General features: G+C 33.3%; 1 protein-coding gene and 1 pseudogene across 1 annotated transcript; both read right to left on the bottom strand.

Moving 5' to 3' along the window:
* Positions 1-23,055: 23,055 nt before the first annotated feature.
* LOC149572071 (putative poly(ADP-ribose) glycohydrolase 2) lies at positions 23,056-54,947 on the bottom strand (annotated as a pseudogene).
* An 8,676-nt stretch (positions 54,948-63,623) lies between these two features.
* LOC149572070 (large ribosomal subunit protein uL29z-like) lies at positions 63,624-65,147 on the bottom strand. The gene is made up of 4 exons (XM_089813388.1): positions 65,009-65,147; positions 64,724-64,859; positions 63,947-64,103; positions 63,624-63,850 (listed from the first exon to the last, which is right to left on the bottom strand). Exons 1-4 carry the CDS (start codon positions 65,010-65,012, stop codon positions 63,776-63,778), a joined length of 372 nt encoding a protein of 123 aa, XP_089669514.1. The 5' UTR covers positions 65,013-65,147; the 3' UTR covers positions 63,624-63,775.
* Positions 65,148-72,089: the final 6,942 nt, after the last annotated feature.

Raw genomic sequence — 72,089 nt, 5'->3', positions numbered from 1 at the left:
AAAAAAAAAATGAGTCCTACAACAAAAAAATCCAAAAATGAAACAAAATAGAGCTAGAAACTTGGTTCTAGCCCCACTATGAATGCCAAAAATGTATACCAAAATTAGGGTATATTTCTATAAATTTTTGTTCCCAAAGGATCTGATTGATTAGGAGGTTTGGGAGGGGGTTTATATCTCTTTATCTGTGATTTGCAAGAGATAAAAATGATGTGATAAGTAGCTCTCAAATGAAACTAATATTGGAAACCCTTTCAAGGTGCACTATAGAATGAGATATTGAAAGATAGCATAAAATGAGGATGCAAGTATCCAAGATCCCCATTGAAATGCAATGCAAAGCTACGCTAGAATGAAATGGAAGATTAAGCTACTATAATATGAAATAACAAGAAATAAAAAATTATCTAACAATATGCAACAACATTAATTTCCATCCTAGTTAAACTAGATTCGCTAAACTAAGACACAAGAAAAGGAAAAACTTTATACAATTAAAGTAGGCAAGAGTGCAAATTTCCCAAGTACTCAAGAATCAAATTGACAACATAAAAATATCTAAAGAAAGATGGATATGAGAGAGTGTGAAGATGTCCTCCTTTTAAAGACATTTCATAAGTTAAGGTTAAGAGGAAAAAGTAACATTGGAGATAAAGAGGTAAAAAACCTTTTGAAATGTCAAGATTTCACTCACCTTAGAAGTTGTGCTTTCAAGTTGTAGACAATTTATTTTTATTTTTTATTTTTAAATTCATTTTTCATGTTCACACCTAACAAATGGAATTTTTATTTAATTAAAAGGGCTCATGTTCTTTCAATTAAATAAATCTTAGGATAAGGTGGTCAAACTGTTGGAATTCTTTAGAATAACTAAGAGGTGGGGTGAATTAGTTATTCAAGGTCCAGATGTACAAAATAAAGCTTTTTCAATTTAGTGAACCCATATAAAATCCTTAACCATGCATGAATTTATTGTGTGTTAACCAAAAATAATATGTTACTGTAACATTAACATGCAAAAGTATAGAGCATAAAACACAACATATCCATCAGCACATTTGACACAATGATTTAACGTGGAAACCCAATTTGGGAAAAACTACTAGTAACATGCTACTCCTTTTTAACTATTCTAAAGTGATGCCCTATTAAAGGCCAACCCTGTTACAGGTTACAACACACACTGTTAAATGTGACCCAGTTAAGGGATTTCAATCACCCTATTAAAGTGAGCCTTGTTAGAGGACTTTGGGTTATTCACTTGGAATGCCACCCTATTAAAGGATTTTCCAATGACTGTTAATTCAACCTTTCTTCAAATGATTTACCCTAATCTAATACAATTTTTAGAAAGTAACAGTAGATTTTTGATCTGATACAACTTACAACCTTACATGTAGATTACAGATCACTATTTAGTCCTCAATTATACTTGGCTTCCTATCTTTGTAGTTCTAACATCTTGTTCACACTTCAAGCATTCATCCTCATTAAGCCTTCTTTCTTAGTTTTCCATTGTAGACTTCTCCTCTTGGGTCACTTGATGAAGCAAACCCTCTTCCTTCTTCTTGTTAGATTTTGCATTCAAAACTCTCTAACCTTCATCCAACCTTGCTTCATGACCAAACACCCCTACATATAGGAAATTAGAACTCTTTTTCCTACTCATTATCCATCTCAAAAATTAGGGTTTTCGATAAATTAGGTAAGATACAATGTATCTACCCCATGTCTTGTCTAGAAACTTCTCCTAGAATCCATTTGAATTTGCTTACAAAATATTTTACATTAGATTTTGTGCCTTCAGCTCATGAATCTTATCTTCCTCCTAATTTACAAGTTCCAAGAAAACAAACTTGTCAACCTTTAGTTGGCGAATCTTTGATCTTTATCATAATGTAGCAACTCAGCATTATCAATTTACTGATGCTGGGCACATACTGTGTTACTTAGCATCTATTATAAAATCACTTGGCATCAACTAGATTTTACTGGTGCTTGGCATCAACTAAAAATCACTCAGCTTCAACTATCTTGCTCGACACCTACTAACTTGCTCAGCATCCACTAGTTTACTTGGCATCCACTAGAAATTTCTTTCACTTGGCTCCAACTAACCTTTTTCTCAGCTTGCACTAACTTTTCTTGGCACCTTCTATCAACTTGGTCAAGCTTAGCAAATGAACTTTGTCCAACCTTATTCTTCTAAACTTTCTATGTGTTGCCAATCATTTTGTAACCTTAAGTAGATCATCAATACATTATGTTATCACTGTCTTAACTGATTCTTGCACTTCAATACATAATCATAACTTAACCTTTCCTCTAGGTCCTTTTGTTACATTTTGTTGATTAAATCCTCCTCATCAATCAACTAAGTGATATTGCTTAAAACATATAAGAAATTGTCTTACCAACATGTAGCAAGTTTGACATCAGTGACAAAACAATTATTGGAAACACACAGTCTTCTTTCAATATTTTCTTACTCAAGTGATCTTTTCAATCATATATCAACAATCTCCCTCTTTGGCATTGATGGCAAACTAAACTGATCAACCAATCAAACAAATGATGAACTAACTAGGTTAAAATAGTAAAGAAATACCAAAAAGAAGTCTTGTGTATAAAACTTCTCCCTCTATCAGCAACTCCTTCTTAGGTTACAAAATATCCTTCTTATCTAATTCTCTTCTATCATGGATCAGCAGAATATCTCCCTCTTTTTCTTTCTGCTTTCTCCCTTCTTATTGTTTTTAGTCTTCTAATCTTTTGAAGATTAATTCTTCTTTCTTCCTTAATTATTTGCTTCTGATCATCTCCCTCTTGATCAGTATGCACTTGATCAGTTTACCGTACATTCTCCCTCTTTGACAACAATTCCAAAGACATATACTCAACACTTGGCATCTTTTTTATATGCACATATAAGCTTTTTCAAGCTCTTCAATTTTACTCCCTCTATCACCTTGCTTGTGACTAATTGGAAATTTCAACTCTTGTCATTACTTTAGGAAACTTCCTAAAGTAAGGTCCACTACATCAATTTGTATGAAATGAATATTAGCTTGTTTGATGCAGGATACTCCCTCTATCTTTTACATAGCCTTTGATAGGGGCATCACCCCTAATTTACCTCTCAAATACTCATAAGCATCCTTAGGTAATGCTTTGGTGAAGTTATCAACAATTTTCTCCTTTGTGATGCAGGAGCATCCAGAGGTATAAGGGCAATCCTGTGTCACCCCAAAAAAATACTTAAGACTTAGTTTTTGTTTCATGTGTTTTCATTTTTGGATACACATTTGGGTCAAATAAAAGTTCCAACTCTCATAGTTCCACTATCAGTGTTCGTGTAAATCTTGAAAAAATAGGAGTATGTAATTGAGCCATCATTTTGGTGAACTAGGAGGTGTAAATTGGTTGGATGAATGTAATTTTAATTTAGAGCATTCCAAAAAAAGAATCAAGTCAAAAGGCCTCACGGTTTGAAAGTTATTACAATTTTTCGGGTTGTGGAGACCTCCTAAGAATGCTTCAAAGTCAGGTTAGGGGCATTAAAAGACCTTGAAAAGGGCCAAAAAATGGGGGACAAGTGGAGCTGGTCCATAGGTCTATAGAGCACTTCAAGAGCTTTCCAAAAATGTAAACGGTTTGTCAATCAGAGCTACGGTTCAAAAGTTATGCCTCCCGAAAGTTCGGTTACCATTTCTGGATTCTTCTAGATTTGTGTTGACTTCTAACGCAACTTTTGGAACCTTCTATTTTGTCGGTGGATGCCTACTAGCACTTTATAGAATGTACTCCTAGTCCTTAACCCTCTGGGGTCTATTTAAGGAGATTTTTGGCATTGTAAAAGGCAGTTCAGAGTGGAGTTTGAGAGGAGGTACTGAAAGGAGAAATTATCTCCACATTTATGCTATTGTAAGCCCTTAGGGCATGTTTTGAAGTTTATTTTCTCTGTACTGAATGTACTAGCTTATTTTTCAATTAATACAATTTTCCTTTTCTGTTGTGTCCATTCTGTTCTTGGGTTGTGTCCCCATCAAGTGGTATCAGAGCTAGTTTTCCAGAGTGTGTAGACAGAGCGCCGACTGTGAGGCAGTTTGCACCAGGACTATGTGGTTGTGGGTTTGAGTTAAGAAGAAGCCTCCATGAAGAGATCATGGCGGAAGGGCCAGAGCTATTAATCTTGAGGAGGTTAGAGCCCTCCAAAGGTAGGTACAAGCATTGCAGGAGGAGTTGTGTAGAGGAGCAACTGTGGCCACAGGTGATGAAAATGAAGATGACAACGAAGAAGATGAAATTGGACCAGAAGGGGAATTTTTCAGGGAAGTTCTAAATCATGTAGAGGAAAAGCTTTTTAGGGCCATTACTAAATTTGGGAAAAGACCTACAATTGAAGTGGGTGTATTTCCAGGAAATCTGAAACTAGATGAGTTGATCAATTGGATCAATGAACTGGAAGAATACTTTGAGTATGAGGATATCAGGGACCCAGATAGGGTTAAGTTTGCAAAAGCCAAACTGAAAGGCCATGCCAAAATCTGGTGGCAAGAGGTCCAATTAGAAAGAAATAGAAGAGGAAAGGAGAAGATCACAAGATGGGATCGCATGGTGGACAAATTGAAGAAGTAGTTCATTCCTACGAACTACGAGCTTGATTTGTTTAAGAAGATGCATGGGTTAAAGCAAGTAGGAAGATCAGTCCAAGAATATACAGAGGAATTTTACCGACTCTTGAATAGAGCAGGGCATGCAGAAGTAAATAAGGAGAAGGTTTCTCGTTATATCAGTGGGTTGCGACCTAGCATCCAGGAGGAATTAAGTTTGGTAAGAATGACCAACGTTGAAGAGGCATACCAATTTTCCCTACGAGTTGAAGAGAAGCTGAATAAAAGGTTTGAAGGAAGACAAAGAGAGCGTGGTCAAGGAGGAAGGGGAAGTGGTAGATCATCTGGAGGCCGCAATGAAACCCAAAAAAAAAATGAAGATGTGGGTACTAGAAGGAACCAGAGGAATGAGGGTTTCAACTGCTCCCATGATCAAGACTTTGGAAATCAGAGAGGAAGAGGTAGAGGATGTGGACAAGGAAAAGGAGGCTTCTGTGGTACCTATTTCCATTGCAATAAAGAAGGTCATCATGCCTTTGAATACCCTCAATGACAAGGAAGGATAGATAGGAGAGCTAAGGGCCAAGCTAGGGTTGCTCATGTGGATGAGGATGCACAATCATCACATTCAGAGGATGCAAAAAGAGGAGAGACCTTGGTAAATGAAAGAGTCCTACTAAGTGGTGAGATTGAACTAGGACAACGGAGGAGTTTGTTTCGTACCAGATGCAAGTGTGAGGATAAATGTTGTGACATGATCATTGATGGTGGTAGCATTGATAACTTGGTATTAGAAGAGATGGTCTCTAAGCTGAAGCTCAAGAGGGAGAAACATCCCCATCCCTATTGGATTGCTTGGGTAAAAGATGATCATAAGGTCCTGGTAAGTGAACAATTTTTAGTGAAATTCAAAATTGGGAGTTACCATTATGAAGTTCTCTGTGATGTTATTCTGATGGATGTTTGCCATCTATTGTTGGGTAGACCATGGAAGTTTGATAGACATGTAGTACATGATGGGCATGCAAACACATACTCTCTGACAAAGGATGGAGTTCGCCACAAATTGAAACCCATGAAAAAGAAAGGTGAAAAGGTATGTAGCAGTGCTATGATTTGTCTTTTTGATAGAAGGATGTTTTTAGATGGCATGAAACATCAGCATATGTGCTATGCTTTGATTCCTAGGAAAGATAAAGAAGGTAGTAGTGAAATACCACTTGAATTTTTAGATTTACTAGGGGAATTTGGAGATATTATCTCTGATAAGTTCCAGATGGATTGCAACCAGTAAGGCAAATCATTCATCAGATAGATCTGATTCCAGGAGCTAGTTTTCCTAACAAGGCTGCTCACAGGATGACTCCTACTGAAATAGAGGAGCTAAATAGACAGGTTTAGGAACTGTTGAGGAAGGGCTTGATTCGAGAGAGCCTGAGTCCATGTGTAGTACCTGCAGTACTCACACCAAAGAAGGATGGAGAGTGGAGGATGTGTACAGATTCTCAAGCTATAAATAGGATAGCCATCAAGTACCAATTTCCTTTGCCAAGGATGGATGATCTTATGGACTACTTGAGTGGAGCTCAGTACTTCACAAAGATAGATCTGAAGAGTGGTTATCAACAGATACAGATTCAAGAAGGAGATGAGTGGAAAATAGCCTTCAAGACCAAGGAGGGTCTTTATGAGTGGTTATTCATGCCCTTTGGATTTATGAACTCCCCAAGCACCTTCATGCAGCTCATGAATGAGGTACTTAAGAAGTTCTTGGGAAAATTTGTTATTGTTTATTTGGATGATATTTTAATTTTCAGCAAGACTTTGGAAGAACATTTTTTGCATATTCGTAGTGTCCTTGAAAGGCTAAGGGAAGAGAAACTATTAATTAATCTGAAGAAGTGTATCTTTGCAAAAAGGGAGTTAGTCTATTTGGGGTTTGTTATATCACCTGAAGGTCTCAAAATGGATCCAGAGAAGGTAAAAGCCATCTTGGAATGGCCTACTCCAAGGTTTGCTACTGAGGTAAGATCATTTCATGGTCTGGTTAGTTTTTACAGGAAGTTTATTAAGAATTTCAGTGGCATATGTGCACCCCTAACTGATACAATAAGAGGGGATAGAAAAGAGTTCAAATGGACTGCAGCAGCTGTGAGAAGTTTTGAATTGTTGAAGAAGAAGGTGACAGAATAGCCTGTGTTGGCACTTCCAGATTTTAGAAAGATTTTCCAGGTGGATTGTGATGCCAGTGGCAGTGCTATTGGGGCTGTATTAAGCCAAGAAGGTAAGCCTATTGCATATTTTTGTGAAAAATTGAATGATGCAAAGAAGTATTCTATTTATGATCAAGAGTTCTATGCAATAGTTCAGGCCTTAAAGAAATGGAGGCATTATTTATTGCTAAAGGAATTTGTTTTGTATACTAGTCATCAGGCATTACAGTACCTAAATAGCCAAGGTAAATTGAATCAGAGGCATATGAAGTGGGTAGAGTTCTTGCAGAGCTATACATTTGTGTTGAAGCATAGAAGTGAAAAATCTAACAAGGTTGCAGATGCACTAAGTAGGAGACAGTTGTTGCTTACAGTAATGCAGGTTGAAGTAGTTGGGTTTGATGAACTCAAAAAATTGTACCCCGAGGATCTTGATTTTGCTGAAGCATGGAAAGCTTGTAAATAACCTATTGTTGTAGATAGAACCAAGTGGTTAGACTATTTGATTCAGGATGGCGTGTTGTTCAAGGGTAGTCAATTGTGCATTCCAAGGAGTTCCATGAGGGAAAATCTAATTAAGGAGAAACGCAGTGGAGGGATGGTAGGACATTTTGGTCGAGATAAGACCATTTCCATTCTTAGAGAACATTATTTTTGGCCTCAAATTTCACAGGATGTGAAGAAGTTTGTACAAAGTTGCCAGGTTTGTCAAGTTGCCAAGGGGTTTAGTCACAATACTAGCCTATATCAGCCATTGCTTGTTCCATCAAGGCCATGGGAGGACATAAGTATGGATTTTGTTCTTGGATTGCCAAGGACACAAAGGGGTAATGACTCAGTATTCGTGGTGGTTGATAGGTTCTCCAAAATGGTACATTTCATTTCATGCCACAAAACTCATGATGCTATCCATATTGCAGACTTGTTTTTCAAAGAGGTGGTAAGACTACATGGTCTTCCAAGGAGTATAGTTTCTGACAGAGATACTAAATTTGTGGGGTATTTCTAGAGGACATTGTGGAAGAAGTTGAGAACAGAATTAAAATTCATTTCCACGCATCACCCGTGGACTGATGGCCAAACAAAAGTGGTAAATAGAAGTCTGGGCAATTTGTTGAGATGTTTAGTTGGGGATAAGCCCAAAGGATGGGATTTGATTCTACCACAAGCAGAGTTTTCTTACAATAACTCTATAAATAGGAGTACTGGAAAATCACCATTCCAAATTGTATATGGGAATAGCCCAAGGACTGCACCAGAATTGAGGAAGATAGAACAAGGGGAGAGGACAAGTGCTGAAGCTAAGGAATTTGCTGAACATATCAAGCGTCTACATGAGGAGGTTCAAGCACACATTACCAAGATGAATCAAGAGTATAAAGCTAGGGCTGATCAAAGGAGAAAACATAAGGAATTCCAAGTAGGGGATCTAGTCATGGTGCACTTACGAAAAGAAATATTTCCAGCTAGTACTTACAACAAGTTGAAAATGAAAAAATTTGGCCCCTGCAAAATTTTGAAGAAACATGACTCAGGAAATGCATATGAAGTGGAGTTGCCAGATGGTATTCACATTTCTCCCATTTTCAACATTGCAGATTTAACAGAGTATCATGATGATGGTGCAGATGAGGAGCTGGTGTTAGATCCATGTCCAATTCTTGCTTCTAAGAAGGAGGAGATAGAAGAAATTCTAGATCATCATGTGGGTAGGAGTACTAGAAACAGGCAGTATGAAGAGTATTTGGTCAAATGGAAAGGACGACCGATCGAGGACTCAACTTGGATTTCAGTAGTTGAGGTTTCCCATTTGGGATTTCCTCTACCATTCATAAAGTGATAGGGTCACTTTTCAATCTACCCTAGGTGTCTGATGCAGGAGCATCTAGAGGTATAAGGGCAATCCTGTGTCACCCAAAAAAATATACTTAGACTTAGTTTCTATTTCATGTGTTTTCATTTTTGGATACCCATTTGGGTCAAATAAAGGTTCCAACTCTCACAGTTCCACTATCAGCATTCGTGTAAATCTCAAAAAAATAGGAGTATGTAATTGAGCCATCATTTTGGTGAACTAGGAGGTGTAAATTGGCTAGATGAATGTAATTGTAATTGAGAGCATTCCAAAAAAAGAATCAAGTCAAAAGGCCCCACGGTTTGAAAGTTATTACAGTTTTTTGAGTTGTGGAGACCTCCTAAGAATGCTTCAAAGTCAGGTTAGGGGCATTAAATGACCTCAAAAAGGGCTAAAAAATGGGGGATGAGCAAAACTTGTCCATAGGGCTATAGAGCACTTTGAGAGCTTTCTGAAAATGTAAACGATTCGTCAATCGGAGCTACGGTTCAAAATTTATGCCTCCTGAAAGTTCGATTACCATTTTTGGATTCTTCTAGATTTGCGTCGACTTCTAATGCAGCTTTTGGAACCTTCTATTTGATCGGTGGATGCCTACTAGCACTTTCTAGAATGTACTCCTAGTCCTTAACCCTCCGGGGTCTATTTAAGGAGATTTCTGGCATTGTAAAAGGCAGTTCGGAGTGGTGTTTGAGAGGAGGTACTGAAAGGAGAAATTATCTCCACATTTATGCTATTGTAAGCCCTTAGGGAATGTTTTGAAGTTTATTTTCTCTATACTGAATGTACTAGCTTATTTTTCAGTTAATACAATTTTCCTTTTATGTTGTGTCCATTATGTTCTTGGGTTGTGTCCCCATCACTTTGTGTTGATATATTGCATCTTCACCTCTTTGTCTTAAACCAATTCCCTTACATAATGATACTTTATTGCAATGTGCTTTGTCTTTGTATGTATTACAGAATTCTTTGATATATTTATAGCACTTGTGCTATCATAATAAAGTGTCACTAGTTCAGTGATCTCTTCCTTCATTCCCTTTAGTAGTTGTTTGATCCATACAATGTTTGTGAAATTAATAGCAACAACAACATACTCTACTTCTTGCTTGTCCATGTAACAAGTCTTCTGCCTAAGAAGAATGCTCCTCCACTGACCCCCTATCATCAATATTTCCAGCTCAATTAGCATCAGTGTAGGCTTTTAGTTCAAACTTTTCGTTCTTCTTATAGTATAATCCATACTCTTCTATTCCTTTCAAGTATCTTATTATTCTTTTTACTGCCATCAAGTGATTCTCTCTAGGGTTAGCAAAAAATCTAGCAACTATCCCCACAACTAATGCAATATAAAGTCTATTTTGTACTATAATTGCAATTTTCCATTCATGGATCTATATAATGTTTGATTGACCTCAGCTAATTCATCATTCTTTGATAGCTTGAGTGTTGTTACCATAGGTGTACTTACTAGTTTTGAAGCCTCAAGTCCAAATGTCTTCAATATCTCCTTGACATATTTTGATTGAGTGATATATACACCATACTTCATTTGATAGACTTGTAATCCCACAAATAATTTGATCTCAACAAACATTGACATTTCAAACTCTTGCTTCATCTAATTTGCAAAATCTTTACACAAAGCATCTTGTCCTCCAAATATTATGTCATCAAAAAATATTTTAGATAACAATATACTTTTTTCTTTATCTGTCTTCACATACAAATTGTTGTTATCATCTATCCTTTGAAATCCAATCTTAACAAGATAAGTATGAAGTCTCTCATACAATGCTCTTGGTGCTTGTTTCAATCCATATAGGGCTTTGTGCAGCTTACATACCATGTTCTTATTGTTTTTATCCACAAATCCTTCTAGTTATTCTATGTAGACTTCTTCTTCTAATATTCCATTTAGAAATGTAGACTTAACTTCCATCTAATAAACTTTGAAACCTTTGTATGCAACATAAGCAAGCAAAATTCTTACTCCTTCCATTCTTGCAACAAGGGAAAATGTTTCAACATATTCAATTCCTTCTTCTTGTGCATACCCTTTGCAAACTAGTCTTGCTTTATTTCTTGTCACTTCACCATTTTCATCTAGCTTATTTTTGAATACCCATTTTGTGCCAATCACATTCTTGTCTTCTATTCTATGGACTAGCCTCCAAGTCTTGTTCTTTTTTATCTGTTGAATTTCCTCTTCCATAGCCTTGTACCAGTCATCATCTTCCAATGCATCTCTCACTGTCTTAGGTTTCTTCATGCTTAACAAACATGATTCACCTCTTAATCTATTTCTTTTCATTGGCCTTACATCTTTGTCTCCAATGATTTGATCTGCAAGATGGTGTCTTTTGACATATTTGGATAGTCTAGGCTTAGTTCTTGTGGTTGCATTTTGTCTCTCAACTTTAGTATCACTGTGTACATCTCTGTAATGCACTGCCCAGAGATCTTTGGAAACAAGGATTCAAATCAAGCCAAGATTTTTTTTTTTTTTTACAAGTATGAATGCACATGACAACATCATACAGGGATCACAAAGATCGCAATAGAAGACTTCAACACAATCCCAGTAACCAATGAATCTCTGAACGCCACTACCAAACTGACACACCCAAAGAAAAGCCAACAACCACCACAACAAGATGAGGGCACAAGAAATGACCACTCATAAACAAAACACCAAGCTGGGGTAAAATGCAAAATCCCAAAATCTGGCTAAGCCTGAAATCCTGAAGCCCTAAAAATTAGCTAAGTCTAGATTTCTGAAGCCCTGAAATTTCCTAGAATCCATAACTTATCTCTAAGAGGTTTGAAACCTATCTCAAAAGATTCGCCGCATATATTAAAATATATCTTAAGTATAAGATATGTCAACTTATACTTAAATGATATATTTTAAACCCCAAGAGACTAAAACAGAAACACAAAAATTGAATTTCAAGAGAAACCGACAGAATTCAAAATGCAACAACATAGGGTTGAAGAACGCCCAAAAGGGTATCCAAAACAACTCACAAAAAGATCAGATCATGAAAAAAATTGCCCGCTGATGGCACACGCAAGTTTTTCATAAAAAATCGTGCGACACTTTTTACTAAGTGAGGGCGACACTTCACCTTAAGGCGTGCGACACTCTTCTAGTGTCATATGACATTTCTCAAGAAGGCATGCAACACTTTTCAGCATCGTACGACATTTTTCAAGAAGGCGTGCGACACTCTTCCAGTGTCGTACGATATTTCTCAATAAGGCGTGTGATACTTTACAGTGTCGTACGACATAGTTTGCATGGGCATGCGATACTTTTAAAGTGTCGCACCATGTAGAACAAATATCGCCCATAGAAACACGAAAACACTCCCAGAAGCAAAAAAGACAAAAATTAGAGCAAAAAACCTCCACACCAGGGAGTACCGGATCCACAAAGGCTCGAGGAATGAACACTCGAGTGCAAGAACAACACAGAAAGGAGAACATCTATCCATCTAAACTACAGTAGCTGTGATGCAGGAGCATCTTGCATGGGAAAATTAAATTATTAGAAAAAAAAATTGTGGAGGAGAGAGAAAGTGACGAAAATAGAAGGAAAATTAATTTAAAAATAAAATAAGAGAAAAAGGAGAAAAGAGGAATTTCTATTTTCAAGGTGCATAGGTGGCATAAAAAGAAAAATAAGAAAAATAGTTGTCATTCCATTAATCGAGGTGTGTAGGTGGCATCTTAAAAGTTTGTGGAAAGTTCCTTAAATTATGCATTTAATATTTGTTGTGATCTACAAAAGAAATGTAATTTTCTAATTGGGCCACATAGTGGTGCTTAGTTGTATTTAGGTGAAAATTCTAGAAGGTTGTAGATATTGTAGAAGGTTGTGGAAATTCTAGAATGTTGCACAGATAAATCATGTCTTGGGTTAGAAGTGCCTATTTAAGCAAGGCTTATTATCATTTGTAATCAAGTTAAAAAATAGAAGCTCTTCAAGTAGAAGCTCTTCGGATGTAATTTCTTGTAGAAGCTCTTAGAGAGAAAATATCTCTTATATTGTAAGAATTTGGAGTTCTTCCATGTGGAGAATATTGTAATGAATTTCAAGTATTAATGGATGCTTTATGAAGCATTTTTTTCATCTCTCTATCTCCATATTTTTGTGATCTTGGTTGTGAATTGGTACGGGTGGTGTGGTCCGTCATCAGTGGTATCAGAGCGGGAGTTCCTGAGTGTGCGGACAGATCGTCGAATGTGAGGCAGTTTGCACCAGGACCTTGAATTGGGTGAAGTTTGTCAAGAAGTTTTTTATTGTGTAGACAGATCACCGACTGTGAGGTAGTTTGCACAAGGTTCTTGTGTTGCACGAGATTTATCTTCTAAAGACTCGATTATGGAGAAGGGAAAGAAGAAGATGACTTTTGTGATTGGATGGATTCTGAGGATTCCTCGACTTGAGAAAATTAGGGCAAGAAATCAAGAGGCATTGCTAGTTGATTTGTAGAAGCAAGTGAAAGGATTAGAAGCAGAGTTGCGAAAACGAAGAGCACATTACCAGAAAAGAGACATTGATAATTATTTGGATGTAGAAAAGGAAGATGATCTAGTGGAAGAGCAAGAGGATGAAGAGGAAATCATTTGTGAACCGAAAGTTGAAGAAGATGAACGAAAAGAGGAAGAGCATGAAGATGGCAAGATTTATGAACTTGAAATAGATCAAGATGATTTGAAGATTGCAGCAATGGAGGAGAAGTATAGTGCCTTCATTGGAGATCAAGAAAGTGGAGTAGTTACATGCATCGTTGAAGACATGAAAGAGGCAAGCAAAGATGACTATGTCAAAGAGGTAAATTTCTATGAATTATATGATGCTGAATTTGAGATGAGTTTGAAAGATATTAAAGATGGTTTGCATGAGAATCTTGTTAGTCATGTGTGGTATGCAAAGGAAGATTGGTATGGCGTTGCTGGGTTTATTACAGGTGTGATTAATTCAACAAGATTGGATGAGGATGAGAGTTATACTTGGATAGAGTTCATTGTAGAAGAGAGATTTCAGTAGCAAAAAACTTGTTCTAGCTAGGTGTTGGAAAAGAAGAAAGAAGGAAATATATCAGCACCGGATACTTGTTCCAGCAATGTGTTGGAGGAAGAGGAAAAAAAATTTTGTTAGCAATGGCTACTTCATTTTGTGAATCTATATTCACAAAAATTTTCCTACCATGGGAGTCAGATGCAGGAGCATCATGCATCAGCAAAAAAAAATGTGGAAGATTTGCATGTTGGTTTTCTTGTCCCTATTGAGGTGGAAGCTTGTGGTGAAGATGAAGATGGTTGTATATCTTTTTTTTGACGTCAAAGTGTGGGACACACTTTTCTATCTACCAAGGGAGTCTGATGCAGGAGCATCTTGCATGGGAAACTTAAATTATTAGAAAGAAAAAAAAATTGTGGAGGAGAGAGAAAGTGACGAAAATAGAAGGAAAATTAATTTAAAAATAAAATAAGAGAAAAAGGAGAAAAGAGGAATTTCTATTTTCAAGGTGCATAGGTGGCATAAAAAGAAAAATAAGAAAAATAGTTGTCATTCCATTAATCGAGGTGTGTAGGTGGCATCTTAGAAGTTTGTGGAAAGTTTCTTAAATTATGCATTTAATATTTGTTGTGATCTACAAAAGAAATGTAATTTTCTAATTGGGCCACATAGTGGTGCTTAGTTGTATTTAGGTGAAAATTCTAGAAGGTTGTAGATATTGTAGAAGGTTGTGGAAATTCTAGAATGTTGCACGGATAAATCATGTCTTGGGTTAGAAGTGCCTATTTAAGCAAGGCTTATTATCATTTGTAATCAAGTTCGAAAATAGAAGCTCTTCAAGTAGAAGCTCTTCGGATGTAATTTCTTGTAGAAGCTCTTAGAGAGAAAATATCTCTTATATTGTAAGAATTTGGAGTTCTTCCATGTGGAGAATATTGTAATGAATTTCAAGTATTAATGGATGCTTTATGAAGCATTTTTGTCATCTCTCTCTCTCCATATTTTTGTGATCTTGGTTGTGAATTGGTACGGGTGGTGTGGCCCGTCATCAGTAGCAAAGAACACACTGAAATAAACATCGCAGTGAACTGAACAACCAAACTAAGTGCGTGGTTCGTCCCAACCGTCAATAGCATCATAAGACCATCGTGGGTCCTAGCCATCCCCCGCGCGTAACATCCCAAGCCACTGACCAAATCGTCAGTACTATCATAATAGGGATGTCAGTACTAAAATCTACACAATAACAACATAAGAAAATATAACATGCTAGTGATAATCATAAGATAATCCTACAGTAGATCACATCACCTATCACATGCTAAACAGCAGTAAGCAACAGATATACTACTAAAGAAAATCACATAATCTAATAATATGCTAAATATCATAATAAGAGAATGCGCCAAATAAAATAACATCATCTAAACATGATATACAAGCATCCCAATGAAAGCATAAATCACAAGAAATCATACTTCAAAACTCGAAGTACCAAGTGAAGATATCTAGCAACGGTCGCACTAGGACAAAAGATCATCTCTGTACACTGATCCCTAGCAGTGGTGAAGGTAGCTACACCTCCCAACCACGTGGCACCCATAGGTCCACACCCGCCGTGCTAATGGAGATAATGATCCAACCACAAACACACAAAATAACATCCAAGGCTAACACTCACACCAGACAGTATGATGGCTGCAACCAAGAACCTAAGACAATGCAAGGAGTACAGGTCCTGGTTAGACACTCAAAAGGCTACTAAGTAGGTACTAACATCATGGAGAGTCGCTTGGCATCAAAAAGCCCAAGCTAGGACTTGTGCAAATTCAACATCCCTCAACGAAAAGGCTCTAGCACCTCAAACTTTTTTATTATCTTAAGTTTATTTATCATTCGCACATTTTATTTAATTATCACTTATATAAAGCTTCCTCTGCCAACCCATGATGCCATGATCATTGGGCTGTGAGATAGAAGCCCCATCCATATGCAACCCTACCCTACCCATGCTCATCCTACGACAAGTGCCCGTGGGCATGCATACTCCCATCCCAACCCCAATGATCATAACTTTCGGCAACTCCATGAAAGATTGGGCCTCGCAAGTCACCCAACAAATGTACGCGCACGTACTCGTGTGTGGTGCACCACCATCAAGAAGATCATAACACAAGGACATGAATGAGAACACAATGCAAAGAAAACACCCAATTGAAAGAAACACAAGAAGGACAGATTTTACATGAATCCCAAAGCCAATAAAATTATACATCATGAAATCACTCAATCAGCCTCAATCCGAGAGTATGGATTCTACACAAATCCCAATGATGTAACAAGACCAAACATCGTGAACTCACTCAATCGACCTCAATCCGAGAGTATGGATTCTACATGAATCCTAGCGTTCACGAAACAAAAGTAAAGGTCCAAAAGAAACCATAATAGGTAACAATTCACTCAACTGAACACAAAGTTGGGAGTACAGGTGTGACATGCATCCCAATGCAACAAAAGGTGCAATAGTGGTCTGACTGATATCCAAATGGATCATCCAGGTCCACGATCCACATTGAGCCAAGAAAACTCGAGAAAATAGGATGGCATGCAAAACGAGGTAAAAACCTCAAAAAAATTGGAAAAATTCAAAATTAAAACCCATTTGGCCTTTGGGTTCAAAAACCCCAAAAATCCAAAAATAAATGGAATCAAACATCGTATGCAAAAACGGCCAGCATAATGGTACAAAATTCCAAACCCTCATCTCGAAAAATAGGGAAATGTTCATACCCGCCCAACCAAGTAGAACTAACATACAGAAACGGAGGGGAACACTAGTTCTCAGCCTCCAAACAAACTGCTACCAAAAACAGAAGCAGAGACGAAGTAGAAACAATAAAACAGGAAAGCCCTACCTCACAGCCAAAAGGGCAAAAATGAAAAACTGAACCAGAAAATAAAAAGCTCACAGAAGTGGCTGAAAATTGCAGCAATCCAAGGTTTCCCCGAGCTGGATCCAACGAGCTCAACCTCGCGACGATTCCATGCCCGTAGCTCCCACAACGAACAAAACAGTAAATCCTCATGAAGAGGATTTTGGGTTTTACTCTCCAACTTTCCAATTTGAAAGTGAGAAGTGAGGAATTAAATTCCCCTTTGGATACTTATTCACTTTTTGGGTGAATAATCGATTAGGGCATTTAACCAGCCAATCTAGTTAAACCTCGAATTGACCCAAACAAAAATAGGCTATTCCTATAAATAGGAATTCATCTATGGCAAAACTGCCAGAAATTAAAATAAATCAATAAAAAGCCCGAAAACCCAAAAACACATAAATCTCCTAAACAACTTTCGCGACAATGCGAACCTCTAAATGCACAGACACGCTTACTAGTCTAATCACATAATGCAAATGAGTTCGGATTTAATAATCATCAAAAGGTTTAATTTAAACACTTTACTAAAAGATACATCGACCATATAAGGACGACATTGGTAAAGTATGAAAGGTTGAATCACTAACTCCATGTGCCACTGCCAGGGATATAAATCCTGCACACTAAACAACACAATCAAGTGCAATTGCATATAATAACATAGCCGAAGCAATAAATACATTAAATCACCTAATTCAACCATTTATTTAGTTATATTAAAATAATCTATTTACATCACTCACGTTCACATAAAGCATAACAACACAGGAATGAAGTAAATAACCATAGCATTAAATCCATCACATAAAATAATCAGAGGTATGTCCAAATACCAGATATCATCGTAAAACACACTGTCATCTCAAAATGGCATCATCATGCAATATGATTAACTGAACAGTAGTCTAATACCTATGATACTGAAATCAAAGAGTAACATCTAACCCTCAAGTCATCTCAAATGTAAACATAACATGAGTAACAAATATCTCTCAGATCAAAATAAAACAAGGTAAATGTCCGCAACACATAACCAAATAATCCAACAAGAACAATCCATTCTAATTACTTAAGCATTTAACAAGGCACTTAAAACACATAAGCGAACACGGTCATAAACATGACTAACCACTGCTACAGGAACCTAGTCTAGAGTAGCATGGTAATAGAACATAGTGCAATCTCTGTACGCATCTCAGGGTAATCACAGGAAAACCTCATGATACCACATCGATCTTAGTAACCACTGGCACAAACCTTAGTGAACCAAAAATCACATCATAATCTCAAAGATCAATCAGAAGCATAATCAAGGCAACTGATACAGAAACGTAAACCCAAACACCTCAACGGTGTAGACCACTCAGGGTCACAATCATGATCCCATCACAACAAAAGATCAGCAAGGTTGCATCTATCAGGTTGACTTACAGAAGTCAAACGAGAGAGGCACTATAATCTCTATTAGGTGTTTTAGCATCTCTTTCGTGTGTGCCAATCTCAGAGTCAGATTGTGCATTTTCTTCATTCTACAACTCGGCATCTAAATGCAACTCGAAATTCATAGGATGTGACTCGGTAGTTGTTGAAACTTGTTGTTGACTTGCTGCATGATTTGTAGCATCTTCTTCAGTAGGCATTCCTTCATAAAAGTATACAAATGTCTTGTAATCTTCTGGTTCTTTTGTAGGTTCAGCTTCATGTGCTTCTATAAACTCATCAAAATTCACATTTACACTTTCCACAATTTTGTTAGTGTTGGTAATTAAATGCTTATTCAAAAGGTGTTGAGTGAGTACCTTTCTTTACCATACCATAGTTCAAAAAGGTGTTGAGTGAGTACCTTTCATTACTTGCACATGGTTCAAAGTGTATACTGCAGTACTTACAACTTCTCTCTAGTATTTTAGAGAAACATTTTTCTCCACATAAGTGTTCTGGCACAGTCCATTATAGATCTATTTCTTCTTTTAGAAATTCTATTTTGTGGAGGGGTCCTTGGTGCTGATGTTTGTCTCTTGATTCCTCTATCATTGCAAAACGTCTCAAATTCATGTGAAGTGAATTCACCTACTCTATCTAATCTCAAACATTTCAAGCTCTTACCTATTTCTTTCTCAACTCTTGTCAAGTACCATTTAAATGTTTGAAAAGCATTTGATTTTTATTTTAGAAACATGATTGTCATCATTCTAGAGTAATCATCAACAAGAAGAATTATATACATGTATGCTTTGTAGCTTTGCACTTAACTAGGTCCACACAAGTCAATATGAACAATTTCAAGTATTTCCTTAGAGGTGTAAGCTTTACTTTTAAAGCTTGAATTTTTCATCTTGCCTAGCTAACATTGTTTGCACATTATATTTTTTGGTTTCTTCAACTTAGGAAAACCTCTAACTCTTTTCATGTTGCTGATATTAATCAGATTATCAAAGTTAACATGACATAATCTCTTGTGCCAAATCCATACATCATCAAATTTTGCAATAAGACAAGTAGTATCTTCTATATCCAAATAGAATAGATTACTCCTAGTTTGATCACCTTTTCCAATCAAGTTTCTAGTTGTATCATATATCTTGGCTGATTTATTTTTAAACTCAACTTTGCACCCCATGTTATTCAATTGTGACACACTTAACAAGTTATAATTCAATCCTTCAACATAATAAGCATTGTCACATGAAATTTGGTGTGTAAGCTTGATAGACCCTTTTCCTTTTATTAAACATGGTGCATCATCACCAAATCTTACACTATTTCCATCATAACAGGTTAAGGTAATGAACTTACTTTTGTCTCCAGTCATGTGATGTGAGAATCCACTGTCAATAATCCATTTGTCATTCTTGTTCACACAATTCATAAGTGTAGTAGCCTTATCCTCATCTGATTCATCCTCCATTGCAACATATACCACTTCATCATCATTTTCATCATAGTTATTTTTATTAGCAATGTAGCATGACTTCTTGCCTTTTTCTCTGTAGTTTCTTCCATCATCTTCTCTTCTATTTTTGTGCTTGTTCCCTTCTTTGATATTTTTCTTCTATGTACATCTTGTTGCAATAGGGCCAACTTCATTGCAATTGAAACAAATGATAGGTAGCTTACCTTTGAATTTACCTTTTTCTCTATGAAATCTCCTTGCTAGTAATGCTTCCAATTTTTCAATGTCTTCCTCATTTGTGTTTTTGTCACTGGATGCATACTTTATCATTCTTTTCTTGTTCTTTGGCTTTACCTCCTCAAATCCTTCAGTAACAATTTTTCTTTGAAAGTTGATTCAATACTTTCTGGTCTGTAATTGTCAAAATTAGATAACTCAAAAGCTGTGAGTCTTCCTACCAAACCTTCAAGGGTTAGATCATTTCCTAGCATACATCTTAACTCTTGAATTTCTGACACTCTAATGGCATACACAGGCAATAATGTTCTCAAGACTTTACTTAGCATAGTAACATCATCTATTTTACCAATTGCACCTTTTATTGCACTAACAACTTCTTTTATTCTAGCAATATATTGAGCAATGTTTTCACCTTCTTCCATCCTCATGTCATCAAACTTACCTTTGAGGCTATTTGACTTGGCTCTTTGAACATTTTATCTCCTCCATAGATGGTGTTTAGGGCATCCCACATCTGCTTTTCACTTTTAAGGTCTTTGATATCATCAAACTCAGCATAGCTTAGGGCAGAGGCAATTTCCAACATCGCCTGATTGTGCTCTTTCTTTTTCTTCAAATCTTCAACAGTTAGGGCTCCTATTGGATCAACATGTTCTGTTGTAATGCAAGTTTGTGCATAATCTCCAAGTCCTCCAAGGTGTAACTTCATCAAACTTTGCTATGCAGGAAAGTTATATCTATTCAGCTTGGGTACCTCTCTTTTTGACATCTTGATCTTTATGCTTTTAGTACCTTGAAACTAATCCTCTTAAGCAACTTGCTAGGATACCAATTGTTGGAATTATTTAGAATAACTGAGAGGGGGGGTAAATTAGTTATTCAAGGTCCAGATGTACAAAATAAAACTTTTTCAATTCAATGAACCCATATAACATCCTTAACCATGCATGCATTTATTATGTGTTAATCAAAACTAATATGTTACAATAACAGTAACATGCAAAAGTATAGAGCATAAAACACAACATATCCATCAGCACATTTGACACAATGATTTAACATGAAAACCCAATTTGAGAAAAACCACCATTAACATGCTACTCCTTTTTCACTCTTCCAAAATGATGCCCTATTAAAGGCCAACCCTATTAAAGGTTACAACACACACTATTAAATGTAACCTGGTTAAGGGATTTCAATCACCCTGTTAAAAATGAGCCTTGTTAGAGGAATTTAGGTCATTCACTTGGAATACCACCATGTTAAAGGATTTTCCAATGACTGCTAAGTCAACCTTTCTCCAAAGGATTTACCCTAATCTAATACAATTGTTAGAAAGTAATAGTAGAGTTTTGATCTGATACAACTTACAACCTTACTTGTAGATTAAAAATCACTATTTAGTCCTCAACTCTACTTGGCTTCCTATCTTTGTAGTTCTAACAGCTTGTTCACCCTTCAAGCATTCATCCTCATTAAGCCTTCTTGCTTAATTTTCCATTGTAGACTTCTCCTCTTAGATCACTTGATGAAGCAAACCCTCTTCCTTCTTCTTGTTAGATTTTCACATTCAAAACTCTGTAACCTTCATCCAACCTTGCTTCATGACTAGACATCCCTACATATAGGGAATTAGAACTCTTTTTCCTACTCATTATCCATCTCAAAAATTAGGGTTTTTGATGCAGGATTAGGTAAAATACAATGTATCTACCCCATATCTTGTCTTGTCTAGAAATTTCTCCTAGAATCCATTTGAATTCGCCTCCAAAATGGTTTACATAAGATTTTGTACCTCTAGCTCATCAACCTTATCTTCCTCCTAATTTACAAGTTCCAAGAAAATAAACTTGTCAACCTTTATTTGGAAAATCTTTGATCTTTATCATAATGTAGTAGCTCGACATTATCAATTTACTGATGGTTAGTACATATTTTGTTACTTGACATCTATTATAAAATCACTCGGCATCAACTAGATTTTACTAGTGCTTGGCATCAACTGAAAATCACTCAACTTCAACTATCTTGCTCAGCACCTACTAAATTTCTTAGCATCCACTAGTTTACTTGGCATCCACTAGAAATTTCTTTCACTCGGCTCCAACTGACTTTTTACTCAGCTTGCACTAACTTTGCTCGGCACCGTCTATCAACTTGGTCAAGCTTAGCAAATGAAATTTTTCCAACCTTATTCTTCTAAACTTTCTAAGTGTAGCCAATCATTTTGTAACCTTAAGTAGATCATCAATACATTATGTTATCATTGTCTTAACTAATTCTTGCACTTCAATGCATAATCATAACTCAACCTTTCCTCTAGGCCTTTTGTTACATCTTGTTGATCAAATCCTCCTCATCAATCAACTAAGTGATAGTGCTTTAAAAATATAAGTAATTGTCTTATGAACATGTAGCAGGTTTGATATCAATGACAAAACAATAATTGAAAACACACAGTCTTCTTTCAACATTTTCTTACTCAAGTGATCTTTTCAATCATATATCAACGCAAACCATAGGATAAAATTAAATAAATGGTTATGTAATGATTTGATCAAATATAAATGATTAATAAAATATGAAAAATTTATTAAGTTTGATCTACCATAGTAATTAAAATACTCAAAAGGGGGGCTTATAGTTTACTAGACCAAAATTAGGGGATCACAATTGAGAGATTCTAAATAAAACATCTATAAGGTTTCATAGAAATTCAAGAATTTTTTTACTCTTTAGTATTTTCATGATGCTTCCTAAATTACATACACAAGACCATTCATTTGTACTTTACATTTTTTTAAATAGAATTCTCCATTTATTTGTGGAAGAACCCAATTAAAGAAGCTATTGTATATTTTCCCCTATTGATCTTAGTATTGAGTATTCAATCAATCATATCCCAAAGCTCTCCAACACTCCAACAATGACATATAACATATTTTGTGAATATTTTAAGTCTTTTTATAATATTCCTCCCCAAATTTTAAATAAAAAGTAAAAGGTCTTGAAGTGTGAGATGTTGCAAGCCATTGGAGAACACTTTTGAGGTCAATGTCACCACCAAATTCTCCACATCCCTAGTTTCTATTTGTTGTAACAATTTTATCTTCACAAGGGAGTGAATATATATTTTGCATGCCAACTTTTTCTCTTCCTGGACTTTTTATTATTAATGCCATCTAAATCCTCACTATTAACTAGAGAAGGTCCTCCATTTTATAGTTATTGATTAACACTTGTAGATAAATCATTGACAGTGCCATTTCAAAAAATTTGGACATTTATTGATGCAATCACCAAAAAAGAAAATTGTAGAAGTGTATATATGTGATATTCTAAAAACCATTTTGCACCCACAATTTCAATACCTTACTATCCTACATAGCAAGAAAAAACAACATGCACACAATTGACTCAAGGTTGATAAAAAACTAATCTCTTTCTAAACATAGATCTATTACCAATTACACTAGTGCTAAGACAATTATTAACAAATTACACTTCCAAAGCCTCTTCCCATAATGCTCAATTTTACATGATTACATAACCTCAAGATTACAAAGAGGAACCTTGGATGCACTCTAACAGTTGACCTTAGGATACAAAATAGAGAATTTATCATCCTCAAAAAGAATTTCTTTTCTTTCAAAAGATATCACACCATATGGCATCTCAAATAAAGTATGTCAAAATAATGGATGACACACTTTATTTTGTGTTCTTGTTTCTCACCATATGCACAAAGACCTATAAATAAGCAATCAAAATTTATATCTGGTAGTTGGTTCTACCATCTTTTAACCTTTGGAAATAGACCTAAAAAATTATAAGCCAAGATAGTTGTTGTCAATTACCTATCCTTTGACGATTGGAATATAGATGAACTTATCCTTGCTAAAATATACATGCTCATAAGGATGTGTTGCATTCTCATTACTCTATTTCTATAACATTTTATTGTGTTGCAGTATCTCCACATTTACCTCTTGACAACTCTACAGTCTTACTATTAAGCTCAACATAGTTACTAGAGTTGAGGTTTCAAGTCACTATGATTGTGATACTTTTTTATGGCTTACTATCAAATAATTATCAAAATAATATCATACAGACCTTGTTAATCATTTTTCTTGAGAATTATCTTTTTGTTTGATTACCCCTAGCATACATTTTTTTGTGTTCATTTAGGACTATAGGACCTTTAAATTTCTTTTTATCCTTATGAATCTTCAACATTTTTTTTTTTTTTTAAACTATCATTTGCTCTTCCATTTTCATCACTAGTGACTATTCCCTATCTTCATGTTGAATTTGGAATTCATGACATAAATATGCATTTTGACACTTTGATTTTGTAACCTCTAGCTATGTGATCCGTTATGACCTTAAACTGAATAATATGTTTCATCTTTATATGAAAATTGCATAAGCCTGCTACTCACTTACATACATTGTAGTTATGGATTCTGAGAATTACTATTGCAACTTGAGTTTATGATTCTTCCCATAGTTCACGAGTGCTACTTGTTAATGTTGTAATGTTCCATGTACTATGTGATTCATTTGAAACCCCTATGTTTTGATGTTGCTTATTATTGTTGACAATAGACCGTTACCAAAATAGGATAAATGTTTATCTCATATTATATTAAAGCTAGATCTACATGAGCATCTAATGTGATTATTACATACATATCTACCCGTACTAAAATAAACATTACATATCTCCATTTCCATCTTTTTCTATCTCTTCTCCAACCCATTATTTCTTGTCCTAAAATTGCTACATGTAATATTTCAAGTATGAAATAATTTCCCTTTAATAACCAATTACTCTATTTCTTACAATTTGCATTTAAATACAATTAAAGTTTCATGCATTATGGTTGCATTTCCCTTGTTGGAAAATATAATTGAAATAATTGTTATGTTGTCATTGATGTCAAATCTACTTATGAGACATGTTGCTATCTGATCTAAATGTCATATCTATTTGATTGATGAAGAGGATTTGAGAAGTTGCTCATAAAAAAAGTACCTAGAGGAAAGGTTGAGTTATGAAAGGGAAGCTACAATGGACATTTCATTAGTTAGACTTTGACAAGATAATTTGATTGTTTACATTATGAAGACATGAGAAAAGACTAATAGATTGCATAAGCTTGACTGAGGAATACAATAGAAGATTAAGGAACTTGAAGTTTATACTAAGGGATGTTAGTGTCAACTGAGTGCCAAAACAAAGCAAGCCAAGAACTGGTACAAGCTAAGTGAGACTTAGTGTTGACTGAGCATTAGTATCGACCAAGTAAATAGTGTAAGTTCCAAGAAAGTGAACCTAGTGTTGACCGAGTGTCAAAACCTAGTGATGAGCGAGTGTTAGAACCTAGTAATGACCAAGTGACAATATTTTGAATGTGTATGAGAAAACATGTTTTCTAGCCAACTAAGTTGATTTCTTGGGATATGGAAAGCATGTTGAAGATATTGACGGGTTGGATCATTTAATTCAAGGAGAGGATTAGGTAAGATATCTAATGAAAATATTCCATGAGAAGTTTCTAGAAAAGAAGGAGATGAACATATTCAATGAATCTATTGGATCAAATTGTAAACCCTTAAGATCTATGCCGATTATGGAAAATGGAAAAGAACCATAATTACCTATTTAAGGAAACACAAAGGTGAACTTTATAAAATATGTAAAAGAGAAGAGAGCAGTAAGTTGTGTGTGTTTGAAATATTTCCAATAAGATGGAAAAAATCTACTAATGTTGATAAGAAAATCTAAGCAAAAGGCTTAAGTTTGTTGTGAAGAGAAGGGTGATTGCTTGAAGTGTTTTCGAGCAAATCAAGGACAAAGGTGACAAGGAAGTTTTATCAAGGAATCAGTACGTGAACTAAATAATGATATGAAACTGCAAAGTGAGTTGTAATCATATAGATCGAACTCTACTATTATCTTTCTAATCATTGGAAACATTTTGTATTGAAATCCTTTTAACCAAGGTTGACCTGACAGTCATTAAGGACTTAACAATTTGTGTAAATCCTTTAACTGGGGTGACATTCTAATGGAATGTTTTAAAGTCCTATGAGAAGGCCACTCCTAAAAGGGTGATTAAATCCTTTAACCAAGTCACATTTAATACTGTGTATTGTACCCTATAACAAGGTTGGATCCTAACATGACTCACTTTAGAAGAGTGAAAAAGTGGTGACATGTTGCTAGTGGTTTTTCCCAAATTGGGTTTCCACATTAAATCCTAATGTCAAACTTGTGTTGAATATTTTATGGTGTTTTACATTTCAAATATTTACATTCAACAAATCTATTATATTAGGATAGTGAACTACTAGTTAATATTGTTATTGAGATTACAATAGAGACAAAATAACATGATACATAAGACAGAGATGTGCTTAATTGTTTGATTGTTCAATTGGCACTGATGGACCTTGAGTAACTGACTCACCCCCCCGTGCCCCCCACCCAACCCCCCCCCCCCTCCTCATAGTTCCTTTAATATTGCTCTTAGTTATTCATAGCTAGATTTTTCTTATCACTGACATGTTAGGCTTGAGCCCTTGTGGGAGCCAAATTAATGTCAAGATATCAATGATAGACTAGGTTGTTGCACAAGAAACAAACTAGTTAGAAATAAGTATGGGTTTGTGATTTCTATCATGGATGCTTGTGCTAGGTATAATGGTGAGGTAGGATAGTCTTTGCTTAGATCTATTGGATCTAACCCCCTTTTATATTTTTACTTTTAAGAATTTGCAGTAGAAGGAAGGAAAGTGGGAGCAGTAAGATACTGGAAGCATGAGTAGCCAGGACAATAACAAAATCTCTCATCATTCAAGTAATGATTGGCTCTATCTTTCTCTTATACCTTTTTTTTTTTCATCCATCTATCTTTATTTCAAATTCAAAACTTTAATTGTCTTTATCTAATTTCATGACTTGTTTGAAGTAATAGAAATACTTTGATGAATAAAGATTTTACATTTTTTTTAAAGATTTTTTTGATGTATCAGCTAATTTTATGTTGCTTTCTTTTCTTCATAAACTGTAATACCTATATGCACGAATGGATAAAAGCAACTATTTTATTATAAGGCACATAATACATGACCACTTTCTTATGTTTTTCTTAGTAATAAATGGTTCTACCGAACTAAGCATGTAGATAAAAATATGTAATAGTACACTAAAGCTCGCATATGTAATAATATTCTTGTATAGATTCAAGTACAAGTAAACAAGGTGGATCTTAAGGTGACATGCCTCCAAGAGCTCTTACAACATTGGGGTAACACCCCTTGTACCATTTCCAAAGTGCCACTAGATATTGTTTATGTTGATTGCACTCTATCCTATGGACATCATTGTAGTTGCATCTCTTCTTCTTATTGCTCGTAGAATTTGAGATCCCAAGCCCCTCGTTGCTCTTATGTTGGAGGAAGGGATGGGTGGAAGCATCACATTGCCTCTCCATCATGACATGTCTCTGGTTGGTTCCATATTGCTCCTATAATTCCTACTACTTCTGCAACTAATGATAAGTAGTTTCCTAATTTAGCCTTTGGTTATCTCACCTCCCAAGAGAAAGGAGATAAAAGAATATAATGATGATTGGTCTATTCTCGACCCTCTACAAACCCTACTGATGTATGGGGTAGTGATGACCATCAGGATCCACCCCCCTTACCAAACACAACTTTGGCTACCTATAATCATTTATTTTATTATTTTTAATAAATAGTTGTTGCTTCTAACCCTAGGCCAAGTGGATATTTGTAAGGTGATATCATATCCCTTGATTTTTTTTAATATGTACTTTTATATTATACTTTAATAAAAAATTGTCTATTTATCAAAAAAAATTAAAAAAATCCAAACAACATAAGACAAAGTGCATGTGTTATTCAAAAGGGGAAGATTATTTTATCATGAGGTTTAAGGGCCTGTTCCCATCATGTAATGCCATTTTTATGGGAGAGAGTGATGAAGAGACAATTATGCTTAAATGTACATTTAAAAAAGAGAAATGGATCATTTTAGTTGCAAGTGCATATCAAGGAGTAGAAAGTTTTTTGTTTGAAAAGGACGATTAGTGTACATTAAAATTTTGGGAGGAAGACAAATGTCAGATTAAAGTTGACTTCAATATTCTTTTTCCTTTTATATAATCTCCTTTTCTTTCATTTAAAGTATTCCACAATTTCTAATTTCTATAGAAATAGATAGAAAACATGTGTATATTGTAAAGTGTCTTACGTTTGGGTGAAGTATGCTATTTTTAGTCATTAAATTTTTAATGGCTTTTGTGTTTTGAAATGTGTGGATTGTATATGTTTGATGATTGTCTCCAAATTGGAATTCAATAGATCTTGAATTGGAATAATCAATGATTATCTTAGTTCTTCATGCACATTTCTTGCATTTGAGTTATGTTGGTTATTGCCTTCTATTTGAAGAATAAAATAATTGCTTTAACAAATATAATGCCAGTATTTATTTTCAGATTTTTAACTATGGTTGTCTCGTAGTTTATGCTCACTTTTTTATTACATAGTAATAATAATTAGGAGGTTTGCAAAATATGTCAAGGTTTTTAAAATTTAAGACAATTTATGGTCATATGTCAATATCTTAGTAAGGAGTTTGGACAATATACCCGATAAACATTATAAAATCAATACATAAGAATGCACCCTCATCAAATTTTTTATTATAAAAATAATAATATATTATTTGTTGATTTTACATTGTCTTCTATATAGATTTGAGAAGTTTCTCAAATTTATATATGGTTACAAAATTAGTTAGCACAGTGGAAGATCTATATTAGATGTCAAAAAATATTCTATCATAAGTATTTTCAATTGAACTTAGGAATTCACAATAATCAGATAATATTCAAATATTATATCATAAGTATTTATTGAATACTGTATATATGATAGTTCTTTTATAGGTAATTATAAATTGCCTAAAATAAAGTTGTGATTATATATAGTATCTTTGAGATTACACTCATGAATTGTGTGTGTATGTATATATATTACTTGTGATATTTTTAATTTAAGTTAATTTCTAAAAATGTTATGTTGGTTATTGCCTTCTATTTCTAAAAGCTTATAAGTACCACAAAAAAGTGCCACTAAGATTGATCCAGTTTTCATATTAATATTAATAGATTAACATAATTATATATATGTTTTATAAAATGATATTTTTAATTTAAGTTAATTTCTAAAAATGTTATACTGGTTATTGCCTTCTATTTGTAAAAGCTTATAAGTACCACAAAAAAGTGCCACTAAGATTGATCCAGTTTTCATATTAATATTAATAGATTAACATAATTATATATATGTTTTATAAAATAATTAAAAAATCTTAAATTATCATATCTAATCAAATCTTTAAAATTAGTGATAAGAGTTGAAGGTATCATAAACATACATATTTATATTTTTTAGACGTAAAGTTATATAAAATGATAAATAAATTTGGCCAACAATATTACAAATGTTATTTCTATTTATTACTGGTGATATTTTTAATTTATTATTTTTATTGATATTTGTTTCATATTTATATATTGTATTCTTGATTTTTAAAATACTAAAATCTTTTTATACACTATTACAAATTAATAATCTCACTTGTGCCACCATAAGCCAATGATTAAACTTACTTTTTAACTTTACGAATGGACAAAAGATCTATTGACACTTTTAAAAAAAAAATTATTTAACTGTAGACTTATACTACAAATAATTGCAATAAAAATATTATAAAATTATTTAAAAATTACAAGAAAAAACAATCACATTCTATATACAAATATCAAGATTAGGTTCCCAATAATTAATTTTATATGTAAAGAACCCAAAAAATAAATAAAAGGAAGAAGCAAACCAATCGTTGTGGCCTTCTATTTCTCTCAATGACAAGCTATATAGCCAAGTGTAATGGTGCAAGATTACATGCACTAGAACATAGAAATTTATATAGCCAAGTGAAGAGATAGTGAGAGTAAGAAGTATATATAGCCAAAATTATAAAAGTGAAGGAATAGTTAGAGAAAGAAATATGGATATAAGTGGAATGTTGAAGATAGGGCTGACGCTATGCACTGGCTTGGCACTCTTGCAGATAGGCCTCATACTTTACATGCTTCTCTTCTTAGCACATGTTTGGCCATTGTCAATCACAGTCTTCTATGGAGGATTTCTCGCCCTTGTTTTCGTTATGCTTCTATCACTCAATGGATTATGGAGAAGGATTATAAATGTGCTAAGGCGAAGGAATCACCATTAAAGAACAACGCTATGCTGGTTTGCATCAGATATATATTTCTCGCTGTTGTACAAACTAGTTGAAACTTAGTATTGATTCTAATTATTTGGCCTTCAACTGGTTTTCAACCAGAAATTTATTCTAATTGCTCTCACATTCCTTTTGTTAAGGGACTCTAATAGTAATTGTTGTAATGTTCATTGCCTTCATTTCAAACCATTCACTTATTACATAGTCACATCCATATTATTTGGTTCTCCTCTGGAAAGAATGGCATGGGATAATAAATCAGCAAGGATAATGAACTTGATCAGATTTTTACATCTCTATGGTGAGGATTTTGAAAATGATCAACAAGAAACAATTGTTAGTTATTCAATGCTAAATGGTATAGAGTCACACCTCTTGTTCATGTACATAAATTGTTTATAGTGGGAAGAGCAGTTTGAGTGATTTTGTATCCAACAATAACAAAAAAAAATTTGAAGTCAGGGAATGGGTAATTACATTTGGGTGATTTTGCATCTAACAAATTATTTTTTGAAGTTATGGAATGGGTAATTTAGATTTGTGTAACTCTTTATGTTTAGAAATGGATGATTGCTTTCATGGGATATCAGTATGACACTCTGAATTTTGTTTCTGATTTTTGTGGGCTATTTTCATTATTTGTTTTTGTTTATGCTGGGATTCAATTTGTGTGCAATTTCTAAATGCTTATATAAAGTGGCTAAGCATGTGTCTTCGGGTTAATAATATAAAAGAAAAAAATAGCTTCTTTAACTAACAAAAGATTTAATTAATGATTGATAAAATAAAATAAATTAATTATATAATTTATCTATTTTAATATAGTTGGAGCAATAAAAATATGTTTTTGGGTTAAAAATATAATTTACACAATTTAATAATAAAAATAATCTTGTGAGCATCACCTACATGCAATGAGTGCTAAGTTTTCCATTTATTCTGATGAGAAATGGATTTGTGTGAATCATTTCTAAAATTAGTTTGACTAAAAAAACTACAATTAAATGCAATATCACAATAAAAATAATACATAAGATGAAAAAATAACTTTAAAAAATCTATCACATTTTTAAATTATACAAAATGACACAATGAAAAATAATACTTAGCCTACAAGCAAATACTAAAATAAAAAATACAAACCTTTAATAAAATTATATCCCAATTCTTATGATTTTCTTCAAATATTGCTAATTTCACATAATTTATATCTTCATATATTCAAATAAGAATGCAAATAAGAATGCAAATTAACACAGAGAACTTTTCAAGAATCCTTGTTTAAATATCTTGAAGGAAAAACTAGATAGCATGCATTTTCTCACACTTATTTTATACTTCAATTATTTTAGTACATAGTATTTGATGTATTTCTCTGAGATGTAGGCATATATTTAATTATCCTCATTTTGAAAAAAAAAAATTCAAAGAATGTCTCATATAGCCAATTTTTGAGAGTTATTTTATGATTTAAAATTTTATTAATTATTATGATATGTGACATTTTAGTAGATTTTGAATATAAAGTAATTTTCTTTATGAATGTATTGATGTGATGTGGAGTGTAGTCAGACTCAAGGTATGGGGATTGGGTGAACATCCTTATATTGATTTATTATATTTTAGGAAAATACAATCAAAATATATTTTATTTTATTTACTAATATAGAGTGTGATTTTACTAAATGAGACTATATCCAAAATTGTGGATGTTTGTGCCTACTTCATTAGAATCTTATAAAAAGTAGTGGTCAATAATGTATATATAAATGATCAAATGTATACCAAACAAAAAAAGTTATGTATATTTTTGAAGAGGACAGTTTTTTTTTTTTTTATTGGATACAATTTACTATTTTTTTAATTTTTTAATCTACATCTTCCAAAAACTTAATATACTTACTTTTATTGTTTAATAAATTAAAATTATTTTTTTAATCCAAATTCTATTAAAATTATATGCTCAGATTTTTCATTTGAGATTTACAAAAGGTTTTTTTTTTTTTTTTTTTGATAGAAAAATTAGGGCTCAAAGTGGAAAATTCTATTAAAATGCATAGTTTGTTGATGTGGGTACCACATGACCTATTACATTAGACTCAATCGAGTGGGATTTGGTCGAGTGGCACTCGGTTGAGCCTATGTACGGGTCAGCCCTTTGTGGCGAATCACGTGGGTGTTAGCACCTCATATAAAGGAGGCATCAAATTCTTCATTTTACAATCAAATTAATCAAGTAATTTTCTCCTGGCGATTATCTTACTTCTAAATTGGCATTTTGGAATGGAGTAGTAGAAAAGAAAACCTCAATCATAATGGGAAATCAAAGGCTTAGAGGAATAAAATATGTTCAAAAGAGGGATGACAAAATGGAAGGGAATAAAAAGTGTAATTGACAAGTTGTTTATGATGAAGAGATACCTATTAATGTTGAAGAATATGCAACTCAAGTTCAAGAAGATGTTGGTACTAGTAATTAGAATATATTATTTTCGCATGTAAGATTGGATATAATTGAATTAGGATTCTTTTTTTAATCAAGTTTCATCCTAAAAACATGGTACCTAACAGCACAATCAAATTGCATATTAAAAAATGTGGGAGGAATATTTTGAGAATAAATATTTGATAGAAAAATTATAATTATTTCTAAGATTATTTAGAAAAAGATAAATGACACTAGTTTGGGGTTGTTAGATGTCAACAATAAGAAAGTCTTAAGAGGTCAAGTAAAAGCAATGGTACTTGAAAATTTGTTTTATTTTTTTTAATATTGATAAGAGTAAACATCATGTAGAGCATTAATGTCTATGATTTCTACCAAGAGATTCACATGTAAAAGATAAGTTCAAGCAATTTCTAGTTTATTAAATATTTCAAGAAGAATCATTCAAAGATATATTTGGATGAGAAATATGTTAAATGGAAATATTAAAAATAACTGGGTAAATATTTGTAGACTTCCTCGAAAAGAAAGGATTTATGAAGATGTAAGAAGACATGTTGAATATTGGACCAATCACTCTTGTGTTTCATCCAATAGAAGGGACCAAAAAAAAGCAAAAAGTTGAGGTTTTGAAAAAAAATTGAGATTGGGAAAACCATTGTGAAAAGTAAGAGATTGGGAAAATATTTTTGCAAAAACTTAGAGTTTGGGAAAAGTTTTTGCAAAAAGTTAAAAGAGTTTGGGAAAAGTTTTTGCGAAAAGTTATAGTTTGAAAAAATGTTTTGCAAAAAGTTAAAGAGTTAGGGAAAAGATTTTGTGAAAAGTTGGAGTCTGTGAAAAATTTACGAAAAGTTATAGTTTGGGGGAAAATTTGCAAAAAGTTATTGTTTGGGAAAACTTTTTGAGAAAAGTTAAGAGTTTGGGTTTTTTTCATGCAAAAAGTTAATAGATCCAATATTTTCGCATACAAGAGGGAAATGCCTTCAAACATAAACTTTTAAATGTTATCCATATTATTATTTTTGTTAAATAAAACCATCAATATGTGGAGCACTCTATTTTTAAGAAAAAGTTTAATTTGTTTCACCATTTTTCTATAATTTTGGAATTCATGTTTTGAAGGGGCCTTGAAACCTTAATACAATTAGGTGTAAAACTAAACACTAGGGGGCCTAAAGTGAAGCATAAGCATTATGCACTACAAAATGATATTGGACAAAGACACAAAAAAACTTAGATAGAAAGGAAGGTGAAAACAAATCACAAGCCCCACAAAACAACCTAGTGGTCTAAGAAATGATAAGCATGTACTAATTAGACCATCCATCAGGACAATAGAATTTAATATTTCCCCTTTACCCCTAACTTGTGGAGATTATTTAAGAAGAATGGGAGAGGAATTTTTTTAATTTTTTCCTTTAACCATGATCCATCTCTCCTTGATCTTAGCTACCACAAAGTGTCATGCCAATGACTCAATAGAACAATTAGTACAAGCAACAAATTTGATAGGATTAGTAGAAGCAACTCCAGCAACACAAGACCCACCAATCACATAACTACTACTAACAGGGTTAGTAGCCACCACGACAACTTGTTGGGATCATCCAATGGAATTAGCCATAATATAATAATCATAAGTAGAAATATTAGAGTTGCAGTAATAGAAGCATCCATAATATTATCTATATGGCCGACCTCAGCAACTTGCATAGTGGAAGGGACAACATCAGCTTCTTGAAGTTGAAGAACAACAACATCTTGGGGATTATCCACATTAGAAACATGCACTTTGACTGTTATATAATATTTTTGCAAAGCCCCTTGCCACCAAGTGGGTTGCTGGCACTATTTGTGGCAACATGCCCAATATTGAAACATTTCCTACATCTAAATGGGAGACCCTCATAATCTAACAATTGAATCCAAGAACCAATAGGGCTATAGAGTTTAACCTTCAATAGAATGCATTTAGAAGCATCTATATCAACAAGTATCTTTGCATAGGTAGAGTGCAATAGATCAAAGGATTTTAAATCCAACGTTAAGAAATCATGAAAATCCTCTCCAGTTTCCTCAAGCACTCAATCAGGCTAGAGATAAAAAGGGAGGTTAGGAAGACGGAGCTAGATGGGCATTTTCCAAAAATGTTGAATTATAAGATTAAAATCCTTGTGCCAAGGTTTAACCATCAAAGTGAAGTGATTATCCCAAGTGAAAAAATTATCACATAAAATCTCTCTCCTATCATTCGCATTATCAAATCTAGCAATAAAGAAACCCATTACCAGAGGAAATATCTAGATAGAGTAAGGTATCGATCCCAATGCTTTGAGATCCAAGTATGGAGCTCCTTGAGAAAAGTTGAAACTCCCCTAAATTGATGAATTAGTACATCCACCTCAAGAGCCTCAGTGTGTTCCTCAATCTATGAAATTGTATCTTTATTTAGATTGACATAAATAGGGTTGCATGTAGGGAAAGGTTTAGAGACCTTTGACTTAATGATGGCCCCAAACCCACTACCATTACATAGAGACTAGGTATAAGAGAGCCCAAGTGGAGCTCCCAAAACTACCTTCCAAGCCCTAGCCTTCTTTAAGATAGTCACATCTATAGCAGAGTGAGCTCCCAAAAAAATACTCTCATGAGAAGAGGGCTTCCTAGACACATGTCGAGAAAAATTATCAATGTTCCATGCAAAAAGACTAAGCCAAAATGGATATTGTAGACCCTATGAACACCACACCTTGACCCACTATGGGAGAAAGGTCATCCCCATGAACGCTGTCAAAAATGGGAATGAGATCCTTCTCAAATGAATCCCTAGTGTGTGTAGAAAAGGCCATTGAGTGGGGGACGTAGACCCTACAACAACCGCACAATTATTACCCATGGGACACAACCACAGAATCACCCACGCTAGTCTACACATCCTCGCCAATAGAAACCCTAGAGTACATGATAACAGGAGCCGCTGACATCCTCCATCCCTTAACAAAATAATATATCATTGAATTAATTTTTTTAATATTAGAATTTTAAAAAATTGCTTGAAGAGTTATAATTATGAAAATGACCTCATTATGATTGTTTTATTTGTTGGCTCGACCAAAGATTAGAAATAAAAGTTTCAAAATATTACAAAGGAACCAAGGGAGGATGGTATACATGTACATGGTCTTTGAATCAGAGGTGCTTTTAAATGAATATACCAAAAGGCACACAAACAAAGATACCTTTGATTGAAATACCTTTAACGTCGAACCAAAAAATATTAAAATATTTCATATTTTACCACCCTCCATTTGAAGGTGCTAATGCTTACATTAAGAATTGAAAAGGTTGTATAAATAAAACATAATTTACAATAAAATGTGAGTAAAGAAATTATGTTTTCATTTATGAAATATGTCCTTGAGATACTTTACAAAAATGTGTCAAAAATATTAGATTTAGTATTGAAGAAATAGATTTTTGTTTGAATCCTCCATTTTATAAAAGAAAGTATTCATGAATCATAGATGAAGTAATTAGTAGGTAGGCTCTTCTCCTTGAGAAACTTCAGTCAGATTGTTCAGACAATCCAACAGTCTTATGCCGAAAAAAGAAAGCTAACAATGTCGATAAATGGCTTAAAAAAAAAATTGAACACATATTTACACTGGTATTTTTTTTAAGTGGGTGTTTGCATGGTGAATGGTCTAACAATGTCCTTGTCAATGGTTAAAAGAAAGTTGATACGCCATTTCCTATAATTAAACATTGTTGCTACCCAGAGTGCACATATGACAATGTGGAATGTTGGAAATGCAAACCCGGTAAAGAATAAAATAATAGTGTATTCAAAGAAAAAGGCTAAGTCACAATATAGAGCATGGATGTCATAACATTGTGTATTTTCCATCAATATTATGCTATTCTCAGTAGTTACAAACCTTGCAATCTCCCTTATTGTCTCCATTATATCTTGTGCTATTAAAATTCTCTATTTCCTATCCCAATCCATGGTATTTTTCTTGTTGTTGTATCACCACCATTTGTACTAATGCATATGAAAGAGATGTTTATTTGTGTCTAAGAGTGAATATCACTCTCTGAGTGAATTACTAATTCATTTTTGTTATTTATTGGTATTTGATTTCAACTTTATAAAAGCATATTAAAATAGACGCAGAAAATACAAGCTAAGGGATAACATTATGTCAATCTCATAGATCTTATTATGTATATCATCTTTGTATGCTCATTTGTTTAGTAAAATTTGACCACCTTCATTATGTTGACTTGCAACGTTCTACATTGAGAACCTATTTATTTGTTTGAGACAATTACAGAATTTCATTGGGTTGTAAAATGGAAGAAAAAAAATGATAACAAAGAGAATGGCCTTCTTCCAAGCAACTATGACATGTACATGGGGCACATAGGCATTCAAGGCCTTGAATGAAGATGATTAGAAAGAAAATGGTTATGTGTGTTCTTAAGAGCACTCTTTACTCTCTCTTTATAGTGCATTTTTTAATGTTAGGCATTTATTCTTGTAGCTTCATGAATCTATGTTTTTTTTCCCACACAAACCCTATACATTCATTTTTCAAAATTTCAAGGGATTCTAAATCTTGCTAAGATCAAAGATAAAACCACTAGCTCGGAAAATAGATTTTTAACAATAGTCATTCTTTACTATATTAAATGTCATATATTTTTTCCTTGTGAGAATTATTTATATTTCTTATAATTTATTCTGTAAATTAATTTTAGCAATGTATTTAAGGTTTTTTTTGAAGTAGATTCTATCATTTTGAAAGAAACCTACCGACCAAGTTACTCTCCTCACTGTAAATCAATACATTTTTTTTTATTAGAATGGATTCAAAGAATTTTCTATCAAGAGAATAAACATGCAAATTTAATAATGGAGACGATCTTAGAAGCTTTTATCCATTGTAATAAGTGTATCTATAGAAGCGGCTTCTTCTTGTGACTCTAGGACTTATAAAGATAATATTTCAACCTTGTTACTAACGTTTGCCCTATTTATTCCCATAAAATGAAGATGATCAAAATTAGAATAAATCCATAATTGTAGATACTTATATATATTCAATATGTTTAACTTCAAATATTTTATGTTTTATAAGAATCTTATGTTTAGTCTTGTAGTTCTTTCTCATTGCAATTAATAGATTTTATGAAAAGTGGATTAATTTGATTGAAGAAGTTCACTTAATTTTAAAAAGTTAACTATTCGATAAAAGTGGACAAAGAAAAATAAATAATATAACTTAAGGAAAGAATTAGGGCACATCCAAAATTAATAATTCACTAAATACTAGTAATAAGGATCCACCATTCAATACTAAGAAAAGAAGTAGCTAAGTTGACATTTGAGAGATATCCAATTGTATTGAGATCCAAAGATACAAAATTTTAGTTTTTTACTTGAAAAATGAAAAAAAGAAAGTATTTTTAATTTATTTTCTTTATTGATATCTTCATTTTCACACAAATTAGGTGCATATTGTCTCTTCAATTTGCATTCAAATTAATTTTCCTTCTTTAAATTTGTATTCACACAAATGTGATTTTTATTCTTTAGAATTTAAGCTCATCTATAATTAACATTTAATTTTTTTTAATATCTTTGTAGTGCCTGCCCCTAAGTCGCATTTCAGTCATCCTTGCTAAACTCTTTTAGGCCAATTTTATGTTTGATGATTAGTATTATTATTTTAGAGATTATCAGATGTTGTTTTACACTCAGTTTATTATATGATGAGATTACTTGGTACTCTATATTTCATGCATGTATGATGATTATTCAATGTTTTCAATTATCGATGATGATTAGTTAGATGGTTTATTATCACATGTGCTTTCTTATGGATACTTACCCCATACTGCATGTGTATGGTGCGCGTGTTTGTTTTCTTTATGAATGGTGTTTCTGATGTGGTTAAGGAAGGGAGTCGTAGTCACCTGCTAGTCGGGATCTACACGATGCACCACTTTCTGCCATTGTCTGTATAGCTTAGAATATTGTGTTTGTACATGTGTGGATTTTATGCAGGTTGCAGGTACCGGGTATCGACTTCCCTGAATTGCCAGGATGAGCGTACCCTATCGCATTATCTCAATGGTAAGAGAGGGGAGATAAACTCTTAAGTCCAAATCCTAAACCCTTTAGCCAATCGTCCTAATTGATAATTAGGACAAGTATCTGAGTTAAGTACCCTCTGAATGCATCAAATGATGTAATTTCGCGATTATAACTCTTTTGTTTGATTTAGTATGTGTTTTTCTATGACAGATTTTCGTATGTTGCTTTATGAGTCCTTGAGGTGTTTTCTATTAATTAAGTCTAATTAAAAAGATTAATTAATAATTTAATTTAATGGAGAATTAATATGATATCTTTAAATATTTAATTAATTGAGAATTTAATTAAATAAAAAGAATTGAATTTGGAGATTAAAGTTTAAGGATAAATTTAGAACATGATAATATTTATTTAATTTAATAATAATATATTTAGAGTTTATTTTTAAATAAATGCTAAATATTATCGTTATTTAAATTAATTAAATATTTTATCAATTAAGTTTCTAAAATAAATTAAAAGTTGAAAGATATTAAAGTTTCTAGATTGCATGATGTGAGCTTGAGTTTAAATATGAGAAATTAATTAAAAGATAAAATAATAGAAAATAATAATGTTATTTTAATTTCATAAAGTGCACATGAGATTAAAGTAATTAATTAATTTAAAATAGAAGTCAAGTGGAATATTAAATAAAGTTATTTAATAATTCAACTTAATGTGCATTAAAAAGATAAAGCAAATAATTAATAAAAAGTTAATTTTGAGTTAACTCAGTTGAGCAAAGAGTCCTCTCGGGTGAACGCACAATTAGTGCCCCGATTTGAGGAGAAAACTCCTTATCACAACTTTGGGGTTCATTTTTTTTTTAAAAAAAGACGAATTTGGATCATGAATGTTGGGGAGACAGGAATTTAGAGACGAATTTGGGAGCAAATTTTGGAAAGGGAAATTTTGGGAAAGATTGTTAGAAAGAAGTTCTTGAATAGAAGCAAATTCTCTCGCAAATCTTCTAGGTGTTGCAATTTTAGCATCAGAACCAGGTAGGTTCTTATGTTTTGAATCGCATAGTTAATTACGCTATTTAAATAATTCTGTCTTCTTCATGCCTGTGGATTGTATATCTGAATTCTCTGCGATGAAAGTTTATATATTTCAATATTGTGAATTATTAATTGTTCGTCGATAATTTCTGTATACGTGAAGAATAGTAGAGTTATTGGAAAATCCTCGTTTATAGAATAAAGAAAATTAGGATTCAATTTGGGAAGGGTTCAACTTTAAAATTTAAATTTAAAAAAAAAAAATTGGATGGTTGATAATGTTTCTCCATCAGATTATAGATGAGATCAATTTAAATATAATAATAAACAAAAATAAATAAATAGATTTATATTAAAGAAATTGTTTGATAATTTTAAAATATTTATAAAATTTTATAAACTAAATAAATTATATATTTTTTTTTAAACAAAATTATATTATGGTAGAAGCGAATTTAATATAAGCTAAAAGTTAAAAATTAAAATTAAAAAAAAATAAAATGATGATAATTAAAATATATATATATATATATATGGGGGGTCGTTGACCCACACCCCAAACGAACTGTCGGCCACGCCTGTTGCAGTATGTACTGCTGCGGCAGCAGTATTGCTGACGTAGCAATACCCTGCGCAACGTATGGATGTCGCAGGATAGCGATTTAAAATCGCTAAGTTTATTTTTTTTTAACTTTTAAATGCCGTCCCCAAAAACAATCAATTTCGATTGTGATTTAAATTGCAATTTAGTTTTTTTTTTAAATAAGTTTTAAATCAAATTTAATTTATGTTATTAGTATTTTTACTATTTAACTTTTATAATATTTTATAATTTGTTACAATAATAATAATTGTAATATATTTTAATAAAATATTGATTAATTTAATTAAATATGACTTAAATAATATTTAATTAAGAATAGAAGTTATTATTATAGAGAATTTAATTATTGATTTTAATAAGATTGTAATTATTCTATTTACATCATTAATGGTTATTTTTATAACTTAATAGAATAAAAGATTATTCTCAAAAATCATTTTGTTAGAAAATTGACTTTTAATCTAAAGGTAACCTTATATATATATATATGTGTGTGTGTGTGTGTGTGTGTGTGTGTGTGTGTGTGTGTGTGTGTGTGTGTGTGTGTGTGTGGGTCAAATTAATTATCGAGTAAATTATAAGGGTAATATTGAGAACCTTACACACTTAAAACAATCATTGAAGTGCAAATTGAAAATCTTATATTCAACTTAACCATGTGATTTAAAACAAGCCAAGACATGTATTTGCATCTTGTTTCTTATGATGTCTATGTTCGGGGTTTCGGGTTGATCTAGCTTTGACCGGTTTAGGATGTTACCAGAGGCTCGAGGGTGTATGCAATTGTGATGTTATGGTGATTTGTTCTCGATCTTTATACCCGACCTTGGTAATGTGATGGAGTGCTCTATGATATGGATGTTTTTATTGGTTGTTATTGCTTCCCAATTTCCTTGTGAGAAGCTGATGGTGTATGTATTTGAGTTACCTGACTTAACCATTTTTGAGTCATCAATCAGTTGTACTTGGGTTGTTTTCCAGTCGCCTTGATGGGACTGAAGTGTTATTGCTATGCTCTTGATGATGTCATGTTGTGACATGTGTGACTTGACCATTTTGGAGTCTTCGATCAGTATTGTGATTTACTATTGGGATACTTTTTGGTTGCTCGTTGGAGAACCATTGGATATTATGATTTATCATTGATGCCTTCAGTTGCTGATAGAGAACTATTTTGATCATATGATTATTATTTGATGCTTATCAGTTGCTCATGAAGAACTGGTGTAACTATTGTGGTTTATCTTTTGATGCTTTCCAGTCGCTTGTATAGGACTGAGGTGATTTTGTGTTTTGTGTTTTCATGAGCCTAGGGTAGGTTATCTATGTGTAGTGTCAGGAAGTGGCTTGCAATGAGGGACGGGAGACCCGAAGTGGCTCTGGGCATGACTCATTGTAAGTTGTTTGTTTTAATAAGTGAAAACATCTCACCTAAATACTGACTTAAATGAACCTAATAAGATAATTGTATGTTCTCTCCCATGCCTTGAGTGCTAGTACAAACTAGGATGGGGTAGAGAGAACGCTTGGTTACGACCTTACATTCCGTAGTATGCCTCGTCAGTACGAGAGGATACTAGTGGCCGTAGGATCACAGGGGACCCGGGATTCCTAAGGGATTGCTCGGATAACTTTTGACGTGACTTTTGCAATGACACTTTCCCGCTTGCATAGTAGGTTTCCTACGTGTCTTTGTGGTGCCTCTAGGTTTAGATGTCGATCTTTTTAGGAACCCTTGAGTTAGCATACTTATAGGATTTCCTGGACTTAGAAAGTATTTATGATTATAGGTTTTGTTATCCTGTTTGGGACTTGAGACTATCTCCTCAGCGCGGTGGGAGTGGACCATTTAGGTTCCACGCGGTCGGGTGGTAGTGCTTTTTACTCTTATCATTGAGATCCGTTCGTGGTCACCGTGACTGGAGTTTTCTTGGTTGGCATTTACCTTCATTCTGTTCATGGATGTTTCATCATTATGGATGTATTGATGTATCATGTATGGTGGATGATTTCATTTATTTTACTATACTTTGTATCATGGATTTGAGGATGATGTAACTTTATCTTTACATATGTATATTCTTTTAAGCCTTTCATACCCTGTGACATGTACAGTGGATGATTGAGCATTCCGAATTAATTTGCCAAGAGGCATTCGAAACAAATGCATATTATGAACATTGGACTTTCTGATTATTCTTTCATATGTATGTGGTAGTTGTTAGACTTAGAATTAATTAAATTTAAATGTGACTCAACGTCTTGGGACCCTTAAGGAATGTAACTTGTGATGTATGTTTGTTGATGATTACATGTTATTGCTTCCGCTACTATGTGTTTGATGTGTATGTTATACTTTCTTACTTTAAAAAAAAAAAAAAATGTTTGGCAAACTTAGTGAAACCTTAGGTTAATTCTTTTGGATCCCTTGGCGGGGCATTACAATCTTTTTATTTAAAATATAAGTATAATTAAATAATAATTTAGAATTGAACTAGAATTATAAAACTAAAAAATAAACAAAATTAGATAACATATCAAGAATTGTATCTTAGACCATATTTTAATAGCACTGTCAAAATGTACCAGGATGCCACCTTTCCCATAAATTGGGTTGCCCAATGGAAATGTCTATTAGGTTTGGAAGTTTAAAATTGGAATAGCATAATAAATAACATATACAATTTTTTTTTTAATGTATACTTATATGATATATACATAATATTAACATAGATCTTAATTAAACTTTCATAATATTTTAATAATTACACATATTATATAATCAAATTACAATATTATACAAAACAAATGAATTATTTCATATATAATATAACTATCAACTTTATCCTTACACCCTTCAAATGTGCAAGTGCTAGTTTAATATCAAATAGGCTTGTGTAATTCATCAACTTCTTCTTCGGATTGAACACTAAATTCATTAACTAATTATAGATTTTTAAAACCGTAGAATGATGGTGGTTATTAGAGTATACTCTAATATTATTTATTTTCTTTCATTAAGGAACTTTAAGTAGTAGAAAGGTAAAGAATAAAGTATTAATGAGAAATAGAAATGCACTTTGATTCCAAACACACAAGATGATATTATACACAAAAGTAAAACATTGTAAACAAATTTATAATCACTTATAAATAGTTACTTTTTAAGAGCCACATAATCATTTGTAGATAGTTATTCGAATTGTTGTTGGGTTTCAATATTTTAAAATTAGAATAATACAATTCATATTTTATTTATATAAATGTTCAAATTCTTTCTTAAATGTTGGAATTACATGCAAATTGGAGAAATATGTATACATTGATTATTGCATTATGTTCATATTATCAATGAATTTTTGTAATCTAATTATAAAAGTAGATAAATGATAATTTGATTATTATAATGTGATTATATGTTATATTTATTCAATTAATTTAAATGTGATTACTATACATTGCTAACTTAGTAACATTTGAAAACCCAAGAGTATGAGTGCATGTAACATGTGATTGCAATTGTAGTATTGGATGTGTAAGAATTTGGTATAGCTTTGATACCATGTAAGAATTAGCCTAAGGCAATAATTCAACGCCAAGATCAAGAAGCTCGGAAAATAGCACAAGAGAGATAAATAGTGACCAAATGAGAATGGATATCACATGATTGGATAATTGGATAAATGCATCATAGAGGTGTTTGTATATAAGGGCAACCGATATGTCTAGAAGTCACATAAGAGATAAGGATTAAAACTCAACACATGTCCACCAAAGGTGGATTATCCTCCATTGATGTCCAAACTTGTGACACTTGGAACATGTATTGTTAGGTGAATAATTCTTCTTCCTTTGATTTTGGCCAATAGGGTTTTGTTTTTTATATGAATTCAAATGTTTTATGCCCATTTTCTGATAGTTATAGCGGTAACCTTCAAATCTAGGTGTAGTAGGTATATTCCTTAGTCATGTCCTATACTCTTGTATCTAATGCCATTATTTCTTGCAATAAAAATAGTAACCAGTAAACTTAGGTCTAGAATTTTGCATACCATGTTTTGTTCTACAAATAGTTGTAGTATGACCAAGTTTTCAATAGTGATATCATGTTGGCTTGTCCTTTTGCTTTGCATTTCTCATTTCTCCATTCCTAGATGATTCTCCTTTTTCAGTGCAAGAATGTCCTGACCCATCAAAAAAACTTGATGACTTCATTAGTTCTTCAAAGTACTTCATTGCTTCCTTTGGTTTGTTGAATCTTCCCATGGATTCCTCCTCATTTCTCAGTTCATTCTTCAGTATGTCATTTTGCGATTTCAGATTTGCAATTTCCACATCCTTGTAATTCAATTCCTAATTTGCAGAAATTAGTTGATTCATCATGTCCAGTTGAGTGTTTGTGAGATTTTTCACATATGATATCCTTTCTTCAAGTCTGGTAGCCATTAATCTTTTATCTTCTTCAGCCATAGTCTTGTCTTCTTCATCTTTCTTCTTTTATTCAATCACTTCACATAGTCTTATTGATTGGATTTCATGTTCTCTTTTCAATCCTCTTATTTCTTCATTGAGGAGTTTGTTCCTGTCAAGTAGATCAGCAAATGATTTATCATTTGGATTGATTTTCTCAAACAGTCCTTCAATTTCAACTTCTTCATAAGAGTATTGATTTGTCTGGATGGCGATTTCCTTTCTCCTTTTTAGGGAATCCTTCAAATCTTGTCTTGCCTTCTCAAGTTTTTGCAGTGTGAGTTGAATGCCAATCACCTGATTGTCAATAGTCTTATCCAGTTTGAAAGCCTCCATCTCCAAGATCTAATCTCTAATCTTTTAAGCTTCTTTCAGAGAACCAGTGCTCTTATACCAATTGTTGATTGATGGAGGAATAAACAAGTTAAACTAGATATTGAGAGGGGGGTGAATCAGAATCTTAAACACTTTTTGCTTTTCACAGACTCATCCACATCTATCAATAACTTGTGCATATAAAACTAGTAATGTAAATATGCTATAACATCTAAGCTTGATCAATCACATGCATTAAAGTAAAACACATAACATAGTATTATTTACCCAAAAACCCTCCAAGATGAAGGTAAAACTGGGGTGGGGATGACACGCAAGAATCTTCACTACTTCAATAATAAAGTTTACTAGTTAAGGTTATAATGTTTGACCATAAAATATGATCTACTCTATGAGGGGCCTGCCTTGTTAAAAGCTTAAGAGACTGCTAGGTCTCACCTTGTTAGAGGATTTAACACTTACAACAAAGTAAGGACTCTATTAGGATATTTACAAAGATCTGTTAAGAGATTTACCCTAATTCAAGTCTGTTAAAACTTATTCAATCCCTGACTCTCGGTTTTCTCTGTAAGCTAATTTTGAGTCCTCTCCTTATTAATTGATCCTCTCCTTTGATCTGATATGCTTGTCTTACCCTTTCACTTCATTGCAATGACTAGGTCACTCAGTTTGTTAGATGATAACAGAACCCTTCAATGACTTCTAATCTAATCTCAATCCTTTTCTATCAATAGCTTTATGTTCGCACATAAACTCTTTTCATATCCTTCTCTATTGGCATATGATCTAGGTTAATATCATCACTATATAAATAATTTTGTGAAGAGTTTTCTAGATGATTCCATGTTTTTCCTCTTCATCCTAATCGTCGAACACACAACATAGGCATGTGTGATCCACAATGTGTAAATATTTTGTAACAACCTCTGAAAGTATTAAATGTTCTATAAAAACCTATTCAAAAATTAAATATACCTTCCATGTTGGCTTGATAATCGTTTTCCCTAAAACTTTACTCCATTTCTGACTTTCATGTAAACTCTATGTAGCTCGGCCTTTACTGATTCCTTATGCTTGGCATTGTTGTTGCTCAGCCTTCATTGTGCTCGATACATACTAAGCAACTCAGCTCTTGTATTCTCAAAAACTTAATGACTTGCTTGATTGTTGATGAGCTCGGCTCATATACAAAAATACTCTATGACCCAGAAAACTTACTCAGCTACTATAGAGATAAGTACATAATTACTTATGTACATGACTCGGCCTATATAGAGCATCTCGGTCGCAATGATGATCATCTGACTCTGCCTTGTAAATGATTAAGTGGTTGACACTAATAAACAACAATGGTTAGAGATACCAACACTATTCTACTTTGTTCCTTCTTGAGAATTTTTGAAAGGACGTTATCGTGTAAGATTATGAGCATCAAAACAACTTTGAAGAGTGATATCACCAACTCAATTAAGGAAAATGTGATTATTGTCTTCCTAATTTTCATTTTATGTGAAAGATTGGCTTCTCTTCAATTGCAATTTGTTGTGTTCTAAAAGTGACTAGACATTTTGATTCTTTCGTAAATATTTTTCTATTTAGGACATGATATTTCTACCTCCTAGTATGCTTGATATAGATGTGATATAGCCACATCTCAGGAGATGCTCTTTAATACTTAATATTCTTCCCAAATTTGAATATTTAGTGTCTTGTCTATGGTGAACTTTTAAATTTTCCTCTTTATTGGATTGCTTCTAGAAAAAATGTCGTCCTTATTTTCTCAAATTTATAATTTCAAGTTTATGATGTTCTAAATATGGCTTTTGTAGATTTTATAGAGCTTATTTTAGTTTTCATGTATGTTGGAGGCTTCTACCTTAAGAAATATTTTTGGACAAACTGAATAACATGGTACAGTATTTGGTAATATATATTCTTATTTAATTTTCTAAAGCTATCTCTCTGGAAGACTGTAAACTCTAGAGTTACAATCAGCTGGGTTGGAGGTTTTACTAATTTGATTTCATAAAAGATTTGTATGCAAGGGACTGTAAACATTAGAGTTGCAATTAGTTATGTTGTAGGTTTTACTAATTTGATTTCAACAATTAGTGCATTTCCTTTAATTGAAGAAGATTAAATTGATGCCTACAAAAATAACAGATTATTGTGGTCTAAGTTATGGTTTCATGTTTGATTTTCTAGAATCATGGTATAATTAGATATTTGGTTCATTGCACACTATACAAGTATATGATAGAGTTAATGTGTGCTAGTACATAGAAACAAGCTGTGTATGCAAAAGGTTTTTCAATTGTATTTTACATTATTAGGTAGATAGTTGAATGAGTTTAAGTTATATGTCTGGAATGCATTTGGGACATTTCAACATGTTGTCATTAGTCTTAAGTCTATCAGTAACATGAGAAGATGCTCGTTAATTCAATCATTAACTGGCACTATTCATATTTGGATGCAGGAGTAGAAAGTATGGTATGTCTACACTTTTTTCTTTGAGATATAAAATAAGAACCCAATTGTTCATTTTCTTTGTCTCACTTTGGTGTTCAGTATTTTATTACTTCTACTTTTCTTATAAGCACTCGATTCCTACTAACCTTGCAATACTCAAATTTTACAACCTTTCAGACTATTATTGAACAATATAGCCATGTCAATGATACTTTGAAAAGATGTAGTAGTGTAATTTATTTATCATACAAACAATTGATGATTAGATTTTGCAGCTTCTAAATTTATGATCGTGTTCTACTAGTTTTTTATGTCATCATGTCCACATATGGAAACAATTCATCTCAATTGTTGTAACTTGTCCACGGTCAATTTAGTTGGTTTGCATCTCTATTGAATAACACACATGAATGATTATGATGGGGTGTATTATGAGATTCAAGAGATTGACAATGTGGTGGGTTGTTATGTTGATTAATCTGAACCATAAAGTTTTGTGCATATGTACTTAAAATCTTAAAGACTACAAACTATTTTTTCAACAAATCAAATGTTTTACTCTAGTTTAATTATGGATTAATTTGGGGTTTAAATAGAATTCTAATTGCAAAACTCCTAAACCTGTAACTAGGGATTTTGAGCATTATTTTAAGGTGAAATAAAATGAAAATAATATTTTAATTACCTAAATTTGTTTGAAACACTCAAATAATTGATTGACAATAGGTTTATTACATTTGTAACTAAAAATGGGATCCATTTACACTAAAAAGTGCCCAAGAATTTTAGGATTTAGCTATTGTTCAAACATTTAAAGTCCAACTCACCCACATCCACATTTTCAATGTTCCATCAAGTTCTTCCATTAGAAAATGAATTTATATGTTTGAATTAACACTTGGGAAGATATAAATACTTGTTAGCATGAACCTAGGAAGAAAGTTGAAGAAAAAAATTAGCAAAAAAATATTTTAAATGGCGTTGAAAATTGTTGATGGCATAAAAGATCTTCTATTTGCATTTCCATTATCATTAAAGCCTTTGATTGTCTTTATTTCATCTTTTTTAGTACAATTCGATTTTTTTTTTCAATGCCATTATTTTTATTATTTTGAAACTTATCTTCATATTAACCACCATGTTTGGGTTCCACAATGTTTTTTAATTTTGTCAATACCATTATTTTCATTATCTTGAAAACTATCTTGATTATGGTCACCCTTTTTTGGTTCCACAATGTGCTACATCCCGTGAATATAATGTTTTCATTATCTTGATTTTTATCTCTCTATATGGATCTTTTTATTTGACAAAAGGATCTCCATTTGATAATAGATGTTAAACTTTTCAATTTAGCCTTTACCTTGGTTGATTAATGTCATATGTTTTGTTGCATGCACAGGTGCCTTCTAAAGAAAAAATAAATATTGTTAAATCCTTAAAAAAATTCACAATAAGCTATCCCTGGCACAACATTTTTGCTTTTGGTTGTCTAGGTCTATAATTTCATTGACTCGCCAAGAAAAAGCTTTGGCATCTCTAATGAGATATAAAGATGTATATGTAGTATGCATAGATGAACGCAATAACAAACAGTGTGTGATGTATAGTATTTAATATCCATGATACGAAGTAATATCATACATTTGCAAGAAGAAAAGTTTAATGCATGTGATATCTCATTTATAGCTTTTCCTTATTGCCTTCTACTTAAAATGGCTCCCTTAACTAAATCTGTAATTACAATGATTAATGATGGGAACCTACAATTGCAACCACATCTCCAAGTCATAGACATTGTTGAGTTGGGGTCAAACCGTAGAGTGACACCACAATACAGAATGGGCCTCTCTAATGGAGTTTCCAAACGAAAGGAAACAATTCCAAAGAAATATAATGATTACATGGGCTTAGGAGAAAACATAGAGGGGTCCATAGTGTTACTTAAAGGGTTTAGTTACCCTACTATTTGCAAATCTAGTAAGGTTATTCTATAAACTTACCCAATAATGTATACTTTTGAAGAAAATTTTATTTTTTAATCCAAATTTTAGGATATATAATACTTGAACTCAATGTGCACTTCTAGGTATATTGTTGTTTCTGAAATAAACATCACTTGTTTGCATCATGATATTATTGGTGAACCCATCCATGTATGCAAGGAACAAGGCCTAAATTTACATGCAACAAAATTACTCCAATTAGAAATGTGAATCCATATCAAACAAGTTGGCATATAAGAGAGCATGTTACAATGAAAAAGGAGACTCGCCAATTCAAGACCCAAAATGAAGAAGGAAAAGTCTTCTCCTTTAATTTTATAGACTGTGAGAAAATTGAGGTACGTATCACTCATTTCAAAAAAAATGTAGATCTTCATTACTTGAATATCCAAGTAAGATCTATATATACAATTGGGGTGGATTGGACATATCAGTTAGGCATTGTTTCTCATCCTTCAATTGAGGGTTTTCCCATACATTGTGGATGAAATTCTTTGGTGGAAGGCATTTCCTATGGGTCGCCCTTTATCTATTGGTCAATCAGTGTTGAATAATTGTTTAATGCTAAATTTATTGTTAAAGAGGAGAAATGTGGGTTGAGGATTTGGAAGGGGGTAGCTAGGGATAAAATTCATAGAGATATCAATAGTATTTTGGATGGTGAGGATGTAGGGAAGGCAGCCAAGAAAAATGTGATGAACTGGAAAGAAACGGCAGAAGGGGCAGTTTCTAAGGATGGATCTTCCACTAGAGATTTGGATCATGTATTGCTTAATTTGCATCAAGAGTACTTATATATAGAATTTGTAGCATTCATGTTATATCTTTTAGATGCTTTTCGCACAGTGATCAGATACAATTCAACCAAGATGCAAATTTTTTATGTTGATGCAATAATCAAATAAGGCTTTTTGAAGTAATTCCTCTTCAATATCTTAGGCATACAATTCAAGTGGAGATTAAGGTCAGTTGAAGTCAACAATCACCAAAGTTGGCATGCTTTGTACAAGCATTTTGAAAAAGTGGTTTTTGAACATGCCTACCAAAATGTAATTTATACCATGTGAGTATTCCAACAAGTTACATATTTTAAAACTAGACTCTAAGCACTACATTCCCTATGAGAGAAGTTTTTTGAGATTTAATCGTTATGTGCCTCAAACTTGGACATTGAGTGACAAAAAAATTTAAAAATAGGAAAAATGCTTACTTTTTCCCAAAAGTGGTACTCGATTTCTTGCACCCACCCCATAAGCACTTTGACTAGTACCTAACTCTTCATAAACCCAGACATAGAGGAGGCAAAAAAACTAAGGTTATGGTTTGATGAGAATGGGAATGATATTTTATCATCATTAACACAAGCTATAGATGTGCCCCTGTGAATCCCAACGAAAACAAATGCTAAAATTGAGGAACAAACTATGAATATCTCCAACCCTTTTCACTATATTGTAAAGGCAACAATTCAATTCATTTTTTTTTTAAATCAATTTACTACCATCTTTCCCCCTTCACTCGAATAGTGAACAATGTAAAAAAAGTTGTTCAATATGTTGATGAAACATGGACTTGTGCAAAGTGCAAAGGCACATTTTTCGGATTGTATTTTCAAGTACATACTTCAACTAAAGCTAGGAGATCATACATGTACACTTTGGGTTGTTTTTTTTTATGAAACTGCCACATACATTTCTAGGTATGTCTACACTTTGGGTTGTTTCTAAGTATGGAAGTGTTTTCATACAGTTCTCGAAGTTCACTTATATCAGGTTAGCCGCCTATGATGGGTATCCCCTTATGCTACCTAGATTTGTCGATGATAAATTGGTCTTGATTGAAATGTGTAGACAAATTAGTCAAATCAATAAGCTTTGCAAGAACAAAAGGATAGATGAAATACCTTTTCCTTTCGGCATCGGACATTAAAGTTGTGAGGTTGCATCAAATGCAAAGAACATAGAGAGATCCATCGCCACAATTAATTTGTGTCCTTATACTATTTGTTTCCCTTATGATAGTAAAGGTTGTGCAATTAATGAGTTAAAGCTAACCCCCAACGTTGGTCACTTTGTGACTCTACAGGACTTTTGAGAAGATTGTGAAAATGATTTCGAAGTCGAGAAGAGAGATTGGATGTGGCTTACCATAAGGCCGGTGATAGACTTCAAAGTGGATATCGATGTGACAGGTATAAATGATGATGAAGTTTCCATAGTCGATCCCTTATACTATGAGTATTGAATTACTAGATCTTCCTCCTATTGATTGGTCAGTTCAAGAGTTGAAAACCCTGAAGGAAAGAACGGCCTATGTCCTTAAAAGAACAAGGGATTGGGTCTTGGTGAATTTCTCAAAGTAAAGAGAAGAGAGGTAATCAAAGAGAATCATCTCAAATGGCATTGGAGGCAACTTTTGGTGAGAAAATACAGCAATTGGATACGAGTGCTCTAGATCAAGATGAAGATCTAAATCAGTTGGCTAAGTTTACAGTCAAAAGGACAAAAATGAAAGGTAAATCTACCGGAGTAAATCAGGAAGGAAATGAACCTAATGAACAGGATCAAAGAACTCCTCAAACTATTGAACAACACATCCCAGTGACATCCTCTCATGGCATAGTACTTCCTCCTTCGAGCCTCTCTCCTCTTGAAATATCATTAATAGACATCACACAATTAGATAATCAATTATCTAATTCAAAATATTTAATGATGATTGCTGAAAATACAAAAAGCGACATGCAAGTTTCACTTCTAGCTACTACACATTCATGGCTCCAGACAAGTCTTCAAAAGAAGAAGAAAGTTGTTTAAATGATGCCGCCTCCATTTGATGTAATCTCCAACGTCCTCCAGAAGCCTCCTAAAGTGAAAAAGACTAAAGTGATGTTCAGGTTGGTTATTGATAAAACTTTAGACAATTTGTGTGTAGAAATAGCAAAGCCCATAGTAGAGAAGAACGTTGATGAAGCATATGAATCAAATTTCATTCTAAATAAGGTTGATCTTGGTCCATCTACTGCGGAAAGCCATTTTCAGAATTTTGAAGTGACTACTGCCCAAATGTTATTCTTGATCATGTTGTTGAAAGAGTAAACATACAAAAATCACATAGTATGATGATCAAAGCTTGGATAAACATAATGATATAGAAGATGTTTCAAAACTCATAACTGGAGTGAAGGAAATATATGGAAAATTCATCTTACTAATACAAAAAATGTCTAGAGAGCTAGAAAGCAACAAAGAGCAAAAAGTCACCTAGCAAAAAATAGTTGATGAATTACAAGAAATGGCCAAGTTAGATACACACTCTGGTTCTCGAGAAAATTATTGTTGATCCAAGTAAGAATCAGACACGTATCTAGAGTAAGAGTATTAATTGGAAGATGATAAATATTAACAAAGAAATCACTAAGTTTGAAAAACTAATAGCTTCATGGAAACAGTTGACAACGAAAGTTGCGAATGAATTTGTCTCTATTATCACAAGTGGAGCGGCAGTAAATGATCTTCAACATATTGATTGTCAATTTCTTCTTGATTCTTTCAATATCCAAATTCATTCAAAAATGGAGAATTGAATATCGAATGCTGAAACTAGGATGAAGCTCAGTCTGATCATAATCACTCTGGAAGATTACAACATTTCAGCCTATCAACAAGAGTCGGAAGAGATCCAAACTCAAGAGGGAGAACATTTTCATTCCCAATTATGATTCAATGATGATCATCCTTGACGCTTATAGGGCTTTCCGAGATAAGTCAATCATGTTCAAATAGATAGAGTTCATAGCTAGAAGACTAGTGATTGGATATGTATACATTCTGAATAATTCTAGCTAAAGTTTTGTTTTTGAAATTTTCTTTGTATAGGTTAATTTTAGTGAGGTTAATTAACCTCTCCAAAATTACATATTTTGGAGGTAGTTATTAACCACAAAAAAATAATTATTAACCTCTATGTCTATATAAGGAGTCATTTTTGGCTTTGTAAGGGACTCTTTGGATTTGGAAATAAAGGGACACTGTCTTAAAATTTTGTTAGCAAGACAATTTTTGGATAAGTGTGTACAGATCTTGTTCTTGTGATCAGAAATCTCTTTTATGTTCTTGGACAAAGAAATAAAAAGGAAAAACATTTTGAGTTCTCTTTATACATATCTAAAAGTTGAAATGTTGATTTTATTGTGTAATGGGTGTTTTCACAATACTATGCATATGATCATGAATTATCAAATCAGCATTGTGCTAATAGTAGCCTTCAAGCATAGATCTTGATTGTTGTTATCAGCAATTTATGTTAATTCAAGACAGCTGTGAAATCGTGCGGTGCATTCATCATCATGAACTTTCTCATCTTTTAAAATTTGATTTCACCTTTATTCGAAAAACTTCAAAACTATATTATACAAAGCTGCCCCTCTAAACGCAGATAAAGGCTGCATATCAAAGGCCTAGCCAACTATTATGAACAGTTTGCCACATACACTCCGTTGGGCCATTTTTACAATGACAAATCTGTTTACAAACAACGTGACAATGCAAAGATACTAACCCCAAAATGTATGATTCAATTACAAATAGCCATAGGAGGAAAGAACCTTCAATGATCAAAACCAAAGTCTTTAGTTGGAAAACTAAAATGATTAAGAAATCAAACCCATTTGAAGGAATGATACTTTAGCAAAGCTTAAAACTATGATATTTCTATCAAGATTTAACTGTGTAGTTTTTGAGTCAAACTCATTGACCCATGTTTCATTAATAGTGTCATGAGAATAAATGCAACACTTGACACTAAATTGGACCTAGGTGATGCTCATAGAGGTGAAGCACCAGGCCTTCCCAAGAGGTCACCCATCCTAGTACTACTCCAGCTTGAGCGCATTCAACTAGAGTATTGAGGTGCAACAAGTTGCCTGCTGATTTGTCCATTTTTTTAGTCTTGCCACATCCGCAGTTTAAGTCCCACCAGCAGTGCTGTCACATTGAGCTGAGCACTACATTCACACACATTCACATGTAAACGCTTGATATCATTGATTTGTTGATTTCTACCTTACAAGAAACTCATTAATCAAGTACCATATTTGAATCCCAGGATGTACACAGCATTGGATCCAAAGTACAGACGCTCAAAAACACGCAAGCAAATTTTTGTTGATATCTCCCTTACAGGAAACTCATTAATCAAGTACCAAATTTGAATCCCAGGATGTACACACAGCACTGGATCCAAAGTACAGACACTCCAAAACACGCAAGCAAATTCAAGGGTTTCATAACATCCGGTTGTGGAAAACCCAGGGAAATCAGTAAACTTCATCCTGAGCACAAGATTTATAAAAAGGCTTTAGCCTGAACCCAACGAGTCCTCAAATTGGGTTTAGAAAAAGGTCAAAATGAAATTTGGTTTTCCAATTCCACCTTTTGAGAGCGAAGACTGGTAAGCCCATTTTGGGCTAGAATTAGAATATGTAAATTCTAATTCTAGTTTTAGTTTTTACAAAAAGCAAATTTTAGAAATTGGGTATTTAGATTTTCCAATTCCCACTCGAGTCCTGCTACCAAACGGGCCCTAAGGGGTGTGATTAGTGCACCCCTCTGGGATATACCAGATAAAGCACACCAGAGATGAAACATGTTTGGAAAATGTTGCATGTGTTCAAATTATAGGTTAATTAACGCTTTCCTATGATTCAGTAAGATGTGAATACTCACACCCACTCCTTCAGTTTTTGTATCAAATTTTGGTTCAGGTATTGGACCCCACATGAATAAAATTTCTCAGTTAGATATGCTACCAATTCACTTGCTGATGTTTGAAAATGTAAGCACAAAGTTCTTCACATTGTTAGCTCATGCCACTGATACATAAACCCTCCACTAAATTTGTTTGTCCCTCCTAAAAACATTTCTGAATATGTTCATTTCAAGTCCTTCATGAGGACTGAGACTTGGCAATAGTTATGAATCAAAGCAAAATTTATCAAATCAGTGATGGCAAACAGCACATAAATCACAGTAAATCGTATAGAGACAATAGAAAGTCAAGAAAGAATTTCTAGTGATTTCATTCAATTGTTTTAAAAATATCGACAGACATTTGATAAAATCAACATCAGCAAAAGAAAGATTGGAATGAGGACAAGATACCATGCACATCCATTCAGAACTTACGCCCACCCAAGTTTGGAGGAAAAAGGACATAATATACATACTCAGGATCCTCTAATCACTTACGGAGAAAATATATCTTGCAGTTGCATCAGCAATCAATATCTTACGAAAAAATTCATAAGATAGAAGTTGTAGCATCAGAGGAGACAATGGAGCAGTAGAAAAAGTCTTGAAAAACAAACTGGAGGAAAAACAGAGCAATTTAAGGTGGGAAATTAGAGGATACAGCAGGAGTAAGGATGGACGAGTAAAAAATTACAAAGATCTGGTTCATGGTGGGAAATCTGAGTCAGCTACAGTCAGAGAATAAACACAGTATACGCAGCCAGCCAATAGCGGACATCCTATGCCCTCTCCACATATTCTAAGAGGGGAAATAGACATGGCAATATAAATAAGATAAACAGTCAGCACACAGTCGTCGATCATAGTCATCAGAGAAGAGGCAGTGCTTCGTTAGGGGAGAAGATTGCTGGAGATTAAGGGTAAATAGAGGCAAGTCAACATCCATCCAAAGCCAGTGACTATATCAGTGGACAGGAATTAAGGATACAGACACTGCACATATAATATTATGACTGATTAAGAATTTACAAGAATGGTGCAGATTAGTTCGATATATATATTCCATGTGTGAGGGACTTCACCTTTCGTCCACTCGTGGATTAAGAGAAGCCGTTAAGTATCAAATTCATTTAACCTCAAACTTATCAGGCTTGATAAAGAAATCTGGGCATACTGAGCCTGGATCTAATATCAAATTATAGAGTGTATACAATTTGGACTCATTCGACAATTGCAATAATAATTGCATTATAAGAGGCTAATGTCCCTTGAGGAGTCTATTATATATGGTGTCCTTAAAAGTTAATAGCGAACCCTCTGAAATGACTGTGCCATAGATTTCAACTCATGCAAACTCACTTGAAATCATCAAGTGTTGATGGACCACAATCAAATTCAATACAACTAAAAGACATTTGCTTTAGGATGTATCAGTCAAAAGGCTTGCATGAGGCAAAACAAGCGACACAAAGGTTGACCTCATTTCCATTTCTTGATATATCCTCATTCCTAAAAAAATATGATTCACATAAGAAAAATAAATCACTGTTTTACACAAAATAGTTACTTTGGAATCACGTCCAGGGGAGCAATGGCAAAGCAAATGGTATGCAGATGGGGTGTTTTGTTGTAGAAAGATTAAAATTGCATGGTAATGTTGTTCGAAGTCCCAACATTATTTTATTGTGCTCCTTAACACACTTCTATCCTTTCATGGTTCTTTATGTTTCTCAATATATGTTTCATCTACATATATAATAATGTAACCACATTAGATCCTCTCTAACTAGATGTGAGTAATAATAAGCCTGGGGTAGAAAATCGTGACAAAAATATCAGAATATCTTACTGGCCCTTCCTAAGAGGCCATAATAGTCTGGCCTATGTTTTAAGACTAGAACTGATGCACCGTTATTATTAAAATAGGTGCTATTATTGAGATTTTTCTATCTTTTTGAGCTGTTGCAACTCATAGCTCAAATATTAAATCATGGTTATTGAGGTGCTTGAGATCAAACTTTTGTGAGAAAATTTCAAACAGGGAGTATGGTAGCTGGAGGCCACTCAATTATTTTAACCCAGGAATAAAACCTAACAGCATAAGAAGTCAGCCTATGCCTACAAAAAAGTATGACAATCAATGGACTAAGGTTTAAGTACCTGGCAATATGGTTTTCCTTGCCTGATTGCAGCTCTTTCATTGCTATGTCAATAAACTCAATATTCTAGATTGATGTATATTCCTAGTTGTTGTATACCCTGGTTTCTTCTATCTAGAAGTTATGATACATTCTAAAGAGGGTTTGAAACCAACAAACTTTTAAAAAGAGGCATTCATGAGAGGTTACATTACGCACTTGAATTCCAATTTCAGAAAGTGTTACTTGCACTTATTTTGTAATCTCCATTTTAAGTACATATCTTCAATACGGGATGTCTTTATATGGTTTGCGTCACACACTGGAATCCCAATTACAAAGAGTATGATACTTGGTGGACTTATTTTAAAATTTCAATTGTAAGAACATGGTACTGATGCATTTTTTAAGTACTGTTTAATTTGAAAGTAAATTGGAAAGATCACAATATTTGAAATTGGGACTTGGGAGTAGACTTTCTCTGTTCTATTCCGTATGGATTAAACATAACTATGGATTTCCAAAGGACAAAAATCATCTTAGTTTCCCAGAACCCTAATTTGGCATGCAATACAGTTTGGACAGACAACTCTCTAATCACTTATTAATTGAAACAGATCGTCGAAATTAAACTGCTGCTCTTGACCAAGTGAAATCATTTATCTGATAAAAGTCAGTTTAAAAGGGAAATAAGTTAAACGTTCTTATCTTCACCAATTAAATTACCAAAGAAAGCAATTAGAGGTGAAATGAACTGTAGTTGGCTACACAATGAGCCACATGAAGCCTACAGCTATCTTCAAGACCTCCAGATGTTGAAGTACTTCAAAACAATAAATTATCTCTGGGAGGACAAATAATTGTGTTTATTAGTGACACCTTAAAGATGTCTCATTATCCATCAAATTATCATGAAAAGCTGCTGCTTTGTAGCTTTTCAGCACTTGCAAAAGATCAGCTATGGCATTAAGGTGATTTTGAGAAGGCATATAGGAACCAGAACTAGCAAATATTTTAGAAACTCCAAAAAATTGAAGAATTGTCTGAAATTTTTCAATAATGAATAGTAGAAATAATAAATATAAAACTGTTTTGATACATGTGCCTGACACATTTTTTGTTTTTTGTTTCATTTAAATTATGTATTTGTAACTTGTTGCAAATGGTAAAACGGTGTACTGCTGATACACGGCATAAAGATCTTACAATAAGATTGTGTTAAAAAAAACCTAAGCATTTTTTTTTTCTTCTTGAAGTTCTAAGATGTTCGGAAAAGCTACCAACACTGTCTCAGAATGCAAGGATAAACCTGTGGAAGAACTGTCAAGACATTAGTTATCCGAGCCAGCACCCAACCTTGGTCTTACAAACTGCCAAGTTGGGGTCAGGAATGAGCAGGCAAGATGAGACTAATCCCACTCGTCCACACAGTAACCAGCATGGGACCCACCACATGCACGGCAGGTTGGGTACAGCAAGAGGTTCAGACAAGGTTTGAACCTGGGCCAGTTTACAACCCAGGTTCTTAATGTTTTATTTTATTTGGGAAGGAAATAAGTAACCAAGGAGGGGAGATATCTTGCAGAACACATAAATCTATAGTAGAATGAAAAATAATTAATATAGTTAATGTGCTTCTGGAATAGGCAATATGGCATGTTGACATTCTCAATAAGCTGTTCAGATTATTTAAAACAGATTCAAAATACCGTACTACTTTGGACTCTTCACAATCCCCATTTTGTATTCAAATTGTTCATAATAACTATTTAAAACATACAAGGGACCAGAAATAGTCTGAGATTATCCTTTGCACACAGATAGATGTAAATACTGCAAACAAATTACAAGTAATTACTAGCACTTGCACTCAAAGGAGGTGCAAGGAATTTGCCGATAGGTATTTGATTTTAAAAACATAACTGAAGTTTACTGCACCACTGTGAGTAGGTTGAAAATCAAGTATGTTGAACTTTGCACCCAAGAAGTTTGACCTGTCTTTTTGATATACAAGTTGATTCAACTTTCTAACTTACCTCGCTTTTACTGCATCTCCACACCAAGCCTCGAACTAGAAAAATGACTACCTAGGTCCATGAGGTGAAAAGAGAAATTTCTAAACCATATCTAGTCCATTGGTACAAGTCAAATAAGACAAACAAAGAAATTAAATTGGTCAACCATCCACAAACTATTTCAACATCTGTTCACAATCAATCTGTATTTTGATCTATAGCCTTAGTTCACGTTTGAAGTGTACATCTGCTTAGGTCAATCATCTGTTGTTACTGTTGTCTAATTAACATTTATTTTTAAAATCCTTACCAAAGGATATCATCCGCGGAAATCAAAATATGCAATGATATTGTGATTTTATTATAGCTCCTTCCAAAGAGTTTATAGTAGTATAAATTTGAATAAATTGGAATTTGTTTTTAGATGATGATACTGAAATTTTAATAAGTTTTGTAATTGAACCAAAACAAACTTAAAACATTTTATCCTTAAAACCTTACTTTCTTAGATCAGAATGTTTCCATTTGTATCTTACTTCTCATTTATGAACCATAGATACCAGTCCATCCCATAAGCTATAGAAGAGGGACCAAAGATTCAAAGTAGATGTTGCCAATAAGGACTCGGGTGCTGGATTTGGTAATAATGTGTTCCCTATGAGCTATTCTATTTAAATGTCACAGTTAATATGTACTGAAATTATAAAAGAGAGTACTCTGAATTTTCATTGGTTGACGATTTATAGTTAAACAACTATACTTTGGGAGGCTATACCTCTATCTAACACACTTGTGCACACGACTTCCTAAATATCCTAAGCTTTGTACCTATGTTAACATAGAAAAATCCCACACGTGTTAACATTGGGTATACAACCTCACAAAAACATATGCACACACAAGTGAATGGGAATTGCTAGTTAGCGTAAACCGCAATTATGGTCCACCAAATGTCCAAACAAAGCACATTAACTTTATTGGTAGATGTCCAATGGTTTCCATGAGAGCTGCATGAGTTACTCCATGATTATAAGATAGGAAGTCTTGGCCTACATCCTCACTATTTGTACCAAATAGAGCAACAACAAAAAAATCGTAGAATTTTGTGGTAGCAAACATAGGTCGATATATAACTTTAAAATAACAACGTATTGCCTGAAGAAATGCAATTTCAGAGGTTACTAAATAAATGTTAATATTTAAATATAAGAATGATTTTATTAATATTATATTATGTACACATTATTTTAATACACTTCACATATTCACCAATTAATTAATTTGATACTTACTTTAATTTTATTAATGCTTATATTTAATACCAAATGTATTACTTAATTAAATATCTCAATTAACAGATACCTTTTCCCTGGGTACCATTTGATGGGAAGGCAATTTGGTAAACCACTCCACACCTGCAGAGAAGACATGGCTCTTGACAGGATACAAAGGAGCGACTAGACTCCCAATGATCTGGGATTATTTCATTTAGCTAGATTAGAAGTTGAATATGAAATTGGATCCACACAGCAGACAACTCAGATCAAACCAAGAAGAGAGGATAGATATCGACGATGTTCAGCAATCAACACAGAGCAGACACATCGATCATTGGAGGAGGATAGTCAGCGATTCACTGGCAAATATGAGGGAAAAAATATCACTCAGAGCGGACTGAATATAATACAAAACTCATGTGACTAAGACCTGAACATGTGATTGTAATACCAAAACTATGTCTCGATACAAAAGCCCTTAACCAGGACCGATTTTGGATGGAATGGAGAATAATAGGGTATCCTACAATTATTTATAGCCATTCCAACGAAACCCCAATCCCACCAATGGTCAAATGCTCAAAATCATTACAGGAACCACACAAAAAAATTCTGTACAATCATAGTATATACTGACTGAGCAATCAATAAATATCATCCAATGAGTTTTAATTGTGGATAAAAAAGGATTTATTATTTTATAATGGACCGTATTTTTTATGGCAAAGAACTGGCAAACTAGCTCGCTGTCTTGGAAAATAAATGAGCGATGAAAAATTGTGAGGCAATTCATATTAAGTTATGAACACTACGAGTAAAACCAGTCTTTATCTTACCAAAGTTCATCATCATCACAACCAGCTGAAATACAAAGACAGTGTTTTACAACCTAATATAGTGTGATGCTTGCGGCCATGCCGTTGTCATTCATATCATTAACTTCCATAATGTCAAATGAGTCAAAGGTGTTTGATGAGATGCACTTCCAGGAACAAAGACTATATTACATCTCAGACCATTCAAGCAAGCTTTCTCACAAAGTCTAGAGTTCAAATATAGTTCTTTAGTGATTGCGATTTTCAATCCTTGTATCAATCTCTTAGCTTGTGCCTACCAAAATCCTAAAAAGGGACATTACATATTCTATCTAAAATTCACAGATCTCAAGAAGCAAAAAAAAAATTGTCTTTTAATCATGCTGTGAATTAAGTTGAGTAGTTTTTAAGCTTCTAAAAGGGTGAAGAAGAGCATCCAGAAGAGAAACATACACAGACATTAATTTGGCATGGTAAAAAGAAAAGATACATGAAGCTCATTTGTAACGAGAAGCTATGCTTATGAAATAGAACTGATTCAAATTCATGCAGAGATGGATTCAAAATATTAACTTCTTACCACTGGAAACAATCTGTTGCTCTTCATTGTAATTTCTTTAATAGAGAAAAGTGAATTGATATACAGGTATAACTGTTAAGATGGTTCAAACCTATTTGTTGGGCAATTGTTATTCAATCAACACAATAATGTGAAATCTCTGAGTATCTTAGATGGGAGATATGTATGGAAAAAGTGGAAGCTATGATTAGTTCATTATCTTATTTGAATATAAATAAAAAGACTTAAACAAAGAGCATTTACGTGAAGACTCTTGATTCTACAACTTTTGTTAAGAACAAAACAAAAAGGATTTGATCGTGAACTTGAACAAAGATATGAAAAAGCTCTTATGCACTGGAATAACCAGATCTTGCAATTCAACTACATTTTAATATTCATGGATATGCTCAAGATGGATTTGTTTTAAAAGCTTCAAAATCAATCCAGGAAATGCAGTTTTGCAGAGGAAAGGCAGGTTCAACACACATCGCATGCATTTTCACTATCTGTGCCAAAATAGAGCAAGGTATTTGGAACTTTCTGACAACTACTACTCGTAGATATATAAATCAAAAGTAACAACATATTATCTAAGAAATATGGCTTCATACATTAAGCTTATTTTGTAAATCGCATACAAAATATATTTGTTTTAAAAAGCATTAGGAACTCTTGCACAATTTGCCTTGCAAACCTACGATGAAGATGAGAGCTTTTGAAACAACCATGGACATCAATCCAAGCATAATGCATGGTGCAGTAATTATTCTGCTTCTTATCATCAAACCTCCTAGTACATATATATCCAAAAAGTAGCAATGCAAGCAGGCCATGTGAATGTTTGACAGGACGCCTAAGAGAAAAGGGTTTCAAGGCAGACAATGAGTGTAAGCATAACTCATGAATGTAAACTGTCTGACAATATGATTCAAAGAAGTCCTGCAGAATGCAATTTATTCCACATGTCTGACTGAATATTAATTTGACATAAAAGCTTTGAAAACTCGGGAAAATTTAATTGCTTGTCATAAGTCTCGTCTCTCACACCATCCCCCTATTAATTTGTAGCAGTAAATGCACAACTGCTATTTTATACGGCATCAACTCAGTAAGTCTAGTCATACCGTCTTTTGGCAAGTCCTTCTCTATGATAATGGACAGATAAATACAAAAGCTGTTCTTGATTTGATCGAGAAATCAATAGGAGACTTGATCTAAAATTCATGAACTGCAAACCATTTTTCCGTGGTGGCTTTCCGACGTGAGACAACTTCTGGTTGCAAGCAACCTCAAAAGGAAAGCCTATCAGCTAATAATAAACGTCAATTTATTTGAAATTTATCCATTGCAGATTGCAGAAGAAATACTCAAATGAAATTTACTAACAAACAGGACATAATCAGAATACAATTAAGATGCCCTCGAATTCTCAATATATAAGCATGCTCCATCAATGAAAAAAATTGTATTATCGGATCATTAAATCATATAATCAATTTATCAAAACCAATATTCAACAATCAAAACTCACTTTGTCAAAACTAGAAACCTGTTGGAATGGATTGAGAATTATACTGTTCAAAACCTAAGCAGTCATACTCTCTAGACTTTAATGGCATACTTTCTCATAGGAAAATACTTGTCCTTTTTCTTCTCCCTCTCTGTCTTCAAAGAAGCCTGAAAATAAAATAAAATAAAAACGAGTTGATTTGTTTTAACAAATGCATAATAAATGTAGCTAAGCCGTCATAAAGTCATTGGATAAAAAAATACCTGGTGTTTGGTAAGACGCCGCCTAATGGCACGAGTCTTCTTTGGGCGCAAGTCAAGTGGCATGTACTTCTTCTTCTTGAATGCCTCTCTCAAAGCATTTTTCTGAGTCTGGGAGATTACAGTAAGAACCTGTGCAATCGATTTCCTTACCACCTTTCTGAAAATTTAAAAATAGACCAGTATTATACAAACAGTGTTTTTAACAATACCAAGACAGCGATGAACAAAAAACACAAACAAGAACTGAAATCAAGCGCACATAGAAGGAGTAAAAAATTACAAAGATCTGGTTCGCAGTGGGAAAGCTGAGTCAGCTACGATCAGATAATAAACATAATAAATGCACAATCAGCCAATATCGTACATAATATGCCCTTTCTACATATTATAGGAGGGGAAATATACAAAGCATATAAATAAGATACACAGTCGTCAATCATAATCATCAGAGAAGGGGCAGCGCTTAATAAGGGGAGAAGATGTTAACGAAAAATAGCGACAAGTCAATATCCATCCAAAACCAGTAACTATATCGGCGGACAGGAATTTAGGATACAGACGGTGCACATATATTATTAAAGAAACAAATAAAACCAAAACAATAGTGGCAATGCAAGTCAAAATACGCTTAGAAACATAGAGAAAACCCTAGCGTGTGTACTAAACCCTAATGATCTACGGTGATCTCTTACGACCATAGATTCTATGAAAGTTCACACCAATCTAAGCAATCCCTGGAAAACCTAAGACCTCAGTTTTTGGAAAATAAGAACTTACATCTTTGAGAGCTTGTTAGGGGCTCCTCCTGTAACCTTGGCGACCCTGAGCAGTGCCAACTCGGCCTTGAGCTCCTTCAGCTGACTCAGCAGATCTGACTTGCTCTTCGTCCGCAGCTCATGAACCTTAATCCTCGCTGCCGAATACAAAATCATCAAAAAAAACCAACAAAAATCAAAATATCTCCAACTTTCAATCCAAAAAACAGCAGAAATCTTTTCAAATGCATGATAGCTAACCCGCTGTGACAGCAAATTTTGATGAAAAACATCGAATATGTCTTACCCATTTGTTAGCCGACCCCCTCGACTTCCTTGAACAAATTAGACCTCAAAACCTCCAAGAAAACGATCTTTGTCGAAGAACGAACAATATAAAGTATAAATTTTAGGGTTTAATGGTGCGAAAAGATACTTTAGGGTTTAGCGGTGCAAGCTAAAAGAGCCGTACCAAAAGACAGATTTTTAGATTTTAAATTTTTTTAAGCCAATAATTCGAAAATCCGATGTCAAAATACTATTCGAAAATTCAATGTCAAAATACTTACTTTTTAATTTGATTTAAATGAAAAAAAATTGAATAGGTCAAGTATTGTGATATTGCTATCACGATTTAAGTGTGATTTTTGAGTCAAACTTATTGACCATGTTTCATGAGTAGTGATTCAACATGAATCCATCTCTCATGAGAATAAATGGAACACTTAGCACTCATTTGATCTAGGTGATGCTCACACCCATCCTAGTACTACTCTAACCTGAGCGTGCTTAACTACAAAGTTTTCTCCATGATTAAATCACACAATTAAATCCTAATAGCAATATCACAATTTGACTACTTGTGGAAATTATCTCCTACTTATCAATTGATGAGCTTAAGGGGCTTTCTAATGAATGGTTCATAAGGCACAACACTTGGTGAAGGTTTTGCAAATGGGGTTGCAAGCTTTGGGTTTAACCATGGACGAAACTTCGTAGTTAAGCGCACTCAAGCTAGAGTAGTATTGGGATGGGTGAACTCCCAGAAAGTCTCGGTGCTTCACCCCTATGAACATCACCTAGATCCAATGAGTGCTAAGTGTTCCATTTATTCTCGTGAGAGATGGATTCATGTTGAATCACTACTCATGAAACATGGGTCAATGAGTTTGACTCAAAAATCACACTATTAAATCCTAATAGCAATATCACAATTTGACTTGTTGTGGAAATTATCTCCTACTTATTAGTTCAAGTATTTTTTTAGGGTTTTAATTTAAATTTATATATAAAGAATTCATTATATACATAATGTATATAATAGTTTTTGGTTATGTAATTTGATTTAATTTGATTTAAATAAAATTATATGTTATATTATTAGTATTAATTTTTTTTTTTTTTGTTATAAATTAATAATAATAACTAAAAAAATTAGATCCATGTATAGATCATAGTTTTATAATATAAATATTTATTTTAATGATCCTTTTAAATTTAATTTTATACATCATAAATAAGTATTTTAATATATAGTTATTTTTTGTAGTTATTTTTGTAGTTATTTTTTTAGTTATTATTTGTATGAATAATATAATAATATAAATATTTATTTTGAATTTAATTTTATACATCAGAAGTAAATATTTTTATATATAGTTATTATTTGTATGAATATTATATTATTTATGTATAACTATATGATATAATTTTTATTAAAAATATTAATAAATTAAATTGAAATTAATATATTTTCAAGATAAAAATAAAAAGTGTACAATGTGAATGAAAGTAAATGTTCAAATAATGTTAAACTAAAATAAAATAAATCTTACGAGATATAAATAAGTTTTCTTATTATATGACATAATACAACGAATATATACTAGATCTTGCACAAGGGCAAGGTGCAAGTGTATAGGTGATAGGTGTGGAGGATTGCATTATGCAAATACACTATTAGTTGTGGATGTCAAGATGTAATTTTGATATTGGAAGAGAGTATTTGAGGTGGGTGCCGCTAATGAAATAAAGTAATAATTGTCAGCAAACTTCATACTAAGAGTCAAACATGGTGATCAAACCATCCCACATTTATAAATCCCTTTTTATTCATAAATACATCTTGATGCAGAGCCTCACCTTGGAAAACTTAGGAGGAAATTAATCACACAACTAAGTTGCTTCAAGGGGCACATACACCTTCCATAATCGGTTCTAACTTGTCTCAAATTGTTATGAAACTAATTCTCTTATTAACAACTCAAAACCCTGACATGCGATACAAGCTTTCTTGACCTCCTGTAGCAACATTTGTTTTTTGCCTCAAATTAACCTGGGTCGACCTGACTTTTCCATGATGTAATTACAAAACATAGATGGACTTAACACCTTCAAAAGTAAAACAAAATATTTGAAAGAATACAAACTATCTTCTTAATCAACGATAACTATTTTCAACTCCTCTCTACATGTCTATACATGAAATTAAAATTTGAACCCAATTCAGCTGGCGAAGATAACCTTTTTAATATGACTCAAAATTGCAATCTCGTGCTTCAATTTGATACTTATCTCCACCACATACAATTATAAGATTTAACATATCAATAAATAGATGAGCACATTCACCCAATTTTAAGGCTAGATTCTATGCGGCTATGAGCAGGAATAAAAGAAACAAGGAAACAAAAGAAAAGCCAAAGCATATTATACATAACACCTCTAGGATCTCAGAAAATAGATCGTAGAGAGTCTAAAAGACTCCCATGGAATACTAAGACCCTCAAAACAATATATAATCACATTCACCAATATAACAAATTGATTACTCTATAATGAAATACAAAACCTGAAAACTTAAGTGGGATTCAAAATAAAACAAATTATGTACTGTTATGCAGGAATTAAAACATCAGTGTATTCTTAAAATGTAGACTCTCAAATTCTGGAAAGAAAACAAAAATCTCACATCTAACTCAAAAATCATCAAAAAAAATGGAAACTTCAAACTTTCTATTCCTCTTTTCTACATTTGATAACCTCTTTTACATTCAAAAATATAATTTTCAAATACTTTCCATCTCTAATGTAGGAAGATGAAATGTCATCTCAAAATCAAGAATAGAGAGTCATTTTACAAATCATGAGGAATCGAAAACTACTGTCAACTTCCTGTAGTTGTCCAATGCTTAGTTGGCTAAATTATTAAACACTCAAAAACTCTAACTTAAAGAAAACTGACTCAATTGAAAAACAAACACACATTGTCCTAAGTGGCTATGCCTAGAGAGTTCATCGAATTACCACTCCATTTATGCCATCACACATAGGACTTTATTACAAGCATTAAAAATTAGAAACACACATAAATCATTTCATTAACTTCCTATAGGATTTGTCTGATCTACCACTGTAGCATACTCCCCTGTAGAATGAATCTCAAGTCCACTTGAGATGAGATGTTGTAATGATGAACCTTGTTTGTTGATTTGTTTCTCATCCATCCAAATAGCTTCTATCACTAGTTTGTTCTTCCATTTGACTAAATATTGAGTGTATTGTCTCCTTCGAGTCTTCTTTATCTTTGTATCAAATATCTTCTCCAATTGAGGTGGTGTTGGTTTAGATACTTGCTGCAAATCTATTTTTACTAAATCTTCATGTGTTGATTGTATTTTAGAACCTTTGTATGGTGTTAGATCACAAACATTAAATATGGGTGAAATACCAATATCTATAGGTAACTGAATCTTGTATGCATTGTGTCCATACTTTTCCAAAATTTGACAAGGACCAACCTTCTTAGGTAATAACTTTGTATGCTTTGTTTGGGGTAATCTTTCTTTCTTCATATATGCCCATACTAAATCACCAACCTTGAACGTACTTCTCTTCTTTTCTAATTAGAAACCTCTTTGTATTTATGATTTGAATTATGTAGCTGCAACTTGACTTGATCTTGGACCTCTTTAATCGCTTTAGCAAATTTTTCACTATGTGAACTACTTGGAAAAGTGTTTGGAAGTTCTCTCAGCTCAAGAATTCCTCTTGGGTGTGTACCATACACAATCTGAAATGAAGACTTTCCTGTACTTCTATTCACTATATCAGTGTATGAGAATTCAGCTTGAGCAAGTACAGAATCCCATTTTTCTCCATGTTGTTTTGTAAGACATCTTAATAAATTTCCCAAAGATTTATTGACAACTTCCATTTGCCCATCGATTTGTGGGTGATATGCAGATGAAAAAGATAAATTTGTGCCAAGTTTCTTCCAAAGTGTCCTCCAAAAATGACCTACAAATCTACCATCTCTATCTGAAACAATATTTAGTGGTAATCCATGAATTTGAACTATCTCTTTGAAGAATAAATCTGCAATGTATGATGCATCTTTGGTAGATTTACATGGTAAGGAATGTGCCATTTTACTAAACCTATCCACAACAATAAAAATATTATCATACCATTTTTGAGTTCTTGGTAATCCATAACAAAATCCATATTGATACTTTCCCATGGTCTTGAAGGAATAGGTAGGGGCTGATATAATCTGGCATTAGTACTTTTACCTTTGCTTTTCTGACAAATGGTGCATTTTTCCACAAATTTCCTCACATATTTTGGTAACTTTGGCCAAAAATAATTTCTATGAACCAACTCCAAAGTCTTACCTAGTCCAAAGTGATTGGATAATGCTCCACTATGTTTCTCTTGTATGATATTATCTCTCATTGAATATTTTGGTATGCAAAGTTGTCCTCCTTTGAACAATCCTTCTTGAATCAGAAAATCAACATACTCATGATTGTATCTATCATCTAGATTAATACATGATTTATAAATCTCTTGCAAATCAGCATAATTAACATACATATCTTTCAAATTTGAAATTCTTGTAGTTTCAAACTGAATTTGTGATGTAATCAAAGTTCTTCTACTCAGTGCATCAACAACCTTATTTGCAGCTCCCTTTTTGTGCTTAATAGAAAATGTGAATGCTTGCAATGTCTCCACCCATTTCACATGCCTATGATTTAGTTTCTCTTGACTATTTATGAAACTAAGAGTTTGGTTATCTGTGTATACAATGAATTCTTTGGGCAGCAAATAGTGTCTATATTTCTTAAGAGATTGGACAAGGGCATACATTTCTAAATCATATGAAGAGTGCTTGTGTTTAGCTTCATTGAGTTTCTCACTAAAAAAGGCTATAGGTCCGCCCTCTTGACTAAGTACACCTCCTATCGCTATGGTGTTGGCATCGCATTCTATTTGAAAGACTTTACTAAAATCAGGAAATGCAAGGACTGGTTGTTGGACTATTTTCTTCTTAAGAAGTTCAAAGGCTTCACTAGCTTATGATGTCCAAACAAATTTACATTTTTGCCCTCCTTTTATGGTATTCAAAATAGATGCCCAAATCAAACTGAAATTTCCAATGAAATTTCTGTAGAAAGTGGCTAAACTATGAAAACTTCTAATCGTTGTAATAGTTTTAGGAATTGACCATGAAAGAATTGCACTTACCTTATCTTGGTCCATCTCGAGTGTTTCCTTTGAGATTACAAATCTAAGGTATGTCAGCTCCTCTTGAATAAAACTGCATTTCTCAAATTAATCATCAACTTTTCTTCTTGTAGCCTCCTCAATAGAAAATCTATATGTTTCAAATCCTCCTCTTTTGTATTGCTGAAAACCAAAATGTCATCTAGATATATTATCACAAACTTTCCTGTAAAATCTTTGAGAACTTCATTCATAAGTCTCATAAATGTACTAGGAGTGTTAGACAATCCAAATGGCATTACCTTCCATTCATATAATCCCTCATTTGTCTTGAATATTGTTTTTCATTCATCTCTTGGCCTAACTCTTATTTGATGATATCCACTTTTTAAATCAATTTTCGAAAAATATCTCACCTTACCCAAACAATCAAGTAAATCTTCTATTCTAGGCATTGGAAATCTATACCTTATAGTGATCTTGTTCAATGCTCTTGAATCTGTACATAGTCTCCATGTTCCTTCTTTCTTTGGTGCCAGGACTACAGTCAGTACACATTAGCTTAGACTTTTTCCAATCAAACCAGTTTCATGTAACTCTTCAATTTGTCTTGCCATTTCTTCATTCTATTGTGGTGTTAGCTTGCGTGCAGCTTTGTTGGTTAATGTTGAACCTGGTATATGAACAATGCAATGATTGATTTCTCTCATAGGTGGGAGACTTCTTAGTATTCCATCAGCTATGATTTCCTTATACTTGTTTAGAATTGGTTTAACTTCTTCCCCACCTTTTGTTTCTTCCTTTCTATCACTTCCATCTTCAAGTTCAAATGTTCCATTTCTCATTTTTCTTCCTCAATCTGATTTTCAGCATCATTCTGTAAGTTATCTTTGAGTACTAGAATTAATGCAAAGAGTGGACACTTCTTTCCTCTCACTTCTTTCAAAAATTATTTATTACCCATTACCATGATATTAACTTCTGTAGCTTTTGTTTCTTCTTGACTTGGTTCAGCAATAAGTGTCAATATAATGACCTTTACATTCTTTGTAATAGTGTATGTATTCTTTACTCCATCATGTTGTGCCTTGAGATCGTATTGCCATGGTCTACCAAAAAGTAAATGGCATGCATCCATATTAATAATATCAAACAATAATCTATCTTTGTATGCTCCAATTTGAAATTCAACCCAAACTTGCTCTTCCACTATAGTCTACTACCCTTTATTTAGCCAAGACACTTTGTAAGGATATGGATGTGGTGTTCTTGGTAACTTTAACTTCTCCACCATTTCAAGAGCTACAAAATTCTTTGTAGAACCCGAATCTACCAATACCTTGCAAACCTTTCCTCCAGACTTACATGTAGTTCTAAAAATGGACTTCCTTTGTGGTGATTATGCTTTTACAGGCATCTTTAACTATGTTCTTCTCATCATAAGTGTTTCTCCCCTTTCTGGATAACAATGAGTTTTTGAATCATCGTGTAAATCATCTTCTTGTGTAAGGTGTGTTCTCCTTTCTCCATGAGTATTTGAACTTGCCTTTGTTGGACATTTATGTGCCATGTGACCTTCTTGATTACAATTGTAATATCTTATTGTTCCATTTGTTCTTCCTGGTGATCTTCCTCTGAAATTTGGTCTTCTACCTCTGAAACTTCCTTTGAAATTATCAAACTTGTTCACTTCATTATATGTCTCTATTTGTGGCTGAAAATTTGGGCTTCTTTCTCTAAATGTGCCTCTTCCTTTGAATGGTTGCCTTCCTCTACCTATGTTGTTATTCTCTTGTTTCCTCTTGATTTTCTCTCCCACTTTCAAAGTTAGTTGATAACACTTAGCTACAGTGTTCGGACTCAACAATTGCAACACC

Source organism: Cupressus sempervirens, chromosome 2 (assembly GCF_028749045.1).
Source record: "Cupressus sempervirens isolate cs-2001-9-10 chromosome 2, ASM2874904v1, whole genome shotgun sequence".
Taxonomy (NCBI): domain Eukaryota; kingdom Viridiplantae; phylum Streptophyta; class Pinopsida; order Cupressales; family Cupressaceae; genus Cupressus; species Cupressus sempervirens.
This window is presented reverse-complemented; position numbering and strand designations above follow the sequence as displayed.

Excerpts from the sequence above, each read along its gene's own strand:
- LOC149572070 (XM_089813388.1), bottom strand. Across the intron at positions 64,104-64,723 it reads CCTAACAAGCTCTCAAAGAT|AAAGGTGGTAAGGAAATCGA; the intron begins GTAAGTTCTTAT and ends TTAAATTTTCAG. Across the intron at positions 63,851-63,946 it reads GGCGTCTTACCAAACACCAG|GCTTCTTTGAAGACAGAGAG; the intron begins GTATTTTTTTAT and ends TTTTATTTTCAG.